This window comes from Dromaius novaehollandiae, chromosome 4, assembly GCF_036370855.1.
Source record: "Dromaius novaehollandiae isolate bDroNov1 chromosome 4, bDroNov1.hap1, whole genome shotgun sequence".
Classification (NCBI taxonomy): domain Eukaryota; kingdom Metazoa; phylum Chordata; class Aves; order Casuariiformes; family Dromaiidae; genus Dromaius; species Dromaius novaehollandiae.
In genome coordinates, this window is record NC_088101.1 from 63331550 (window position 1) to 63403638 (window position 72089).

Here is a 72089-nt window from a genome sequence, read left to right on the forward strand (position 1 = left end):
AACCTGCTGGTTTATAGCAAAGGAGAATCTGATCCTCTAATAAATTGTTATTAGTTAGTGGGTGCAAATCAAGCATAAAATTGGGTGGAGAGGTAAGGCTGAATCCTTCCCTGCCTATTGTTCCTCTCCCATGGGCCATGAATCTTCTGGGAGTCACATAGGACACATTTTCCCCTAAGGAAAGGGATTTTACTTGTGGAGAAGCATTGCCAGGATAGCTTCTCCCTCTCTCTAGATCTATACTCAAGGAGCACAGAGCTGGGGAGTCTCCGATAAGCTGTGGCACTTGTCCTGGGAAACCAAGGGGTACCAGCCCTATGGCAGGACAGAGGGAGACAAAGAACAGTGGAGGAGCCTAAGGCGCTGGTATAGGCAGTAACTGCAGGAGAACATAACAACCATGCTGAAATCAGGAACAGACTAACCTCCTGCAGATCTGTCAGGACAAACAGCCAGAGCTCTTCAGATGTCTGAATTGGCTAAACGGGCAAACCTCTAATTACTAAAAAATAAGGGCAGCTCTTCTGAACTATGTGTCCGCTGGTTGTATTTGAGTAAAAAGGCAGGTCAGTGGGCTAATTATTTCAAAAAATAATTTTATTTCATGTTTTGAAAGGTTTACAGTGCCTGCAAGGCAATTTTCTTGATGGGAGGCTGTTTTATAGACAGAATAGCCTATATTTGATAGTCCTTCTGTCTGTATCTGCTTTTAAGACATGGTATTACATGAAATTGTAATTGTAGATATTAATGTAGATATTTGAAATCTAGATAAGTAAAACCAGGTGCAAGTACAATGCATTGGGCTTAACTGAGGTTGATGACATTTTCTCGCCTGTGTTATGCAGGAGGCCTGAGTAAACATTGCTCTTGGTATAAAGATCCTTGGATTCGTAAGGATAATTTTTTCACACAATATGTTTTCTACATATGTCTCGAAGGCCTACTTCTTGGAGCAGTCTGAAGTTATCTGCTTATATAGGCAGATAGACACATGTATGAAGGTTTGTAGATCTGATCTGAAGCAGTACAGCTGACATTGCTCTACTGCCTCGACAAAAGCTTCTTTGGTTTACATGTGGTAAGATGCTGGCTGTGAGCATCCAGCAAGCTTCACGCTATTGGTCTGAGATGAAAATGTAGATTTTGCTGCTTTACAAGAGTAGGAAGGGTGTATCTCCTATAGGGTGTGCCTGATCAGTTATTACATAGATGTCGTGTACTGTTTTTGAAAAGAGAGATAAATGCTTTACTAGTAACAAACCTGTCTCACCCCATCTAATCACCTGGAGTAAAGGCTGTTGAAAACAAATTTGCTCGTTCCTGTGTGGCAAAATATCAACATCAAACCTTCAGCTTTCCCGAGACTCCAGTAGTCTTGTAATCACTTGTTTGTGTTGCTTCTCTCACTGATTGCAGCCAAATATCAGTAAATAAATATCTTCCAGGCCATTAAGCTGATTTATAGGTAACTGAGTCAGATTTTGTATGGCCTTGTTCCCTGCCCTTCTGGCCTTAATTGAGTAATACAGTACTCCACAAATAGATCCACTGACTTCTTACCACTGGTACGGATGTGTCAGGTCAGCACTGACTTCCTGGCCCGTTCACATGCTGCTTTACAAAAGGCAGGACATTACCCAGGGCATCACAGTTTATTTTGCGTAAACTTGAATTGACACAAACTAGCTAACTTTGCTTAAGGTGACAGAAAAATAATGCAAGAACAAGAATAAAAAAGCAAAGCACCAAGTTTTTCCTCCTGGTTTGCAGAAATGTAGGGTTAACCTAGAACTTCAGCAAAATGAGCATTCACATTTTCCTTTGATGTAAACTCAGGGTCTCAGCCTCTCTGCTGGTGTCAGTGGCTGGCTGATAAGACAGGTGAAGTGCTTGTCACAGCCCTGCCAGAGCCCTGCCAGGCTGTCTAAACCGGGCTGTGTGTCTAAAATATCTTGCAAGCTGCTAGCTGAAAACTGGCTACTGTTCAGCAGGTCTCACAGAGGGCTTTACACTTCTCACCACTACTAAGGAAATTTGGAGGCTCTCAAGTACCAATTCTCTGGCTACTTGGTGCAGGGCTCTCAGAGTTACTCAGGTCTGGCACCCTGAGGGAGTCCAGAGCTCCAGCTGTGCCACAGATACCTCCTGAGCACTTCCCAACTCAGCTCCCAGAACAACAGCTTGAAACCGTACGTTGCTTTCCTTTCCAACTCATCCATCCCTTCCAGACAGGCTGAAAGGAGGACAAAGTCAGCAGAGGATGCTACAGAGTAGGCAGTTTTGGAGGTAACGAATTCCTGTCTGACTGCATGTTGACAAGTAGTAGATAAAGTAATTGTCTGTGACTTGAAAATGAACCCTAAATGGTGCAGGGGAATGAGGGTTTTTGGCAAGACGAGCACCGTGCACTCACCTGACAAGATCTTGGAATGTGTTCAGGAGCAGAATAACAATAGCGCATTATTCCTTTAGGGAAAGAAGAGAGGAAAGTGGTGAGTCCTGTCATGGAGAGTCTGACCCGTCGGGGTAGAAATCTAACAAGAGCCATCAGAAAGCAGTGACTGGGGCTACCAAAGTGTTTTGTTTCTCCTTCTATTATACCTAACAGAATTACAGGGAAGAGTAGGGTTGATGCATGGGTGCAGTCGATTAACCAAGCCTCTTTGAAAAACTAGGCTAGTACATTCAGACTTCGAGAGAGAGAGAGAGACTCTCTCTTGCTCATGATCTTTCTCACACACCCAGTCTTTACTGTCAGAAATTCCTATTTGCTGTTCAGTCTCTCTGGCTTCTCTTTCTTCTTATGCCATATTTGATTTAATGCTAGTGAGCTGTAACTATTAGGTCAGAGCAAGAGTTGTTGGTTGTATATGTGGTAGAGATGCTGAACGGGGATAAACCAAGAGAACATTTTAGTTCCAATAAGTTCCACATACCTACTGACAATTTGCGTGTGTCCATGTAACATACTGTAAAAGCATAATGCTTGATGTGCAGTTACCACAGCACTGGAGGAATCTTCTGCTTTCCTCATGCTAAGTTTGGTGTCCAGCTTTGCTTCTGCCATTGCCTCATGATACTGTGAGCTGGAAAAAGACCATGCATGGGGCAGGACAGCTCACTGGGAGCTAAGAGAGGAGAAAGCTCCAAAATTGGATTAAACTAGCTCTGAACGATGAACAGTGTAAAGCTGCCCATTAATTTTTGGTGGGCAGCCTAGCACACACCTTGATGGAACCTATACATGCATATTATCAACGTGATTCTCTAGACAAAAGCCTAGACGGTGGGTCATAAACAAAGCACATAGCAGACTTTCCACATAGAATTCATTTACTTTCATTAATTGATATCAAGGTTTGTTTGTTTGAGGAAAGTCGATTTACCAAAACAACCTAGGTAAACATGACTGATTGCCCTGTCAGCTCCTGAAATTTCATTTTTTAATGTTGTCATTTCAGATACGTGATTTCAGATACTGGAAGGGATGGAAGGAAGGTAGGAAGAAAGGAATCATCGGACTAGGATTTACATCAGATGTACAGAATGTGGAAGGGATAAGGGTGACATTTGGGACTAAATAGATTAGGGAAACACTTGTTATTTTTTAAAAAAAGCCCTTCTGTGATGTAAATTTCTATATGCCAAATGTTCTCATTCAGCAGCTTTATTATTATGTGATATATGAACTGCAGGATGAAGTTATATAAGGAGTATTTCCTGGCTTTTTACATTCAACTGTATAATGTAAGTATACATTCTGCATGTCTGAAACATTAATTAAATCATTAAGTAAACTCTATATTTTGGCAAGGCGAATTTAACTTGAGTAAAGCATAATAGCCATTTAGTTCATTTGCTCTAATTCAGTAGATTCTCCCATCATAAAACTCTGTTGCTAGTACCCAAAAAAGAGTTGTAAAAAATATTATGCAAGTTGATAGCAAAAGCAGTAAATGGTCTGTATTCCTTAAAAAATAAATAAATAAATAAGTGGGGGGGAAGGAAAGTGTAGGGCTCCTAAAGGAAAATAACATGAACAAATAGTCAGGATTTGAAACATATCTTGAAGGCTGAAAATCTGAGGCTTTATTCAGTAAAAAGAAGATAGCCAGTGCTTATCAGTAGCCTATGTGTGCATAACTATTCCTCTTTTCAATGACTTTCTACTCATGTCCCAACCAGGCAGCTGTTTCTAAGTGAAGGAAATGAAGGACATGGGTGATATGCTCTAAAAGGGAAAATTGATATCCCGAATAATACCAGGAATGCTTTTGAAGTGATGGGAGCCTGTAGAGCCTGTGTGAAAGGACCAACTTGACTGCAGTTTGTGATGAAGTGGCTGCCTATGCTGATGAGAGTGGTGGATGGAGCATGCATTGATTTTAGTATTTTGACACTGTCAAGCAAATGACAAAGCCAAGCTCCTCTCAGAAGTGGCCAATGGTTTGATGCAGGGCTCTGGCCATACACTGCATGTTCAGATTGGATATTACAAGAAAGGTTTTCGGGAGGAGGGTAGTGCAGCACTGGAGGAGGTTACCCAAGAGCCTGTGGAATCACAGTTCTTGGAGATTTTCAAGGCTTGACTAGACAAAAACACAGCTGACCTGATCTAGTGGTGGCAGTAGTCCTGCTGCCAGAGAGAGGCTGGACTCAATGGCCTTCACAGGCCTCTTTTGACCAACATTTCTGTGACTTCATGTTATTTTGTCACTGCTCAGGTAGCAAGGGTCAGCAGAGAGCTACTTGGGATAATATCTTTATACATTCATGTAACAGAGCGCAGCCACACATGTAATGACTCTTGCTCAGACTTAGGCCCTGCTAATGCAATTCTTTCATTTCTGGCTAGATTTCAGGCATTTTGTGTGGGTGTAAGAACTGCAGAATTCAACTGAGAATGGAATCTAAATGCCAGATAAACAAGGAAAGGAGCTTAAGGCTCCCCTTTCTCCCTTGACAAGTTATAATCTGCAGTGTTGAAGGGAAATAGGGCTTCAACAAGTCATTTCCATCATCAGGTCAATGCCGTCTCCCATTGTGCAGCTATGTAGGAAGGTCAAGGCTGGATGGAGCCTCAATTCCTGCCCAGTTCCTCCACTCTGCTTACCGGCCAGTGTGCCTGCACAAGCAGGCAGCGTGATGCATACACTGCTGCTTATAGTCCTGCATGGTCAGGAGTGATCTGGAAGATCAAATGAAACTCAGTGTCCAGATGTGCTTTGTAGGTTGTTTTGGGCAACGTAATTCCCCTTGCTCAGGGAACGCTGTAAAGGGACAATGCAACCAACAGGAAATGATTCACTGGTTTTCTGCACAGTTCCCAAACAATATTTGTGCTACAACATATGCACCATTTAATTTTGCCCCAGAAAGCGCTTATAAAATTAACAACAAAGAAACACCATTTTGTGTTTCTACCTTTGAAGAGATATACAGATATATTTTAGATTGCCTAGATATTACCTGCATTGAGTTGTTTACTGCAACTCAGAGTTTTATTCTTCACTGACTAACTTTCCTTACTGAGCCTGCCAAGCACAAATTAGGTCAACCTAAAAGGCAGTATGAAATGTAATTAGCCAAAAACTTTCTTAATTAGTGCTGTGATTCAGGGTGGGAAGAGCTTAGCTCACATCAAATTGGGGTAGGGCAAGTTGGTAGAGAGAGAGAGAGACTCTTTTTAAAGAAAGATGGATCTAATGCTGGATACTTGCCTAACATCTTTGAAAATTTGATTGCAATGTTTTTATGACCACAGTGAGGACTGTAATTTGTGCCTGTAGGGTGCTGTGTGTTGCACTAATAGATTGCAATAAAACAACAAACAACAAGCTAATCATTCTTATAGACGACACCTTAGTGTGACTGGAATCAGGGATTCTAGGTCTTCAGGCACTTCTGTATCAGGGTCACAAAAGAGCCCAGACTACCCTTCTGTCAAAGACAGGGATGATGCTTGCCGCCTTCTTTTTTTTTTTTTTTTTTTAAATATTCATTGCAGCTTTACTGGTCATTGCAACCTCAGCCTGAGTACTTCCTCTGTTTGTGGGCTGGCTGTCAAATTGCATTAAGCTGGGGAGACGGAGCAACCTTTCAGAGTGGCAGCAATATATTCTGACTGGATGTGATGTTTGTGGGTGAGTAACAGTTTCTTTCCTGACAGAGGCACTAATGCCATATTGCAGTGTCTGCAACAGGGGTCCTGTTGAACTGGTTGACCAGGAACTGGCATTTTTCACACCCTGTTTGTATCTCTGTAGCCCAGTTCAGGGACCCATAAGTAACCACACATCACATTTGATATTAGTTGGCATCTTTAGCAGCAGACAACCTTTGGACAGAAAGGGTGTGATTAGGTTATTTTGATACTGCTGCAGATAGTCAAATGATGAGGATCTCATGCTAGCCCTGCCCAAGCAGAATTTGGCTAAAGAGCCATCTCTGGTCTTTGATGTCATCAGTCAAACAACTTTCATATTCTCTCAGCTCTCCGCTTCAGTCAATATAAAAACACTACCATTTTTTCTTAAGTAAAAGATGAAACACTAGCCCAGCTGTTTGTTTCTATTACTTTCTTCAGTTTTTACCACCTTTATAATGCATTTCCCATTTGGGAATGCATATCATCATTTGCATTTTTCCATGTACAACTGCTGGCATGTACTGATGCAAGACAAGTTACTGACTAATAATACTGATTAATATACAACAAATAGGTGGAAAATCTCCTGAGGTAAAGTCCTAATATGGTATTTGTGGGCATAGACTAATAAAAATGTAGAAAGGCCTATATGGAAAAATATGCATGAGAACAACTTACAAAGCTCCAAGGAGAGAAGATTTTCATATTGGCTCTGCATGAACCAATTCATGTCTGAAGGCAGTGCCATGTTCATGTAGTATTGCACCCAAGCTAATAAACCCTGGAGAGAGGTATGATAATAGGATAATATGTGCAAATTAACATTCCCACTGTGTGAAATCATTGCAGGGCAAAGCACAGCACCAGATCTATACATATGGAAAATCCTAAACAAATTTTTTTTTTAAATATGGTCAAACTGTGGTATTAACTTTGTGCCGATCAGGTGCACAGAGGTTATCTGTTATCCTACTGTTGTCTATCATGAGAATTGCATTTTAGAAGGAAAATGCACATGATTCCAGGACAGAGAGCACCTATGTAAGTGTCTTATATTGAAATCTCATCATCTGGATAACACAGCATGTCTCTGGGTTTGCTGTGGTTCTTATCTAGGTCTGATTTACTGAGGACAAGTGTTGTAATATCCTAGGAATAGCATTCAAACAAGAAGTAAATATGGATCACATTTGTTCAAAATTTTAGCAAGTGACTTTTAATATATGGTGTGTAAGAACAAAACAAGGTAAGGAGGGCTTTAAACTAGGAACCATAGGGGAGGGAGAGAGTTACCATCAGCCATTCAAGGGAGCAATGGACAGGGCTGACAAGCAAAGGCCCTGGGGTTAAGTGGTGGCACCTCAAGCATTTACATGTAGGCAAGGAACTTCCTACATGACCCTCCCACACCCCTTCTGGGAAATCAGCGTGCTTGGCTGCCTTTCTGAAGTGTCTGTACGTACAGTAATGCATGCAGCATGGGGAATAAAAAGGAAGAATTAGAGGTCTGTGTGTAGTTTCAGGGCTGTGATCTCATTGGGATCATGGAGATGTGGTGGGATAGCTTGTGTGGCTGGAATGCTGCAGTAGATGGAAACAGGCCCCTTAGGAAGGACAGGCCAGGAGGGTGAGGAGGCGGAGCTGCCCTTTATGTAAGGGAGCAGTGGGAACGCATGGAGCTCTGCCTAGGGGTGGAGAGTGAGCCAGCTGAGAGCTTATGGGTAGGGATTAAGGAGTAGACCAATGGGTGGCATTGTTGTAGGTGTTTGCTATAGGTCACTTGATCAGGAAGAAGCAGTAGATGTGGCCTTCTACAGACAGCTAGAAGTAGCCTCACATCAGCAGTCCCTGGTCCTCATGGGGGACTTTAAGCAGCCCGATATCTGCTGGAGGGACAACACAGCAGGGCACAAGAAATCCAGATACTCCTGGAGAGTATCAGTGATAGAGGAGCCAATAAGGAGAGGTGCTTTGGTGGACCTTGTACTTTTGAACAACGAAGGGCTGGCTGGGGATGTGAAAGTCAGGGACAGCTTTGGCTGCAGCGACCACAAGATGATGGAGTTCAGGATCCTGAGAGGAGAAGAAGCAGGGTACAAAGCAGGATCACAACCCTGGCCTTCAAGAGAGCAGACTTTGGCCTCTTAAGGGATCTGCCTGGAAGAATCCCAGAGGATAGGGTCCTAGAGGAAAGAGGGGTCCAAGAAAGCCGGTTGATATTCAAGGATCACCTCCTCCAAGTTCAAGAACGGTCCATCCCAATGAGCAGGAACTCAAGCAAAGGTGGCAGGAGACCTGCATGGATGAACAAGGAGCTCCTGGCAAAACTCAGCTGTAACAAGTAAGGCTAGAGAAGGCAGAAGCAGGGACAGGTGACTTGGGAGGAATATAGGGACATTGTCCGAGCATGCAGTGTCAGGGCTAGGAAAACCAAAGCTCATCTGGAGTTTAATCTGGCAAGAGATGCCAGGGACAACAAGAAGGCCTTCTATAAGTACATCAGTAGCAAAAGGAAGACTAGAGAAAAAGTGGGCTCGCAGCTGAATGGGGTGGAGACCCTGCTGAGAAAGGACACAGAAAAGACTGAGGTTCTGAATGCATTCTTCACCTCAGTCTTTACTGGTAAGCCCACCTTTAGGAATCCCAGGCCCTGGAGACCAGGGAGAAAGTCTGGAGAAAGAAAGGAAGACTTGTGGAGGAGGATGAGTTTAGGGATCACTTAAGCAAACTGGACACACACAAGTTCATGAGCCTTGATAGGATGCACCCATGAGTGCTGAAGGAGCTGGCTGATGTCATTGCAAGGCCACTCTCAATCACTTTTGAAAGATCATGGCAATTGGGAGAGGTGCCTGAGTACTAGAAGACAGCAAAGAAAATGTCAATCCAATCTGCAAAAAGGGCAAGAAGGAGGATGCAGGGAATCACAGGCCCGTCAGCCTCACCTCAATCCCTGGGAACATGATGGAACACCTAATCCCAAATACCATTTTCAGGCATGTGAAGGACAAGAAGGTGGTCAGGAGTAGTCAGCATGGATTCACAAAGGGGAAATCATACTTTCCAACTTGATAGCCTTCTATGAGGGAATGACTGGCTGAGCAGATCAGGGGAGAGCAGTGGATGTTGTCTACCTTTACTTCAGCAAGGCTTTCAACACTGTCTCCCATAACAGCTGCATAGGCAAGCTGATGAAATGCGGGCTAGATGAGTGGACAGTGAGGTGGATTGAAAACTGGCTGAATGGCAGAGCTCATGGGGTTGTGATTAGTGGAATGAAGTCTAGTTGGAGGCCAGTAACTAGTGGTGTACCCCAGGGGTCAATACTGGGGCCAGTCATGTTCAACTTACTCATTAACGATCTGGATGATGGGGCAGAGTGTACTTTCAGCAGGTTTGCTCATGACACAAAATGGGGAGGAGTGGCTGATACACCAGAGGGCTGTGCTGTCATTCAGAGGGACCTTGACAGACTGGAGAGATGGGCAGAGAGGAACCTCATGAAGTTCAATAAAGGCAAGTGCAGTCCTTCACCTAGGGAGGAACAGTGCCATGCACTAGTACAGGCTGGGGTCTGGCCTGCTGGAAAGCAGCTCTACAGAGAAGGACCTGGGAGTCCTGATGGACAAGTTGACCATGAGCCAGCAATGTGCCCTTGTGGCAAAGATGACCAATGGTATGCTGGGGTGTTTTAGGAAGAGCATTGCCAGGAGGTTGAGGAGAGGTGATTCTCTCCCTCTACTCAGCCCTGGTGAGGCCACACCTGGAGTCCTGAGTCAAGTTCTGGGCTCCACAGTACATGAAAGACGTGGACCTGCAGGAGTGAGTCCAGTGAAGGTCTACTAAAATGATTAAGGGATTGGAGCATCTCTCATATGAGAAAAGGCTGCGAGAGCTCAGCCTGGAGAAGAGAAGATTGAGAGGGAATCGTATCAATGTGTATAAATATCTGAAGGAAGGGTGTAGAGAGGGTGGAGCCAGACTTTTTTCAGTGGTGCCCAGTGATGGAACGAGAGGCAACGGGCACAAACTGAAACATAGAAGTGAACATAAGAAAAAGCTTTTTATTACAAGGGTGGTTCAAGCACTGGGAGAGATTGTCCAGAAAGGCTGTGGATTCTCCATCCTTGGAGGTATTCAAAACCATCTAGACAGGGTCCTGGGCAGCCTGCTCTAGGTGACCTGCTTGAGCGGTGTGGTTGGACTAGATGATCTCCAAAGGCCCCTTTCAACCTCAATTATTCTGTGGTTCTGTGAAATCTGATAATAAAAAGGTTACATCAGTGAAGAAATAAAAATGTTATTCAAGCTTTTTACCTAGATAATAACTTATTTAGACTTAACTTATTTCACAGTTTTGTGTAAGACCCACAGCCATGGCCACTAGATGCTTGTCAGAAAAACATAAAGGTACATATACATTTTAAAATTAGCATCCTTTATTTCATCAGTGACTTCTGTGTATCCATATAGCGAGTGCAAATGTATGTAACCTAGAATTAAACATCTAAATACATATTTAAATATCCAGATGAAAAAGGCCTGATTTTCAAATGCTGTAGATTTACACTTCTGAAAAAAACTGATGTGGAATAGGTCCCTCAAAATCCCTTCCAGGACCCCATTCAGATGGGAAACAGTTCCTCCTGGACTTTCAGCATTCATTCATAGTTGAAAAAGAAACATCAGAAAGGGATAGCATCCCGCTGTGTGGTCTACGCTGAAGTGTCATTGTGCCCTGGTAACTAACACACAATGAGTTCAGTTCTGTGTAAGTAACAGTGAATAAAACACAGACTTTGGAAAGAAATAGCGAAACTGCGTTCTGACAGTTTATAAAGAAGAATATACTTAAGGACATAGTTACGAGATGTCCACCAAAAAGCCAGTGTTAATAACTAACTTTCAGTAATCTTATTGTACTCTACTTTATAATGGTCTGGAAACCTGTAAAAAAATCTTGATTACTTCTGCAAGATCTGATTGACGTTGTTTTTTCAAGTTTGTGAAAATATTTTCCTTTTTAGGAAAATATGACGTTGCTTGGGAAAAGTGTGAGTTTTTTTTTTTTTTTTTTTTTTTTTTTGGTAAATATTTCCATTACAAATGCATCATTATTTCTGATTTTAACATTTTTTCCTTTTTTATTGTTTGGGCATAAAAGCATCAAAGTGAACTTCTTCCTTTTAACTAATACTGCCCCTGTAGTTTTATTCCTGACTAAACAAAGTTATGTTTGCCCTTACAGAAAAGCTTAAATACCTCCTTTTAGAACAGATCTCTCATGTAATTCCAAGCAAACAAACGCGTGCTTCACAGGTAACCAAACCCACTCCTAGCGAGATCATTGTCTGCGATGCAGGTTTGTGCTCACAGCATACCCTTTTTTTCTGTATGAAAATCTACCTGTCATCTATATTGTGTGTAATAATGCTGTGAAACAAAGTACATCACACACTTAGAAACAAAGGGCTTCAGTTCTCATGTTGACAGCCTTTCTATTTGAGTGCAAAACCCAATCCTTCCCCAAATTGAGGATTAGCCAACTACACAATAAAATTAGTTTTGTAATATGTAATATATGTGTCAAACCTAATAACTGAAGTCTGCCTAAATAAAAGAACGTATTCAGGAAGATTAGTGGATTACTGTAGGCTCATGCAGTCTGATGCCACTTTTCATGCTTCTTGGATGGCTTTTAGCATGTTTCAGCTACTGCCAGACAACACATGTGCCTTTTAAGTGTGGAAAATAATGCAGGAATTTAGGTGACTAGTGCTAATGATTTGCATGAGATGGCTATTTGGTGAGCTGGCAACATAAAAGGCTTTTCTTTTTCACCAGAAGGATTTTCTAAAGAAGCTGGAAAAGATCATGTGTTTCAGTTAGTAGATATTGTCCTCGTATAGCTATTGACTTTAGCAGGTCTAAAAGCACATGATGGTTTATCCTTGCAGTTTCTTGCCACTCGCTGGACACGCTGCTCCTCAGACTCCCATTAGCAGCCCTGCCGAGGGGTACGGCAGCACGCTGGGGCTGGGCAGCTCGTGGCGGTGGAGCCATGGACCGCAGCAGTCAGGCACATGCTCTCGGTCAGGAAAAAGAGATGGTCTCATGCTAGGCTAACAAACCACACTGTGTCTCGTGACTATAGAATTGCTCACATTTGCTATATCGGTATTCGAGACCAGTGGCCTTGCAGTGATCCTACCTGATGGTGTGCGGACTGTGCTATTTATGCTGCATCTTCTCTTCAGTAGCCTGATTTTATATACTTCTGAGGCTTAAAGAGCTGGAAAAGTAGATCAATAAGCTTTATAAATTAAGTCCTCTGCAGACCAGGGGCATATCAACTTGGTGCAATAGTGTCGCCCACGGCATACTCAGATGCTGTGATGATGAGAGTTTTGACAGCAGGCTTTAAAGGTTGAGTTAAAATGGCCCTTTTAATTCATCTGTCTAATTTTTGGAATTCTGTATGGGAATGTTGTGAATATTCAAAAACTATTGTCATTAAATGTTCATTTGTCTTTGAAACCGTTTTCTGAGAACTAGCAGTCCATGCTTCACAGGAGCTAATATTTCCTTAGCAGTGAAGCAGTTCTCATCTTTCTCATTGCCAGTGCACATCTTCTCCTAGAACCTTTACTTAATGGGAGATTTGCTTTCCTTAAACTTTTCTCAAAGACATCCAAGACAGCTCCTCATTGCAATTTTCCCCCCTTATTCTGGAATTGCAGGTCAACACCTAAAAAACACTAACTCTTTCAAAGTTTCTTGGCCTGTTTCAAGAAAAATTCAGGAATGTTTATCATAAACTGCAATAGTCAATATTTCTGTTAATGCTGCAAGCCAGTTTAACAGTTCAAGGGACAACTTTGTCAAACCAAGTCATGTATCCCGTATTAACGTTATATTGGTTATAAACAACACCTTGTTTGATTAAGTGCTTGAATAAAGCCAGGCAATTCTTCCATGGCAGAACTGACTGCATGACTGTTCCCAAGAAGGTTCAAACTCATCCATAATATTGCAGTATGTTGCCACTATTCATAGCATTTCTGTGAAACTGCACAGTATAGCTATATAACTTGTAAAAATGTCAGCATATGAGACAAATCTCTATAATTTATCATCTCTTGTACAGTACCATTCACTGCCAGAATGTGCCCGTGACAGGTGCAGTCCCACAGAGACAGATTCAGATATGTTTTTCTCCTCACCTTCTGCAATCTCACCATACTGTATGCACTGTTGTAGGTAGATGATATGCAGGTACATTGTTATTACCTTTCACTAAAATGCCAGGGCCTAAATGTGTTAGAACGTCTCAAATGTTCACAGAAGGCATTTGTAGTACATTTAAATCTAAAAACCATGACTGTTGCATCTTGAGTTTCAGATGCTGTCTTCCAAACTGCTATTGCATCAGGTGATGGTGGGATTATTTTGCTTTCTTTTTGCTCACCTGAGAGATTTATCAACCATTAAATTTATTCAAATACTGCTTTCCACAATATAATTTACTAAGATCAGAATAGAAAAATGGCCACTTCTACCAATGCAAGAATGGACAGGTTGTAAGATACGATCTACTCCGATACCATTAAGTTCTTGCAAATCACTGAGTGATTATCTGCTTTCATACCTTCTGCAAGCTGCTTTGAAAATGTGACTTTTTAAAATGTGTTTTTCTCAGGTTGCCACAATATTTTGGAATCTTGGCTTCAATGTCAGATTTTTAAATTTTTCCAGCTGCCTCCTGTGCATGACTGAGACTACGGGCACATTTTATTCTTGCAACTATTGCTGTGGGATACTTGAGTCCTCAACAGGTAGTGTTGCACAATCTTTCCGTTCTGAGACAAATGTACATAATACATTTCTGATACACCCATGCAGAAAAACCTGTACAAACACACAGCCTTGTTTACCATTTAACACAATGGGGCATTCACAGTCATTTTGCTTTTCATCTCCCTGTTCTAAAATCGAGTAAGAGGAAACAGTTCCATTAGGTTCTAATGCCTCAAATCCTATTCACATTTTCTAGCTAATTAATGATTACCTCAGAAACAGGACCTTGTTAGATGCATCAGGCTGATCCCTTGTTGTCACTTCCCCTGCAAGTGCTGCTTAGTGTGTTTCAAGAACTCTGTTATCACCCTCTTTAGCTCTTGGCTTCCTTGTAAATAAGTTACTTTGGTTTAACAGTTGTTATTCCCAGATGCAAGCTGATCTGTAGTTACAAACAGAAAATGTTCGCTCCCCACCTGAAAGCTATAAACTTTCCCCTTTTTTTACGCTCGTGCTCTGTGAAATGCCTACAATTTTCTGTAGACATTTTTCTATGAGAAAGCTTCATTTGTTAAAACACAGTATTCTATCAGAAGTAATACATGATGGATACTTACTTACCAGACTTTGTTAAAACTGTGGTATCCCGAATAACACTTTCCTTGTTGCATTCGTAGGTTAAATACAATATATTATAAAGGTCATATTTATGAAAGGATGTTCTATACTGCATAGTTTCAGGGTTGGAAAATAGCTCAAACCAGCTCCTGCAAATTCTTGTCCCTTGTGCTCTCTGAATTACGCAGTATACTGAATATCAATAAACAGTCATGTTTCCTCAAGTACTGTGCCCAGTGGCACTGTTCATGTTGGAAAAGTACCTGACTTGCAGGTCATGCACTTTGAATTCTGTTGATATGATAGGCCAATCACTACGTAAGCCCTTAAGCAGGCAAAACTCCAGCTGAAGTGACTGATTTTTTTCCTGAATATGAACTATACGATGTAGCCATTAATTGGTAGATTCGCAATGGAGGAAGAGTCAGAACCTAGTTTGCTCAGAAGCAACCTGCAAAGCACAAGACAAAGATTAAAGCAGTATCTTGTGAAAAGCCTTTGACTCTTTCCCTCTTGAACTGCAAATCATACTAATTGCAGGAGGGGCAGAGCAAAGAAGTAAAATAATAGCTATTACCCTAATTATGTGGAGGCTTTACTTTTTATTAGTATGAAGCTTCAGGTGTGGTTACTATCTGTTTGAGTCCATTAATGAGACTTCACAAATTATAAACTAATAAAGAATGCAGATGGGAATGATTTCAAGCTGAGCATGAGCATTTTATTGCTGGCTATCAAAGACCTGCTCCTAAAATGCTAATTTTTTAGACAAAGTCCTTTGATCACTACAGATAGTGAAATGTTAATCAAATAAAACTCTAACACAGTTCTTGTTATTCTGAATGGGAAGTGAAAAGTAGCCTGCCAAATTTTAATTGTTCATTTGGGTTATATTGCTATCACACTGCAAATCTCAAAGCCCGATATTAGAGAATATCCTTCTTAAGAATAATACTACATTTCTGGAGACATGCCTGAATATAACTGGCTTGAGAGCACAAATATTCCTCGTTTCTGAGAGCTAAATTAAGATTCCCACTGAGTAGGACTGCAACTTGCAGCACTAGAACTAACGTGGGCTTGCATAAAGCAAGACTGGACATAGTATTTCCAAGTTAGCTGGAAGATGGGATGATGTGACCTGGCAGACTCTTCTGACAAGCCCATAGAAAGACTGTGGCATAGTTCCTCCAGCTTCCATGGTGCTGTCCGGGTTGCAGAAGTGGAGCCACTACCGTAACTCATGCTACTAAGGTATAGCCACTATGGAGCCTTCTTAAGACACCCAATTCATGTGGCCAGGCGAATTGGTTGCCTGCAAAACAATAAATGGTTAGGAGGAAAATGAGACACCTTTGCTGTCTTCTGTCTAACACTGCTCTGATGGAGAAGCCATAACTTAACACCAAAGTATGAAGAAGCCTCTTTGATAAAGTACCAGGAGAAATGATATCCTCTGGAAGATAAACATGGCAAGAGAGAAAACACCACTTTTCTTCCTCTTTATAGACCTAGGTAATGCATGTTTACTTTGCTTAAGTGTTTATTCTACTATAACTTAGATTCTAAAGTAAATCTGAAACCATTCCTAGGCTAGCTTCAAGAATATTTAACATAGAACTTTAGGAATGAATCAATATATTCTGAGGGGAAAAATTCATTATTCATTTTAGAAGATTCACTATTTGTCTTAGAATTTTTTTTAAGGAGCCCTCAGTATAAAGACCTGATGAAAGATTTTTCTGAGCATTTTTATGTGGATTTCTCCTCTCCCTTTTAAACCTCAGTTATAAGACTCTAACCTCCTTTAGAAGGTTTAAGAAGGAGTCAGAAACTTTGTAAATACTAAAACATATATAATTATGACTCTAAATCCATAAAACAGCAGTTCTCCATGGAGCAAATCAAAGTTTCTCAAAATTAGGAATAACAGAAACTAGCCCAAAGATGGCTTGATTGTGAAGTTGGTACCACTACCACGTTCAGAGGTCAGCAGGCGGTCTCTTTAGAAAGGGGCCAAGAGTGACTGTAATGGCTCTGGAGGAGATGTTCTTTCCAGAAGTAGGTTTGGGTGAGCATTATAGGAAGACACATGGTGCTTCACTCCTTAAGGTGTTGAACATAGCTTTCCCACCTACTTGGCACCCAGCTGTGCACCTCACAAGTCAGGAATTGCACTGCCTTCCCTCTCCCTGGAAGGTGTGTTATCCCCGGCACCCACAGGTAGGGGCAGGCAGCGGCGGGATGGGAACGACATCCCGCCTGGACACGTGCCTTCACCTGGGGCCTGTCTCGGGAGGAGGGCTGCAGCCCCTGACAGTGAGGAGGGGCCCTGAAATGGGAGAAATAGGGAAATTCCAGACAGAGAAACCTAGGCTGAGAGGATGTGAAGACATCTCAGGGTATTTGTGGAAAAGATGTCAGAACGGCCCTCCCAGATACTTTTAATTACTACTATTTACTATTTCAAGGGCAAAGAGAAAAGGCTCTGTTTGTGCCTCTCCTCCTAGCCCTATGGTAAAGAGCTGCCATAAGATAAATTACTCTTTAACAAAGAATATTTCCTTCTGCTTTTCTGAGGAACTCCATACAAGAATGCTGGTGGTGACTGAGTCCCCGCCCCTGAGTCTGTTGGAAGAAGGAGGCATAAATCTTTCTTCATCAATCCTAGTGATATTGCTAAAATAGCCTTCTGACAAAATGCCTGGCACGCAATGCCCTGAGAGGAAGTGCCCTCCTGTGCCTGGGAGTCCTCCCCTACATTTACAAGAATTCAGATCTTGGCAGATAAGCACAGAAGGAAATGGAATTTAAATATTTTATTTTAAAATGGAAGCATGAAGCCTTTTTAAAGCCTTCAGTTGTAAGGCAAAAACTGCAGAGTATCGTCAGAATTGTTCTCTAAAAGATTATTTACAAAATGAAAAGCACAAAACTTGCTTCTTTGAAGCTCCTCAGAGGTGCTATTTCTATGGATACACCATGACAGGACTCATCTCAGACAGACACTTTATAGGATACTGGAGCTGGAGTTTTCATGTCTTCAAATACTCTGGCAAATTTTTTTAGTCAGAGTAGGGGGTCTCTCTACCTAAGCCTGCCTAAAAGTGAGATTGGGGAAATCCTACTTTTTTTGTGCAAAGTGTTATTCTGCCATACACACATATGCATATACACAGACCAGGCTGTGGAGCAGTTCATTACTCTGCTGAGTCAGGACAGAATTTGGACTATAGTCTACTACCATTCTATTATCATATTAAACATTAACTTCTCAATTTCACTGCACTGACCCCAGTGGAGATCAATGTGGTCTCTTGAAAGGCTGACCCTTTGGCATCCATACTGTCCTTGGAGGCAGCCTGTGCTCCGGCTTCCTGTTATAAATGTCCTTTGAGGCAGGTGGTGCATTTCCAGGAGGGAGGCTGAGCCACATCATTGCTTTGCTGACCCTGATCCACCTTGCTGATACTGCTCTGCGAGGGATGAGGTCTAATGGAGCAAGTGCAGGGTGCTGGGGCCATGCATACAGCAGATAAGGACACCTTTACTGCACTTGCAAGTGCACTGTGTGCCCTGGGAAGCACCTGTGTACCAGCTGGGAAGTGCTGGCCCTCTGGGCATGCTAAGAAGAAAGTGGTCTGGGGAGAGGAGAATTCAAGCTGAAGTCAATGTGACTGTGTGCAGCCATGCTTTGGCAGGAACATGGAACAAGATGAGATTACATTGTTTTCTCCTTGGCCAGTCAGATATATACATGACCAAACAATGATAATATTACAGTTCTATGAAAGCCATGCATAAATATCTAAGTCTTGCATAAATATCTTAATTAATAAAGATGTAATCTACATTAGAATGAGAAAACAAGTGTAACCAGAAATCAGAAGATAGCTCTAAAATAGACACATCTTATTCTGATTTCATTTACTGCAGCTTTCATTTACTGCATTGTATTATACTTAGGTAGTGTTTAAGAGTTCCTGTCGTAGATTGTGCATCTCTTTTGCACAAATGCTGACTCAAGCCTAGGCTATGGACCATTTTTTTTCCCCAGAATATTTTCTTCTGTAGTTACCAGGAAGTACACACATGCAGACAACATTGTTTGGTCTGTAGTAATGATAGCATTGCTGAGGATTCTGAAAATTCATAAAAATGCTTGAATGTATCTGGTCATTGACAATGAGCTTACAGATTCAAAGGCAAGAATTAGCAGACTTTATTGCAATTGCACTTCTGGCAAGCTTATCACACTGCATGAATGATGGTAAAAAATAGTGCCACCAGGCATGCAAGCTGTAGTAGAAAGTATATCATGGCATTGAAAGAAGCCAGAAACCAGCAGGTAGTTCCTCAGCTCGCAATGTACTTTACCCTTTTCACACAGTAACAGTCTCTAAAAGTTGGCTGAAATGTACTGTGGCTCAAGCCTATTATGAAGACATAAAATCTTCATTGATAGCAAATTCCAGCTTTCTCTTTCATCCTAATAAGAAAAATAGCATTGCAAAAGACCATTTCCCCTTTAACCATAGTCCATAAATGCTTTTAATTACATCACCTTTCACAGAATAACAAAAACTGCAGTTACTTAAAAGGTTACACATGGCTCAAGTATTACAGAGAATATTTTCTTCTGGCAAGAGTCACCAACAAAAGCATACATGATATAACAATATATTTAGGGTCAATAGACATTAATTTTACTTTTACTAGACCACTTGAGATGGTTAAAGAGAGAATTAAAAAAAAAGTGACTCTTTGGCAGCAAATTTCCAATACAGAGAAAAATACCTCTGCACTGATTCTCATTAAAAAATGACAAACAGTGGGAAAACGGTAATAATTTTCTGTTTCTATGAACAGAAAACAATAATTTTTTATGTTACAGTTCTTATAAATTGGGCAAAATTTGGGATTCCATTGTGCATTTAGAAATTGTCTTGGAAGCAATTTGCAACCAGCTGTATTTCTGTGGCTTATTCCCTCAGTTCTGTTCTTGACATACGGTAATACTAAATGTCACGAATCATCCTGAGACATCATGTATTGTACAGTACAGATAATTTATTTTGCCAAATCCAGGTTTTTCTTTCTTAGGTTAAGAGTTTGGAAACAATCCCAAAGGTAATAAAGAAATTTGTGAACCTTCTCTTAAATTTGTCTCTTGGCTGACTCCTTTTCCTGTTTTTGTAGCCTCTTCAGGGACACATTACCAGTGCGACTTGCTTAGTCCTTGGGCAGTTGTGAATGAGCCATCTCAACTTCTTACATTTGAGCCAAAAATTATTGAAAAGGGTATTTTGAAAGCTGGGCAATATATTTTTTTTAATTCACAGAGGCTAGATACTTTACACTACTAGCTAATGAAGTTACAGGTGACTGCCTCTAAGCTTCCCACATCTGCAAAGTCAGGTGCTATAAATCAAGTGTAGTAAGTTGCCCTGTTTTGCTGTGAACAAGGTCAACCTTCCCCTCGCTCCCCACCCTGAAACAAAAGCCCAGAGAGCAAATAACCATAACTGCTGCACTTAATGAAGTATTTCTCTATCATTACACAAAGAACTTCTTAATACATCACTACAAAAAACCTGGACTGGTTATGCAGGGATTGCACAACTTGAGGTAAGATAACTCAGGGTACCTCAGTTAGTCTGTACTTGCATGCTCATTTTAGCTAATTTCATTTTCTTGTGGCTTTAGTGAAAAAAGTTGGGGGTTTTGTAGATCCACCAATTCGCTAAACCAAAATCAGGCCAAAGGACATACTGATCAAGGCCAGAACAAGATTTGGATTAATTTCTTTATTTATAGTCAAGATGGAGAACAAATGCCCAGTTCTAGCAATGGCTAATTACCTGAATTTAAATCTAGTAAAATGAATGCTTGTCTTCAAATATAAAAATTCACCTCCTTTGAACTTTGCAGGCATAAAATTCATCTCCTGTATTAACAAGGGGTATGAAAGAAGAACCTTCATTCTTTCTGTGTCTGGAGACGTTTGGGTTTCAAGGCCTCATCTATGTTGCTTTCAACACCTGAAACAACCACCCCTTGCCAGGAGGTGTTGTCTGACAGCATCCTCTCACACATCCTGCCTTTTGCTACCCCCTGCCCCTGCTAGTACCATGCAATGGCAGTTTCTAAAAGAATCAGCAGTGCATTGAATGAAACAGAAAGCCTCTAGAAAAAGCAGTATATCATCAGGTAATGGAAGTGGTATCATAAAATGTGTGCCAAAGGGACTGAATTAGACATTCATGCATTCCCTAACTTATTAGGCATCTCCTAAGCAAAGCTTTGGAGCTTTACTTTTGCAACCTTAATGGCCTTTTACCATTGTTTAATCTCATTATATTAACACAATAGCAAACTTCACCAACATCCCCGCAAAACAACCAAAGCTTAAATGCACTGTCTGTCATAAAGAGAAAGCAGCGTTATATTTGTATACTTTTTCCTATCTGTGGTCAGATGTCACAAGTCCTGTTGTCGCATCTCTCCTAACATCCCAGACTCCTTAGAGCAGGAATCCTGGCTGTGCTATCAAACTGTGAATGCAGTTTTTCACAATTCTCAGTATGTAAAAGCATTACCTGGTAACACAAATATTGCAAAATAAAAGTCTGAGTACAGTTCCACCAGGAGAGTGTCCTTTTAGTGGCATCTTCTGCCAAGAGGTGCTGAGATAGATGGGACAGTTACTGAGAGGTAACTCTGAGCAGAGATTTTGTATAGTGCCTGCAGCAGAAGAGCTCTGTATTCATTTGAAGTTCATTTTGTGCTGTCGAGTGACTCCGCAAAGGGAGAAATAATCTCCCTAGTGTTATGTTGCCAAAGCACATTTAGCTCTGACAACAGAGAAAGCCATGAGGAGGGAAAGTCTCAGGTGCAGGGGAAGTTGGAGAGGGGGTGCTCAAGAAGGACATCCTACACAACCCAAACAGATGTAGCAGGCCCTGATAAAGCATCAGCTTTGATTGGGGGTGGGATCTAGTGTCATCCAATAAAAAGGGCATTTGGCATGAGATCAGGAAGCCAGAATTATATATTCTCTGTGTTGTTGTCAAACTCTGCTGTTGTCTTCTTGTGTGTTAGTTTGGGCCGCCTCTCTGTGCTTCTGTTTCCCATCGCAAAGTCTGGCAATCTGATCCAGCTCTTAGGAGCCACTATGTACAGAGCAGCCCTGATTTCCACCAACACTTCAACAGCAAATAAGAATAATTAATATTATTTTGGAGGTTTGAATTTATCAGTGATGAATGTGATTTGCAATGTCTTGCTTCTACTGCCCTTAATCAATTTCTATGCAGGAATATACATACTTATCAAATAAATAAAGACTATAAAAAACAATAAGAATTCAGTTTCTGATTTTTTTCACTCATGGTGAAACTTGCTTCTAGTCAGAAGAAGCAAGCACAAGATCTACCAGCTATCTCTTGTTTTTTTAACAGATTTTGAGGCTTTTAAGTGATTCATAGCCCTTTTGCTGGTACTTCATAGTGAGATGATCTTCAGCAATTTGAAAAATCCTTTGAAGGACCCAAGCAACTAATATATTGGTGAACTGGTGAGTCTTTATGCTCAAAATCTTGTTCATGGGCGAAGAGGAAGCACACCTTATATATAAAGTAAATCCAAGGGTTTATTTTTAATATAACAAATCTTAACAGTATAATTCAAGAATCATTATTAGTCTAAATCTAATTATTACAGAAAAGAAAGAATTATAATGCAGTTAGAACACTTCTATACAGAAAAAGTCTCAATGATAGTAATAATACAGTTAATAATGTAACACACATATTTCTTAGTTTCTATCCCTTTTCTTGGGGTTATGCTCACTCTCCCATTGCTCCTCCAGGTTTTGAAGTCAGGAGCTTTGTACTGCTGGAGAGGATTACACTGTAAAGCCTCTGGAGCCCTTCACTGGAAGGAATACGATGTTGATGCTGTTGGTTTCTTCTTTCTTTTTCTAGGATCTACTTGGGGTCATTTTATATGTTTGATAACATGCTTTTTCACCTTTCTCTATCTCCATTGGTCTACATGTTACATTCAAATTTAGTATGTATGTTGCCCTTTACATATGTTAGATACTATTTCTTTGTTCTCGTTGTTATCCCTACAGACAGTTTTGTCCAGCGCTGAGCCTACATTTCTTTAACTAGCTGTGGGTGAGTTGTTTACAGCTGTGGGGTCTCCAGTGCCAACCTGTGCCCCACGCTGCAGCTTGTGTCTCCACTTCTCAAGGCATCCACTGTTGTACCAGGCCTGTATTGCCCTGCACTGCATCGTTGGGTTGGTTGTAAATAACTCATTCTGCATAGGCTAACTGCATGTTACTGCTGTCTATATAAAACTATGATTGTACTGCACAAGGATAAACAATAGTAAACAAATTAGCACTAGAAACCTGGTCAACTAGAGAAGTTGCTGTCACAGCTAAACCAAGTGAAACAAAGCTACAGGCAGGTCAAGAAAAGTTGAGACAGAGCAAGCCTGAAAAGCTTCAGTCCTGAGGCCTTGCAAAGTCAGTACAAAGCTTATGGCCTGTTATTACCAATGGCAATACTGTATTACGGGGCTATGTGGTTACAAGTCGGTGCCATAAACTCTTCATTTACTGTTCTCAGGTAGGGAGAGTATCCATCTCACTGCAAAAAGCAGTCCTTCTTATAGTCATTTCATAATTTAGGTCAGAAGGGGCCTCTGGAAGTCATCTGGTCCAAACCCCTGCTCAAAGCAGAGCCAGCTTCAGCAACCTACAAGAGAGACCAGGGGCTCTACTGCCAAGGGCTGTTCTTGACAGTGGCTATTCTCACTGAGAAAAATCTAAACCATGGTATCATTAGGTAAAGGAACTCAGCATTAATGGACTTTCCTAACTGAAATAAAATAAAACCCTCAAACATCCCAAAGCTAGCTACATGGACAGCACTCTCAAAAATGGGTTCTTCTAGTGAATAGTCATGATTTTAAAATAATTAAAAGTAATTTGAATTTTTTTAAGAAACTTTTTTCAAACAGCTTCATTGTGTACTACTCTCCTATGGTCTGAATACTGCTAGAATCAGGTATCATTGGTATAACATTATTTTAATTCAGCAAGCTGAAGAAATAAGAGCCCAGGAGAGAGCCCAGCTCCTCCCAGAAGGATTATTTTCCCTAAAGAGAAGCCAGCTATTAAAGAGAATTTAGTGCTGAAGAATGGGGCAGGATTAAGGGCAGAGAGGTTCAGAGGTTTGTTTGCATAAAGCATCCAGGCAAGGAAATGTTTATCTGTGGCACCTGACTGTATTACGGCGATCCTCCCTCACGCACCCTCCCTGGGGGCAGGCAGCCTTTGCCACTGCCATACTTCCTTCTTCCCCCTGGCTGCTTTCCCACATGACCTGGCATCCCACGGGCACAGAAGCCCCCTGACAGTGTCCCCACACCCCCTACATGGGCCACTCAACCTGGTGGCAGCGGGACGGGATGGAGGGGACGTTCCTGAGTGTCTCCTTTCAGCATAGACCGCAGAGGGGTGGAGAAATACCTCTGAGGCAGTGCTGCCTGGAGATAAACCAGGTAATTTATTTGTCCGTGCCCTGTTCTAATGAATATGATAAAATTTTCCTGCTCCTGTGTCATGCATGTAACACTTTTCAGGGGAAGGCTGTCCAACCTTTCCTCCTAATAGCAGTAGGTGTGGGAGCCATGCTGAGCTTCATACCTTGAGCACTGTGATAAACCTATCTGCCAGAGCAAATAGGGCTCCTGGAAAGCCCTGCTCATGTGAGGTGCTGGGATCATACCACCAGGCAGGCCGAGCGCTAGCTTGTCTTTTGCCAAAGTCAGGAGAAGTTCAGGAAATTCAGTGCAGTTCAAGGGATGGCTAAACTTGGTGCTGGTTGGACCCACATGAGTTCACCCATTCCTAAATAGACTTCTGGGGGCTCATGACATGAATCAGAAGGGCCTAAAATGCAGTGGTTAGTGGGGGATGCCCATGGAGTGATTGCCTTCCCTTGTCGGGATCGGCTCTTGGCCCTTCACTCATTTCGTTTTTGAGGACATGCTGTATTACTACTGATAAACTTTACAGCTGGCACAAAGACTGGGGGGAGGCCAGTAAAAAGGAGGATAGGACACTGACTCAGGGTCCCTGGTGCCCTTGGTGAGCTGTGAAAAAAACAGACACTGTTTCAGTCCTGCCAGTGTCAGGTCCTGTATATCTAGGATCAAGGAATGTAGATATATTTGCGGGTGAGGAGTTCCACACCTAGAAATATTGACTCGGAAAAGGACCTCACAGCTGACAGGCAAACATACAGCATGGCGCTATTGCCAAAAGGGACAACATAATAATATACATAGGCATCTTAAGAGAAGCAATGAAATGACGCTGTCTTTGTACTAAGCAGCAATGTGATGGCTTATTGGAACAAGCAACTCGGTACTGATACTCAGAGCTCAAAAAGACATTGGAGAAAGTTAGGAGAGAGCAGAGGCTAGCTACAGTATTAAATTTACTCAATGTGTCAATCTGTTTAGATGAAAAAATTGGCAGTGGTGGTTTATTTAATAGGCATGCTCTTTGGCTGCGCTTCATTGAGATCTGTATCCTTAAATGAGTCAGAGAAGGGCTATTTGCTCAAGACCAGCCAGTGGCAGAGCTGAAAAAGAGCTTGGTTCTCCTGTGACCCTGTTTATCAAGCTGCCTACTAGGCCACTGTCATGATCTAGCTATCCAAAGGTGAATACTTTGTATTTCAGAAATGAAAGTGAGTTCAGTGTGGCAAAGGTGAGATAAAGTTCAAAGGCTGTGAGTTGAAGTGAAGTAAATACAGACTAGAAATTAACTCCTAATTGGTAAAGGCAATTAATCAAGAAAAGGCTTTAGATACTGTGAGCTCTCCATCTCTCATTTCTAAATAAAATTTTCTCCTAAAAAATATACGGTCACTTGGACAAGAACACATGCATGCTGATGTTGTGACCAGTTGTGATACTGTTTACAATGTAAAATGAGAACTTTCCTGATATACAGTCTATAAAGTGATCTATAGATCTCCAAACCCTCTAATAGCAAAGTGACTTAGACACTGTTTGATCTCAGTTTAATAATTAATTAGATCTTTTGTTGACTCATGGCAGATTTTCTTAAAATATATCCTTGTAATTGAAATTACCATGTTCTGGATTACTACTTGCTATATTCCAGGAAGTGAAATATCTCCATTTCTTATTCCTTTTTTTTTAATGAAACATCAGCCCTACCCACTTGTTGTCCTTAATGACTTCTTAAATTTTCCTATTTCAGATTTCCCTTAAGAAAATCAGTAATGAATAAATATGTCAACTATCAGTGCTATGAATCTTGGCCTAAATCAAATAAGTGTGTAGACAAAATCCTGGCTGATTTGTGGTAAGGGAGAAAGAAATTCTCCATAATCCCCAGTGAAGTCTAACCTTTCATCCTAGTGCAATTCTTTGTTGTCATATCCTTATGACAATGATGAATGATCAGCAAGGAAATAATGATATGTTTGACTGTGTAAACAAGTTCATGGTAGGTAAGATACTAGTAAGTATTTTTTCTCAGCTTTGGTCCTTAGCCAGTTTATCTTTGGTTGTCCAGTAGCCTACACCAGTGATGACTGACAAAAATGTTGATAACAGGTCAGGCAGCTGGTCCTAATGTTGCATTGTGCAGGCACAGATTGTCTTCAAGAATTTGAGGTTTTTGTTGAAAATAATTCCTGGTATCCTGATATTTTCCCCAAGAGCCCTATCATTCTGACATACTTTTCCTGGCCAAATAGCTACACTCATGTGTCTTCTAAATATTGATTTTTTTTCTGATTTTTTGAGTGGATCAGAATACAAGTAAGTGAGTAATGTTACTTGTGATTATACTACTTGACTGTATGGATATGGGTTGAGCAAGTGTGGACTGAATTTCAGGGAAGCAAGAGTATTTGATGAGGTTTGAGCTGGAAAGATCATGGATTAGCTTGACTGGGTTGAGAATAGGAGAGAACAGAGTCAGTTGGTGGATGCCGGTGGAAGAGAATTTGTCAGGGCATAGAAAGATGCAACTGGGGAATGTAAGCCCAGTGGGTAAAAGCTATGGCCTCCTCCCTATCAGGCCTAACTCCAGTTTTGTAATGACTGTTTTGTTTCATCCCCACCATTTATTCTATACATGTTTCTGAAAGCCTTTTTTTGATCATTTTGAAGTACTGATATGCCACACATTTTGACTTGCAAAGGAACTAGCCCATTCTCTATGCCTGCCTCGCAGGGCTTCTCAAAGAACAAGTTCAGCCATATCTGCTGATGCTTCATCTGAGGAAAACCTTTCCCAGTCCCACCCTTCTGGGTATTGATAGGGCTGCAAATTAAAAACTCAAAGCCTCTGGCACAGGGGTGGCTCTTTCAGATACAGCAGAAACTGAAGATGTCTCCTCCTATCTTACTTTGATGTTAATGAGATATCAAGATACTGGCAGGTTCTCCAGCAGTCTGTCTAAACCAATGATATTTCTAGAAGTAGGCTTTAAGCCCTTGGCAAACTGGCCCTGTTTGTTTATTCAGTCCTTATGAGTTTTGTTACTACTATTTCTGATTGGAAGTCAAGGTCTTCAGAAATTCAGCTGTTGCTGTTTGAGCCAAAATCAGGGCTCTAGAGCTGGGGAATACACTACAGGCAGCAGCTGGGTTACCAGGCTCATTTTCTGAAGGGTCACTTTACCCACGACTACAACCATAAAAAGATCAGGCTGGAAGTGTAGTTGAAATGGCAAGAGCAGATGTATTAGTGGTCTCCCATTTTTTCCTCTCTCTTTTCTTTTCTTGCAAATGGCCCTTTTCTCACAAAGCTCCTTGAATCCAGTCTTCATGCCAACTCATGCATGCACATGAAGAACTTCTCACTGCATGCACTATCCGGTGCCACATAACCCTACCAAGCACATGATTTTATGAATTAACAAGTAACAATCAGCCTACCGTCTCTATTACACAGTGCTTTACAGTGATCAGTGATGCTAAGGTGAAGAAAATCACTTCTAATTCACATGTGTTCAGACACCTAGCTTGCTCTTCAGTGACTCTTATGTGCACTCACTTAATTTTTTACCATGCTCCTTCATAGCTAAAATGTAAATAGATTTTCCATTTTCTGTACTTTTTTTTTTTTTAGAAGAAATAGCAATTTACTTGAAGGCAGCTTTGCAAATCAACTCACTGATGGTATAATAGAGTCTGCAAATTGCCATACATTGTAAATCATGCATAGGCCAGAAGAGAGTGATAGTGGCTCTATAGGGGCATGTCAGTCAATTCAGACTTGCTGGATGAAAGAAAATCACAAACAAGGTAATATTTTGTAAACTGCATTAAATTCAGAAAACAAGAAGGGCAGTACATGAACATGTGCCATGTCTGCCTTTTGGTTACATTGTTCTTGATAGTGAGCAAACTCTGGGCTTGCCCCCATTGTCCACATACAGGCATGTAGGGCCATTTAAGAGGTCCTAAGGCACCTGAGACATCCACATGGTAGATATGACACATGAAAAATCTGACATGAGATATGAACATATGAGAAATCTTCAGCTGAGGACCAGATGGGCTGCCTAGTACCTGATGGTACTAGACACCTTTGTAGAGGGCTCAATTCTGCTGCTGCTATGTCTATAACAAAGCATGTCACCAAGTTTTTTTTTTTTCCTAGCTGAAATTGGTACGTTTGTGGATTGCATCCACATGGTCATTATTATATAAAGCAGTTTGCTAAATGTCGTCAGGGCTCCAAAGTAAATCCTGCTGTTTGGCTGAAGAATTCCTTTTTTCAGCTTGTCTTCTCCCCTCTTCCTTACTCCTAGTAACATTAACTCATTATCATTAACTCATTTTCTGTGCACGCACAAAACCTGGAAGGTAGTGGGAGAGGTACAACTAGCTTTCCTCTCTCACTGTAGAGTCATACGAATTCCCAACATGCTCATTGCTCAGAATTGGCAGGCATGGCAGAAGCTTACAAGAAGGACTGACATGGAAATAACATTTTTTTGAACTCTGATAAATATGACTTACAGAAAAGTGAGGAGTTAAGCCAGTTGAGACTGTCAAAGATGATATGGACATCCATGAGGAGAGAACACTTTTCACAGTACTAGTTACTGAATCTAATAGATGAAGGCATAGTGAGATCCAGTAGTGCAAAGCTGAAGCTAGAAAAATTGCAATTGGAAATGAGGTACAGATTTTTAATTGTGAAGGTGATGAACAACTGGAGGACCTCAGCAAGGGCTGTGATGGACTGTCCATCATCTGAAGTCTTTATATCAAGACTGAATGTCTTTCTGACAGGATTTTGTTTTTCTCTCCAGAGATTATCAAGACGATGCAGAAATTGCTGGGAGAAATTCTATGGTCTGTGTTATGCAGAAGGTGTCATCACTGTCCTTTTTGACTTTAGAAACTTGTGAAAATCAGGCATCTTCCTGCTCAGTAATAAGAAACAGATCAAGCCCTTCCATGGCAGGTCAGATGGTATGTATGAATGATGAAAGGCGATCAACTTAACCCAGCAAGAAACATATCACTTTACTGACAAAAGCAAACATCAGACAGTCTTGCCACTGCTGTCAGTCTGTTACTGGGTGGCTGAAGATCAAATACTGTGTGTATACATTGCCTAGCACAAAAGGACGCTAAGCTCTAAAAAGCTAGGCACTCTGATGCTAAACTGTAGCTTGAACAAAGGAAAACATGCTCCTCGAGATCACTGCTGAAGCAGAGCTACAGAGCTCTGCTTCTGGGGCCTTGAGTCTCCCGGGTCAGCACAGAAAGGCGGGCTGGATGGAGTTTCCGAGGACCGCGGGGAAAGTTCGCAAGAACACCAACTGACTATTATCTTCTAATGTCAAATTCTGTATACTTAAATTTGCCTTAAATCCTTGCCATTTTGAAGTCCATGGGTAAGTTTAGCCATTGGTTTTTATGGAAATAGGATTTTTCACTCTTTAAATATGTAGAAATGGAAACCTTAGCTTGATTCTTTTCTCTTTCCCACTCATTTAACACCAGAGGAGTGACTTTATATTCAGTGGAATGGTTTCCTATATAAACAAATTAAGAATCTGGTCCTGTGCTTTTTGTAAATGATCATGAAAGAACTACAAGCTGTGCCGTTTTTCTCGGAGATGACAAAGATTAAAAGACCAAAAACCAAAAATTGAGCAATCTAATTACAGTGGCAGAAAAAGGTATTTGAATAAAGCAAACTGCATCCAACAAATGAAAATACAATCACTGTAATGCTATCATCCACTTTCCTTCACCAAGATCGCTCAGTCTGATGTTCAAATAAACCACGCAAAGGTGTGTTTGAAAGGGATTAGTTCACTGCAAGGCGTCTGACCTCGGGTCAGAAACTGAATGATAAACTGTATGGCTTCAGGCAGTTACCTCAGGATTACGCAGTAACCTGCATGGATATGCCCTGCTGAAATGTATCCAGATGATCTGGTTCATCAGGTCAAAAAGATCCTAGCTTCTCACCCCGCCCTATGTCCCACCTAATAAGTAAGCAGCACACTTTTGCTTCACTATTACCTGCAGCATAGAGTCACTGCAACCTGCCAGACCTCACTAAGAATATGCAGGCAAGTGATCAGCCTTTTGACAAGTTTGTGCTTAATTCCATGCAAGAAACCAAAGTAAATACAAAAGAGGCATTTTCAAAAAAAAATCTGCTCTCCTTCAAGTCAACACTAAAACCCTCACTGACATCAGCACGTACAAACTTAGGCCAGTCCTTAGTGCTTTTAAGACTCATTCATGCTTTGTCCTAGGGAGCAAACCAGGAAACCCGTGTATGTCTGATTCTGTCAAGTACTATCAATCACCAGCATTGGTATAGCAACACCAAGACCAGCATCAGCTGCAAAATCCACCTCGATATTTACTTGCCTCCCAGGCAAGTTTGGCAGCCTATGCTGGGTTAGCTACTACTCCAGCCCCACTGCCAGGCCACCCTGTTTCAAGTTAGCTTGGGTAGGCTCGTGCAAACTATTATCACATCTACAGCTGCAGTGTAGACATGCTCTCCTTGAGGCATAAAAGATATTGAAACCTAAGGGGGGAGGACTGAGGCAAGGGCTACAGTGAGCAAAATATAGAGTTGTACTAATAATGCACGGTTATGTTCTGCCTGATCTATCCATTGTAATTTTTTTTTTTTTTTTTAATGTTAGCACAGTTAATCCCCCTGACTCTGGTTGCCTTCCCTTCTGGTCTCTGTTATCTGTCTTACCCCAGCTCTCACTCCCAGCTCCCTTGGGTTTAGCAAATCTCAGTTTGCCTCTGAACCAAATGAAACATGAAGCTGAGGAGCAAACATGCTGGGGAGCTTGATGCTGACTGAAGGTGACTGCCTTACAAAGTCCTAAACACCTGGCCATACTTTCTCCAATGGAAGGAGACTTTTCTTGGGAGATTCTTGAGGGAGCAATTCTTCTAGAGAAGTTGTGGTCCTGACCATTCAAAAACAAAAAGATGAAAACTCACCTATGTTACTTCATATCAATGAATTCTATTTTTTACCAATAATTGCAATCTATTATGATATAGTTCCTAACTAAACATAAAGAGTGAGCAGAGCTTTTCTCCAGAGAGTACCCCACGTAACATTGCCTTAATGTTTTCCCTAGAGTGGGCCAATCCATTTCTCCTCTAAGTAAGAAGATTGAAAGGATAGTTGGATCCAGCAGCAAGTTTCCATGTACTTTCTCACATCACCGATAAAAGCCATGTATTAACTCTTCATTACAGCTACCCAAGGCTGTTCAGGATAGAAATAGTTGTTGGGATAAAGATATATACCAGCTCCACCCTACATTCATCTCAGCCCAGGGAAGGATCTCCTGTCCCTCCTTCCTTCTTCTTTCTCATATCCTGGAGAAACTTCACTGGCTTCCTTCATTGCTCCCACACCTGACCCAAATCTTCACTCTCCTCCCTTGATGTTATTCCAGATCCCACACCCAGCACAACTGTCCTCCCTTTCCCTTACGTAATGCGAGGGAGGAGCTGTGGTCTGGCTACAGACATTCAAGTCTGTCCCAGGCTGCAAGTGTCTCTACAAAGCAAGGGTAGTTTTAGCTGAACTCTGTAGTGACCTGATGTGAAATCTGGCCTCCACATGGGACTGTCTGGTGCTGTCACCTCTATAAACGTAGTCCCGTGTTTCTGAGGAATGCCTGCCCTGGTATTTGTCCAAAGAAGAGCTGGCTACTGTTATCCACACTGAAACATGGCTTAGGAAGGCTAACACCTCAGCTAGACTTTCTTATGCTGGTTCAGATCCCGTCCTGGTATGAACCCGAGTACTGAAATGGGCACTTAATGGAAAAAACATACATAAACCTTTCAGACTATACACAAATGAGAGTAGTTACATATGGTTCTTGGCATAGTTTAACTTAGCCAATGGCCCCTGGGAGTGCCTGTTCAGTCTGTCAGTCTTAAATACTCAAAGCAATTTTCCCTGCTAACCAGTGAAATTGTCCAAGAAATAAAGCACAAAAATAAGGGCATTGGGGGAGGCATATTAGTGAATGGATGGGGTGTAAGAAAGTCAGCACACTGAAACATGAGAAGGCATCTTTTTACTCAATATCACAAAGAAATTTTGACAAGGTATAGATCCACCCCCTCCAGCACCACCCCAGAAGCTGCCATTGCAACAGCTGGCGCTGGCTGTCTGGCAAGGAGCTCTGTGGGGCAGTCAGGTTCTCTAGTAATTAAGAGCTCACTCCTGCCAGCTGCTGAGCATTCCCATCTTCTATTCCCTTTGGCTGAAGACAAGGAAAGTCATATCTTCACGACAAGAGGCTTTAGCAGGATGAGAATCTCTGTAGGCCAAAATGTTCCTCACAAGTCATGTTAAAGATTTACATGTTAAAAAAATCCCAAACTAAGAGACTTTGAAAAATCAACAGTGCTGTGTGCTAATATGTAGATCTCATTTTCTTGCCTTGCTCTTGCTCTGGGTTTTAAAAACATACTGGGTAGTGGAAAGCCATTCCAGCCTTGCAAAATGAATATGCAGCCCATGGAATGGATGGAATTCTGGCTGAGTTGTTAAATACAGGAAGTCCAGTTTCTACTGCTGCCATAAATGAACTTTCTGGCATAAATCTGACAGGACAAAAAATGTCCCTTGTGATGGGAAGGAAGTATCTTGATTGAATGCCTGAAGAGGAAAGCTTACTTCTGTAAGCCCTTGTCAAGAATATTTCTGAAGAATCTGAGACAATCAATGTACTCCTAATTTAGAAATTTTAAGGCTAAAACTCAGCATAGAGAAATAGTGTAAGGATTATAAAGTTGCATTAGGGCCAAAAGTAATAGAACTCTCTGGGGCACTTGAATCAGTACATACCTTTTATAAATCTTGAGAAAACATTTTTGGGGGCCATTTAAAAATTCCAGGAACATATGAGATTCTGCAAAAATTTGTTAATAGCCAAAAATGTTTTTATGCTGTGGCTGAGAAAGCAGCTTTTTCTCAGGAGTGAGCTAACTAAACCATCAAGGTACAGACTATGTGAGGTTTTTGAACAATTTTGTTACTTCTTCCATTTATAGCCTATACTATTGACAGGGCTACACTGAACATCATTCAAAATCATGGAAGACCTAAATTTTACAGAAATTATCTGAATCATAGTCTAGCCTGTGACTGAGAAGACAGAGGAGGAAACTGAGACAGGGAAACATATAAAGCAGGAAGCGGGTAAAGGCATTGAAGATAAATGGAATAGTGAACGCAGCAAAATTCACCTACTGCAAAAGCAGAGAGCTTCATTTAAGCTGGAAACTTTGTGAGCTGCTCCTCTAACATTAAAAAAGGAGGTAATTGTGCTGGAACTGGGGAAGAGCCAGTAGCTTTTACTCTTTCAAAAGTGGTGTGGAAATTAAATTTAGCAGAGAAATAAACTTCAATTCTGAACACAAATGCAAAGGGAATTTTACCGAACTGGTAAGAGATACTGGGAACTACAAAGGAACTGATGAAAATACTTTTAAACATTGATATCTCTCCATGTTTTAGACATTAATGGATGGTTGGATGGATAACAAATAAGAGCACAGTATAATACAAAAGATACTCATCAAAGCTACTGTTAAAGAAAGTGGAAATAGATTAGCCACCATCTGAGGAAACCAGATACCAGACCTAGCAGGCAAGCCTGCTAGAGTGAAGCCTACAGGGAATACAAAAAAAAAAGGAAGACCACAAAGGTTTGTGCTGAAGAAGATATGTGTGGTTTGGAAAGACATCAAACAGCACTCAAAGATGAATAGAGGATCATTTCAGAGGCCCTAAGTGTCTCCTGGACAAGTAATATTAGCAGGGGAGTTGTTGTAGTGTGTTTTTGCATAGAGAAATTTCCATGAAGTACACTGGAAATTGGAGCTCTGTTAAACAGAGGGTTTGCATGTATTCTTGCAAGAGTGATGCTCTCTCTGTACATCAGAGATGCATTGGCTAGTTAACCATTACCTGGTTGGAATATATGGAAACTCAAGCATAAATGTCATTAAAGACCAATCATTCCTGTTGTTTGTGTTGCACTACTATTCTGAGTGACTGCAGATGCCCAATGGACTTGCTGGAACAAAGATACATTTCAGCTTTTTCTTACGCTATACTGCAGTGACCTCACTCTGCTCTCCTCTTTTCTCTCCATATTCAGTGCAGATCACTCCTATTTCTCACTTTGTTTTGGGTTGTGTGGAACATCGATCTTTCTCAGCTGCTGTACTTTATGGAGGAACCAAAATTCCCTCCTAGCAACCTGCATTACAAATTGGTCTCAGAGAAGGAGACAGAGAAATCTTTGTATTCCATATCTGCCTGCAAAGATAGCTGGTAATGTTGGGGTGAGCTAACTAAACCATCAGAAGAAACTGTAGAGCATACACATAACTTTCATGCCAAGAAACTTGCAGAGTAATTGCACCATGCCTAGTGCTTATCACTCCAGGAATAAATTATCCATCAGAACCAAAGAGAATCTTTTATCATGCAGTCTGTTGGAACTAGATAGATTTGGAAGTCTTGATGTTTATAAACTCACTTTCAGAGGCAGGCATCAGCCACCAAACAGGGAACACCTTAGCCAAAAAGAATGATATAATGTACAAAATGAATAATGCACATACTGAATTATTAATCATGTCATAAACAAAGTTTTACTGCCTATTTCAAAAAGTGTAAATTGATCTGAATAAAAGTAACAGTAAACTCAAGCTAAACTGAAGTGAAACCGATTCTGGGTATTGAAAGCAGAATTATCGAAAATCTTAAAGAATACTTTTGTTAAACTTCCCACCCCTGGGTCTACTTGAGACTGGAACTACCAAAACATCAAAGTAAAGATGATCATCTCCAGAGTACCAAAATACGCCACTAAATTCTTAAAATGCACAGATAAGAACACAAATTTTCCCCAAAACAGCTCCTGGATCTCCTAACATTCACTCATCTTTAATTACCAGTGATTTCACTCACGATGTATTGACAGTTCCTGCCTCAAGAAGCTTAGCCTGTAAATTAGTTGCAACAGAGTGACAATAACACTTAGAAACCAAAGTGACAGACTCATTTTAACCCCTTTATTGTCATAGCAGAAGATTATACTTACGTATGCACAAATATTTTTTCATGCAAACTTTTTTCCTTTAATCACACCACAGCCAAAACATGCTTTCACTAGATGTACGGTTATCTTACCTCAGACACAGATATAGACAGCCAGGCTGTAAATCTCCTCCAGTTCCAAGCTCCAGGTATCAAAGTTTCCCAATCCAGTCTCAAAGAGAAGTATCTTTCAGCTCGGTTTTTGGAATCACAGTTTCTGCCTGAAAATGCTTCAGGGAATTCTCTGTGAAGCTCACACAGTAAGGTAGACATAGCATTAAAACCCCGATGGGAACTAAACCCAACCATTCCTTGACCCCATTAAAAATAAGCTTGACACATGAAGGCTTAGCTGTTCTTCCAGCTTCCTTGGCTGTTTCCTGACACATTTTCTGAGAAATAATGTCTGGTGGAAAATAGTTTCCTCATCTCACGAAATTCCAAAATTTCAGTCTTCCCTATCCTGAGCTGGAAAGAGCCCAAGACCTTTTGAAGTACTTTGCAAAAACCAAAAAATTCCCAACCAGCCAAGAGCCTAATGGTTGAAGCATTCAGTATTGATTGCCTTTTTCGCTGGGCTATCAAGTCAGCCATTTATTCTATCTGGCCCAATGTGAGGGGAATTATTAGTAAAAATTGAAACAATCATTTCCCTAAAATCAACTATTTTCTGTACCAAGCATAGGAGCTTTCACAGAAAACCCTGTAAAAGACATTCCTTATCACTCCCCAACAGAGAAAAATGCCCAGGAAAAAAAAGAGTGAGCATTGTTCCTTTGGACTGGTGCTGGCAGACTGTGCGCTCGGACTTGGGCCCTTTCTTCATCCCAGAGGAGGCCTCTAATCACCCCACTATTGGCTGTACGCAGGACCACTATGGCCAAATAGGCTTTTTTGTCCTTATGAGCACTCCCCTCTCTCTCTTAAAAGATAAAGGGTAAAACAAGAAAAGAAAAAGGAAAAGAAAAAAGTAAAAAGATTTGTTCAATACATACACATCCCAGAGAAAAATTCTGAGTTTGATCAGAGCAGGCAATTTCTAGTGAAAAGCATTTGGTTGTAAAATTCACAACCAACTCTAGTTAAGAACAGCACTTCTTCAGAGGTAGCTCTGGCCACTGCAGAGCTCACTGGGCTCCTCTGTGTTTACTTTTCCACATCCCCTGGTAAATTTGCACAAGGGTTCAAGGTCTTTTGATGCTGTGCCTGAGCCCTTTGCCAGCCTTGTTTCTATGACATATCCAGGAAGCTACACTGTGACCTTTCACAACCTGATTTCAGTACCTGTCACAGCTCAGGGCAAGTAACAACCCTCCCTCCCTTCAAAAGCTGCCTCCCTTCCTCCCTGACCCTCACTTTGCCCAAAACCTAAGAAGGGAACATACTGCTGCGCAAGCAGGACACACAGTGTTGCCAAGTGACTGCCTATCTAATGAAGCAATGCAGAGCTGCTAGGGCTGCCCGACCCTCTGGGACGCTTCCTGATGCTTGGACCACAGCGCACAGCTTTAAGAGCTCCAAGGCGGATGTGATTTCTTGGCTTTGACCCCAGCATACCCTTCCTGCCAATTTTTTCCGCATTTGCATTCTACTGGTGCTCCCAATAGAAAATATGCTGCTCCCATAAACACCAGCCACACCTGCTGGTGGGTCACAGTGGCCCAATTTACAGGGCAAACCTCCCAAAGCTTGCCCTCCCTGTTGTAACTTTTATGGCAGCTTTTGGGGTGTCCCGTGTTATGCTTACACATCCTGTCTTTTCTGCTTCAATTCCTCTTCCTCACTTCCAGCACCTTATGCAAACAAGCATTTCTAGAAAAAAACTTCTCTGGGAGATGAATCCAAAGGCTGTGTTGGTCAGTGCTCCACAGGTAAAGGAGACAGAGGAGCAAAAACATTCCATTTACTTTTCAAGTTCTCAGTAAGAAAAACCTTCTAGCACCTACAACTAAAATACTATAGAAAGAGGAAGATTGTCAGGAGACAAAATTTATTTGGATGAACAGGAAGCTTTACAGAGAAAAGGACAGAGAAAGCTAGAGCCTGGTGAAATCGGAAAAGTAGAGCAGGGTAAAATTCACAAAGCGATCAGATGGTCGGAAATGGCTAAATTAAGCAAAACCAGCTGAAGAAACATGATTTTTGGCTTGATTTTCATTAGTAGGCACATGCAAGTATGCATGGAAAATAACCCAAACTCATAGTATACCAGCAGCTGTGAGGAAATGCAAGCTCAGGCACAGGTACGCTTGTACGCAGCCCTGAGACACAACCTAGCCACATGCCACTTCTAGCTGCACCCGTTCTGCATGCAAAAGAGAATGCAAAGGCGTGTACTTTAGCTTCTGTTTTTCTCTTTCTATTCTTTCTTTTATATAACTTTTCAGCCATAATTTAAAGCAAAAAAGGACATCATCTAGTACAATATAACTAGGCTAAAAGAAGGAAATTGGATAATTCAAAATTTACTAGGAAGAAATCCTGGTTTTCATCTAATGCTTCCTGCCTGTTGTGGATATTAGGTTCAAAGAGAACAGAAAAAGAGTACCTGATGCTTCACCAGCATCTTTTCCCTTAAAATATCTCTGGACATCAAATTTACTCAAGGTGTTTTGATAATGAGCATTCTTATTTACTTGTAGCCCTTCTAACGAGTATCTAATGACAGAAAGCCAACTTACAGCACATCATATAAGCAGTTTAGCTACTTTGAAGTCTCCTGCAGGAGGTTTCCCCAGCCACCTGTAGTTACTTCAGTATTGCTATCCTGCTTCATTAGCCCAGCTTTTACCCATACAAGTAGTGATTTTCTGTTGCCTTCCAAAGACAGCGCCTTCGTATTTTTTCATGCTTTCTTTCCTCAGTCCTGGTCATTATCACAGCACGCAGATGCTATAGGTGAGCTATTCAGCTCATCATCATCTCTGTTACACCACACAGGTAGGGGCCAGCTTGTTAAAGAGGCCCAACTCAGACAAAGCAAGGGTGCACTGGGGATAGGAACTGAGGGAGCAGATTTTCAGCATTTTTCATAGAAATGTGTTGGCTTGCAGCTGGCCAGCTGTGCTGCTAAAGTAACCCGTGGAAGCTGTTGAAGCTGGGGATGCATCTCACACAATGGCTTAGCTCAAGTAGACACCCCCATGCTGGCCCAGGTGTCGCTAGCAACGCAGCGCAGCTGCAACGTCCTCCAAGCCAGGGGGAAGCCAACCCTGAAGGCTACTTAGGCCAGGGTACTTTTTCCAGTCTGTGAACTCGCTTGGGCGAGTGCCAAGAAATACGGTTAGTTTAATCCTTTCCCTGGACCCTTCATGGTCCCTTGTAGAGATGCAGCACAGGACCTCCCTGTATGTGTCCTCGGCGGAGCAAGTTCAGTTCTGTGGGTTGCCTTCTCCAGAGGGGTTTTCTGCTCCACCCCACTGAGCACTTTTCTCAGGCTGGAAAGTCGCAGAAAGGAGGAATGAGACCTGCTGGCTGTTCAGCTTGTGCAGCCACATGTCTAGCCTCGTGCTCCCCCACAGGATGCGCAGGCAGCAACGGCGGTGAATAACCGAGGTGAGTAGTTAGCCACTTCAGGTCACGTTTCAGTGGCGTCCAGCATCTGCCACATGTAGACCCTTTTCCCGGGGACGCGCTCTGGCACCGGCAGCATTGCTCTCCTCCTCCCGGCCTGCCGGCCGTCCTCGCACCGGAGTGACGCTGTGGAAAGGATGGAAAGGGGGGCGAGCACTGGGGCGCGGAGTCCCCCCAGCACTGGCATGGCCCTGCCCGGCCTTGTGGCAGGACAACGCGCGTTTCTCTGTGGCAGAGGGCGCAGAGGCTGCTCCCCTTCCGCTGCCGCACCAGCGGCGCCCTTCGCTTCCTCCCAGCTCCTCGTGCAGCCCGGAGCCGCCATGCCCAGGACTGGGGCCTCCCGCCCACCCTGTCCTGCCCCACACCGCTGCCCCCCCCCCCCCCCAAGCTCTGTCACTTTCCCCTTCCTCTTTCCCGACCACGTGCCAGTCTCCTGGGAGGGTGGCGTTTGGCTGCCACGCTCACTGGCAGGCCCCGAGCAGCCTGCGAGCTGAGGCAGCTGGCGAGCGGGGCCACTTACGTCTCCATTTGCCCCGAGGCACCGTGACCACGGGGCGCCCCGCCGGCTGGCCGCAGGCAGTTTGCAGTCCCTTCCAGGAGCCACATCTTCCCTGTTTCTGTGTCGCAAGCTGCCTGCGTGGGTCGCATGTATTTCTCTTCTTGCTTGTGTAAAAATATTAGCCTTAGGGTCCTTGTTTTCTGTGGAAATATTTCATTCAGACAAGGGAAGTTAATCACCTTTTGCTAAAAATAAGCAACGACTGCAGTGCAGAGCTGTCAGCAATATGGACCTGGGGTCATTTAACTTTAGGGCACACTCCTGGAAGAACGGCTAAGGACTTCTGCTTCCTAAAGGTTAAGATACGCATTAATGGTGTTCATCCATTTAGATCATATAGTTGAGACATCTAAAATTTTATCAAAAGCAATTTACCAGCTGCATGCAAATTGTTGCTTATTCATGTCTTAGCACTAAAGAAACCCCAAACATTAATAACTTTCACTACTTTCTGCTGCTACAGTTCAACTTCTCTCTCCTGGCTCAGTGCCATTGATTAACTGTGCTCTGCACGTTACCTAACAGCTTATACCCATGAGGGGCAGCACTATTTAGGGGTGCTGCAGCAGGGCTAAGAGCCCCTCAGCTCCCATCTCACTTTTGTCTCTGCTCTGCAGAGTGGGCCCAAACAAGGCCCTTTAAACTCATTACGCTTCAGTTTCTCTGCTTATAAAGTGGGAGAAAATGTGATGTCCTCTGTGAAGCTCTTGAGATCTACTCTGTAGCAAAGCAGAGAAATTGAATAACGTTTTCCAGCTAGCTCTTTTCTAACAGAGAACTGTAAAATTGCTGGAATCTTTATTTGGGATGAGAATTAGATATTGTGAAAAGTTTTCTGTGCAACATTTTTTTAAATGCTACATTACAATACCCAGTATTAAATTACTTTTTGTAATATATTAAGATTATAGGAATAATAAAAGTAAAATACAACACAAACATTTCAAACTTTTCAACTTTAAACAAAAACACCCACATCATTTAGATCTTTTTCTCAGTAAAAAGAAAAATAGCACCAAATCAGACACATTTTGTGCACTACATTGATTAAGTAATAAATTCATTTCCCAGTGAAAATCAGCTCTAACACAATCCTGTTCATATGGATCCATATTTTTCTGAGCTAGATACGAAGTCCAGGTAACGGTGAGAGTTACCCATGGAGGCACAGTGTGAATCTCTGAACTCATTTGGCGTCCCACAGCAGGGCCGAGCACAGGCGACGTGAAACAGGTTCTATCCCTCAAACTCAGCAAAGAACAAAAAGCTGTTGTCAGATACTGTTCTCACTTCTTGAAGTTACTGACATCTCATAACTAGGTAGGAAAGTAGATGCAAATTAGGAAAAAGAGCAAGAGAAAAAAAGAGGCTTTCAAGGTATCTTTCATATTTTCTCTGTGAAAAGCACATTATGTTGTTCGGCCTACAGACGGGCTGACAGACTTTCGCATTATGTGAAATTCAGCATGCTTCACAGATTACTAGGTTATTCAAGTTCAGGGAGTGTCACCAGTGACGAGCAGAAATTTGTTTTGTTTTTAGAAGATTGTTTGCCCAGAGATTTTTCTAAAAGTTCTCTCTACAGAGAGCATGAGAAACATGTGCCTCTTTCTGTGTTCAGCTGATCTGTGACACAAAGACCTTAACTCTCCACATAGCTAGATCCAGACAATGGTCTTAAAGATCATAATAATATAATATCAATCATAAATTCTCTTGCTAATTATAAGAGCAGCTGTTTGTGACACAGCACCATGTTAAAATCAGAGTACATGTTGCAGTCTCCGAGTTTTAGTGTAGTAAAAGAAGCCTGAAAAGCCAGGATGAACACATCCTTCTTCTCAAGTAGAGTAGTTCTTTAACCTTCAGTCCTGTGCGTACTCTTTTCTGAAGCAATACCCCAGTAGAACCAGTAGCAATTTTGATTAAGAAAGCACAGCCCAGGTTACTATCTTTAGAATTAATACGTTTTTCTTTTAATTAAGATCCTTTTGGTGAGCATGCTTGCTAATCAACTTAGGACAGACATAGATACAGCCACAAAAAAGGTGTCTTCAGTGTGTAGGTCAACAACAGGATTCACGGTAATTGATGTGTTATGCAGTTGATAAGAGCAATTATGTCTAAACTTTATTCGGTTCTGATTTTGCAGCTTCCCATCCAGGCAGACGAATAGAATCTGAGCCTGAAAGGTCATCACATGTGTTAAGGTCATCAAATGTGTTAGCTCTGATTAAAATTATTACCTCTCATTATAAACCTTACCTCTCTAGATAAGCCAGAGGTACAGCACTTGACAACAGGCACATGGCCCTTAGAAGGGCCTGCAAACACTTCTGTAAGTATGACACCAGTACTTCTCCTGAAAGCGAGCTAAACCTCTGTTTCTTTGATTTAAAGAAAAAAAATGGCAGTTATCCATGTTTGCATCAGGCTGAAGTACACAAGAAGTACAGAATAGGGAAGATAATCCAAACTTTAAGCAGAAGAATTACAGTTCCCGCTCTAAATTCAAATCATGTCCTTCCTTATAAATGACATGACCATATTTATAGCCATAACCACACCTATAGCCAAGGCTTGAATAATCCTTTAACAGCAAATTACAGAATCACACTGGAAAACTATCAAAATCAGGCACCATTACTCTAAAACAAACCTGTATTGAATTTTTCCTGGTGCTATTTTTCTTAATCCATTGTCCAAAACAAAAGGTGAAAGGTATTTTTCAAATACTGAATTACTAAAAATAAAAGTAGCATAGATGAACTTTACAGGATATATAATTGAGTCTCATATGACCAGAGTATCCAGTTTTGAAAGCAGTGTAACCTGTAGTTTTGAGAACAGTCAAGTGTTTTTCTATCTTACTTGATATAAATTCAGTGATGATGTCCTCTCAGCCACTGCTAGCAGAGAGCACATTATCATTTGCAAATAGTATAATTCTGCTTTTAATCTGTAACATTTGTGGATTACCTCTAAGGAACAAATTAATGTAATTTTAGGTTACTGTTTTTAATACAGCAGTTTAGAACTGTCAATATATTAACGTACAGTTTAATGTAAAAGAGTCCACTGAATTTCATGCTAAAACCTGGTCTAGAAGCTGAAAACCTTAAGTCAAGGTCCAAGGTGGAAATCATATTTAGCTTTAATGCTACGTGCTATTTAAAGATGCATTGAAACATTTTCCAGAGTTCCACCGGCCTGAGATACTGCTTAGAAATAATCCTGCAGCTGTTTGTTTGTAGCACATAGAGGAACTATATTTTTCCTTATAGAGCATCATACCCTTTTCATTTCATGGTGTTTGTGTTTTGATGAATGCAAATAAAGGTAAATCATGTTTCTGTGGCAGAGGATATCCTTTGGTCCCAACTCTGCAGCCGACATTCACTGTGAATAGTAAAGAAATTTGTTCCCTGATCTGATTTTTGCTGCAGTGGACTAACATTACTGGAAGCCTCATGACAGTGATAATCCTCAGTATTGCCACCCAGCAAAGCAGTTCCTTGCAGAGCTCCAGCAGAGCCCTGCGGGTGTGGGTGTGCTCGGCTGGAGGGCCTGCCCCGGGCTCCTGGCATTGCAGGTACCGTGGGGTTCCCAGTCTCTGAATGTGGCAGCCTGGCCATACTGAGACCCAGGAGATGAATGATGAGGAGCACAGAGGAAACAACTGCTATTCTACCCCAAGGATTGCACTGATGGGGCTAGTAAGGCTTATTTGACTGAAATTGTACCTAGGATAATAGGCCAATTAAATTACTATAAAGAGGAATGCCTAGATATTTTGTTATCATTCTTCCTTACGTATACTTCATGTGAGTAATTCGTGATTAGAATTCTAGCCCAGGAATAAGATGATTCCCAGTTTTAATTTTCTGTGTGACCTACTCCATCTACTCAGAGGACCCACAAAGATATTTGTGCGCTTCACATCTGATTAGGTAGGAGCTAACTCCCTTGAACTCAGTGAGACATGGCTGCTAAGTACCACTGCAGAAATGTCTCCATTGCCCATTAATAAAAGGGGATAAGAGTAATTCCCTACTTCCCAGCAAAATTATGCCTAGTAACTAATAAAGGATTTTGAGTCATTCAGCTAGCTGCAATGATGAGCAATGGATAAGAGCGTAAGGCAGAGATCATTCTGCTTGTCTTCTGCATTCTCAGTAAATTAATTGTTTTTGCTGAAGCTATCTCATGAACTAAAACATCCATGATCCTAGTGATTACAGCACAAGTTTTTAGCAAAACTTTTTCAAAGCAAAAATGATTTTCTAATAAACTGAAACTTTTTCTTCCCCAAATCATCCAGAATTCCTAAGATCATTTCCTGGATAAATCTCATGACTTCAACTTCCTTTATCGCTTGTTGGCAGAGAAGCAGTAATTCAACACAAATCATCTGAAACAACATTACCATCTAGTGGACAAGTTAATTCACTGCTAAAGTCCATTCCTTAATAAAGAAATACACACTTTGTGGGTCTATTGCTTAAATGTAGAATTAGGAAGTCAATTAAATATTCATTTTGAAAATCAATGCCTAAGGTTGATTGACCACTTCCGTTTAAGAACAGAAGAGTCTTTCACTGATACCGTAGATCAGTAATATTAAAACTATGTTAAATACAGGAAATCAATTCAGGATTCTCTAGATATAATTTAAAATACATAAGATTTCAAAAGGAAACATTGTTTGCTCCGATGAAGTAGCTAAATCTATTCCTGGAAAAGAGAGAGCAGAAAAATGCAATTATCCTGTAGATACAAATTATGTCAAAATTGGAACCCGAATGTGATCAATACAAATCCAAGCAAAACCCTCATATTTTAGCTTGCTGTAAATAAAAATCTTAATGCAGCTTGACTTAACTCAGCTACATGTCTTCTCCTAGAAGCTTCACTAGGACCCACCAGCTGTTTTTCAAATGTTTGTCCCCTTATATGCAGGAGGTTTGATGTCCCTGACACCAAACACTATACGACGTTTTCATACGTGCAGGACAGATGCCCATTAGTCCAGTAGCAGCAGGAGAACAGTAACGCTGGCTACGGGGGTTTCACTTCCCGCTCTCCACCCTGCCCTGTCTAGAGTTTCTCTCTGATGCTCAGTTTGTTTGTCAGGTTTCTCTAACATGTCACACCAGTTGCTTCCCTTGTATTTGGCCCAGCAACCTACATTTCAGTGCAGCCTCAGCTGTGAAGCACAGAACTAGGAGCTGCAGGCTGCATAGTAACTCCTTTTAAAACTGACTCATCTCCCATATCCTGCTCTTGTCCTTTGAAGCTTTCTTTCCAGTTGTGACCTTTACTTCAGCAAAGTAGCTGAAATAAGTTTACAGTTTTGCACTATGCAGGAAGCCAGGCTAGCTCTTCAGCATCTTCCCCTACAGCCTGAAAACCTCTAACTTAGGCAAAAGTTAACTGAAAGGAAAACACATCATCCTCTGGGGACACTAAGTTTATGCAGTGCTCAAATGCCAAAGTAGCAAGTTTCATAGAAGAATCAAGGTTGATAAATGCTTTTAGCGTTTTAGCACCCATAGTAAGTCTAGATGTTCATATGTATAATATGTCTGCTTGGAGCAATGTGTGCATGTGTGAAGAGCCATACCACGAATCTGGTCCAGCTCCCTGTTGCTCCTGGTTATTCTGTACAACTCCCAGGAACATCCAGAACTGCATCTTCTCAGCATCCCTCTCTGTAGGAGACCAGCAGCGCTCTGCACAGCACAGCACTCAGCAGCTTTCGTAACACTGAATAGAAGTATTGCAGCACCTCCTTTGCTTAGGGTCACAACTGCTGCTTTACTTTGGAGATTATAGGCTTAGGTCTTAAACTCTAAGGGTAATAAACACATTAAAGAATAACTCAGCAACAAAAAAAACTTCCCCAGAGGCAGAACGTTATCCAAGTCAGAAATAATAAGGGTACCATCTTGTTCCTGTTGGAATAAGTGATTAAATTCCCCCAGGAACAAATTTGGGTCCTTTAATATCAGGCACTAAAGAAAGAGTAAAATGAAACAACAACAAAAAAAAAGAGATTTAAATCTCTGCCAAAAGTTTTATAGGGTCTTTTTTTTTTTTTTTTTTTTTTTTTTTTTTTTAAATCAAATGTATTCCCTCCATGATAAAATACAGCAGGGTAATACTTTCCTGTGTTGGTGTTTCTTTGCTTATATAGACAGAATATGCTAAGTCTGAGGTACAGAAAGTCCTCAAAACTTGCAATTAAGAACATTGCTACCATCTGCCTAGTGCAAACCCATATTATAATCAGTCTGATTTTTGTGATAGGTCTGGATATGACAGTTGTTTAATTTTCAACCTCCTCCAGTAACGGCAATGGCTATGTAGTCAGGCTAACTGCCTAAAGCTTCACCATCCTTTTGCAAAAGATAGTTACAGAGAAGAGTAAAAAGCCACCTTTTTGGTGTAACAGTAACAAAATGGTCAAGACAAATGGCCAAGTGAGTTACAGTAAGTGAATGATCTCGGCCTTTTTTTTGTGGAACGTTCAGCCCATATTTCACAATTCTATCTGACCTCTCACGTGACTCATAACTGCTTCCCTCGCCCAACCCCCCCCCCAAAAAAAAAAAATTAGGCCATTTCAGCAGCTAACAACCTTTATATATGCTAAACGTTGGTAAGTTTGGCAAGTTAATGCAGTCAGTAGCCATTGCATTGCTTGTCTGTTACAAGTAAAAAGCTCAATAATGTTCTGGTCATGGCCCCATGCCTTGCTTACACATGTAACACGGTGGACTGGAAACTGTAGAGGCAGGTGATCATGAGGCACAAACTTCCAGACTGGAAACATAAAGCGAATCTTGTAGACTTCCACAGGGGAGAATGAGAAATGTATTCACGGAGGTTTTACCTCCAGATGATCTTTTAGAAGATGCAAGCTCAGGAAGGCTTCTGGGTGGTCTTGATTGTTTTAGTGGGTTGCAGGCTGGAGGAAATGAAAAGTTTTAATGTAGTGAAATGAAAAGCTATACAACTAAGGATAAACAATTTGTGCTATTGCCACAGAATAGACATCTGGATCATGAAAAATGGCCATGACTGAAAAGGGCTTAGGAGTCACTGTCATCATCAGCAAACCTGCCATGAGCTTCCAGGGCATGCGAGGACAAGAAGTTCTAACATCATCTACAAGTGTGGAAAAAAAGGACTAGCAATAGAACATTACGTGCAGTTTCTGTCCCCATCTTTCCAACAGTTATGGAAAACTGAAGATGGTGCAAAGCCCACCTCATAAATGGTCAAGGATTGGAAAAATGCTTCACGGCACTTGCATACTCAGTTTACCTTAGTCAAGAGTAGACTTAAAGACCTGATAACACTAAAATTATATTTATGTGGAATGGTGTAGGCAGCCATGTGAGTTCCTGCTGTACTCCAAGCTTGCTGGGCACAGGCTAGCTCCAAACTGGGAGCTGCACAACTACCATCAGTACTGCACTGAGCCCAAGCTAATAAACTTGTCTAGGAAACAAAACAATTAAGTCGGGGTTCTGCGTCAAATGAATACAACTATTTTGTTTGGTAGGTTCAGAATATCTCAGATCACAGACATCTCTTTTTGAATCTACATGTAGAAAACTGTGAAGGCGGGCCTTAAGGAAGTAGCCAAGGGTCAAGAACTGAAAGCAGGAACTGGATTTGAAACTATGCATCAGGAACAGGACATGGCCCAACAGACACCCTTCAATCACTGATTGAAGAAGCAAGATCACGACATGCATAAAAATTTTCCTGTTGTCCATATCCTTGGTTTCCCCGATAGAGGTGAAATCACTGACAGTACTAGCAACTGCTCGGTAAAACCTGTATTTTGTAACCAGGATAATGGAAGAGAAAATGTCTAATCTTCAAGTGCTCTTTATTCCAGTGGTCAATCATAAAGCATGTTCTGTTAGCTCCATTTTCAGCATTTCATTTTTGTTTGATCATCTCTCCTACATCAAACTGCCATTGAAAGGGAATGACTCACCATCTCTTGATGCCTTCTGAATCATAACCTGTTGTTCTGCCAGAAGATATGCTTCAGCAAAGTGCACAGGATTGGAGTCCATACAAGAGCAGGCGACAGCAGGTGATCTGGTGACTTGCTGACCCCAAACTCTCTAAAGCAAGTACTTCAGTCCCCAGTGACGAAGTTTTTCATCTTGACTCATTGGCATTTCATCATAACAAATTGATTAAGTGACAGAACAGAGCTTGCAGACAATGTGCCTTGTGTCTTTGTTATACGCACGTTCCATCTTTAGCCTGCAAGATAAAGTTGTTAGTGAGAGGGGAATATAGTAAACTTTCCCTTGAAAGCCCCTTCCATAACCTTTCCTCTGAAATCACATTGCTGCAATTAAATATTCCTGGAGTTTGCAGGCCACACAGCAGTGAGACATTGCATGTTGTTCGCGGAGATCTCTCTGGAGGTCACACAAAGGGTTTGGATAAATCTCTGCTGTCAGCTCTTTGCTTCTAAACTCTCATTTCCTCCTTCTCTTACATATGCTTATGTTCCTTTATCCATAGAGCTTCCTACTTCTTTTTCAAGCAAAGGCTGACAATGTATTTTTTTTCCTTTGTTGAGGCACAACTTTTTAAAAAAGGGGAAACAAGATTTACTTTACTTGGGGCACAGACAAACACTCAGCAAATAATAATTAGCATGGATCCACTCAAATGTCCAAATATATATTCCTTAATTTGTCCACCATTTTAAGCAATTGTTGCCCTGTTCTGAACCTATTTAGTAATATCTTGTAAATATTTGTGAAAATTTACTCCTTTCTGGAACTGAGATGCTTAGAACAAATTATGAGAGAATCTAAAACGTTGAATTTTTTAAAAAATAAGTATTAATAATTCTGGACACCTAAAGATGTTCTGAGGATAGAGCATGCCGTTTATACACGCTTCATTTAGGCTAGCGTGGACTATGTTTTTCCTTTCACATACAGAATTTGACAGCTACCACAGTATCAATAATGGCTTGTCATGGCATCTTTCATGCTAGCCAGCACATCTACACTAGCATACCATAATACAAAAGTCAGTAGTTATATATGGCTGCGTCATGCAGTCCCTTTAAATCCTGCAGGAGCTGAGTGAACCATCCACAGTTTCTGCAGATTATAGATCTGTACAGGTAGGATAAAATGCCCACCTCTGTTCTGACCCACGATCCTTTTTATTTTTCTCCTGCAAAGTCAGTGCATTAAAGCAATCTTTCTACTCTGCTGATGTAGTTTAGCATTTTAATGCCAAACAATAAAGCTAAGGTTGCAGAATTTACCTGTCAAAAATAAAAACAAATTTCATGAGTAAACTTTTTCTTGTTTTTAAAGGTAAGGTGAATGGCAAGTGAGATTAACTGGTACCAACAATGAGAAAAAGTTTCAGACAGGGATCTTACATTTGCAGCCCAGAACCATTGGTTGTCTTCATTTCAGATCCAGTGAGGTTATACATTGTAATAGTGTCCATGGCTAGAATTTGTTACTTGAGTATTTACTCAGTTTTGGTTTCTAAATATCAATGAAACCAAAGCTTGTTCTCAGCACCTTAAAGAAGTCACTGTGTCCCAGAGATGTGCCAGATGCTGTTGAAGGTAATTTCCTATTACAAAGTCTTCCTTTATTTTCCATTCTAGCAGGAAAAACCCTTTCATGACCAAAGGGCTAGGTTATGTGATCAAGTCTTAGCTGACCTTCTCCGCTGTTTGAAAAGAATAGCACATTTTCTTTATCTGAGAAACCTTGACTACACTGAAGTCTGCCTCCATGCACTCACTTCACTGGCTGCAAAAAACCCTGAAAAATTTTAGAAGCTGATCCAGATTATTTCACTGTGCTCAAATTCATATCCTCCCTCATTTCAATGGATATTTGCATTCACACCTCTTTATGATATGTTAGGTATCCCATGGCAGAGATTCAGGTCTCAAAGAGGTTATCATGGTGGCCCCTACATATTCTCTTCTTGTCAGTCCACCACTTTTCACTTTCAGTAAGCATCTTGGTATTTCCTTCTCTCAAAGGGAACTTGGTGTTTATTAACCACATTTTTTATTAGTTTCCAGTATAGAATGGACTCCAGATGCTTTGTAATTATCCCTTACTTACATACTGCTCATTATATTGCTGCTTTGTCAATTGCAAGGTTCGCTGTTCCTTTGTGTGTCTGTCACCCCCGTCTCTAAGCACTGAAATCACCACTCAAGATTCCTTACCAAAAGTACCAGACATTACGTGTACAGCAGGCCATTAAATACGAGACAGCAACTACATGACAATTTCTGTTTAGTTAGTTTTGGGATCAGATTTTTGTGATCGTATGTCCTAACATAAGTACAAATAGTAGGCTGGAGAGACATGCATGTCCTCCTAATCCCATCCAGTAGCTATGGCTTCATGAGCACAAAAGCGCAATCAGGGGTCAACTTCTCCAACTGCTCAGCTCTCCTTAAGTCATACATGCAAGAAACATTCTTTGGGTCAGCTGCTGCCTTGGCAATTCCTGGTCTTATACATTGCAAGACCATTCACTGTCTACAGAGAAAACATCCTAAGTAGAAACATCAGATGCTGGAAACGTGGAAGAAAGAAGACTCTATATGGGAGTGTTATAGGTATTCACTCATCCTATAAAGCTTACGAAAATGAAATCCGAGAAAACAAAACCTGGAAACAGAGAAAGACTTCCTAAATGCTAGTTAAACAGTCAAAACAAGCACTTTCAGAGAAGTAGGGTGAGTTAAGTGGTAGCAAGAAGATTTTTTTCCTGAGGACCACCTTGATTAGCTTGACTTGCAAATAACCAGTAGGAAATGGAAACCTGTGGTCTCATTAGTAACAGAATAACAGGCAGATACAATTGGTAATTATGTCTTCTGCTTTTAGCTGGAAGATGAAAACTGCATTTATATCACCTTTCTGGACAAGCAGTATACTGTAAAATATTAATGGAAAGAAAGATACCATGGAACAGCGATAAATAACAAAAGAAAGAATTAGGCATCCAATTGAATCTAGGCCTGGTATGACCCTTGTCAGAAAGTCTTTGTAGGTCATTTTACTCCAAATCAAAAGCATAATCCTGCTTCCATCTCCTTCTGTAGCAGCAATTCCTACTTGTGAAATACAACCCTTTAGAAACATCAGTAAAGTTTCCCAGAATCTCTTTGGGGTTCTGAAACACCGTATGAGAGAGATTGGGGGTGGGGGGGAAGGCTAATTCAAACTCTCCCAGAAACCTCATTTTAATGATCTCTACCCACTGTAAGAAGTTTTGTCTTTTTTTTTTTCCCCTCATCTATAACCCAAAAGTTTTACAAATAAACTGGAAATATTCAGTGTAACTAGCTAGAAGAGAAACACTTATACAAAGGAGTAAGTAGAGTTTTCTATATAATGAAGTACTCATTGATTTGCTTTGGGTTATGCTAAAAACCCTACTTTGAGGTACTGAATTCTTGCAGCCTCAGGTTTGTTTAGATGAAAGGAACACTTTCTAGCAGCTGCATGAGCAAATGAGTACCAAGTGATCCACCCTAATTTAGGTTATGTAAAACCTAGGTGGCATAACCCGCATGTGTTCCTTCCAAAGGCAATGCCTGGTTTGCACTCCAGTTGGTTAGCTTGGCTGCCAACATTCTTCTTCCTCCCACGTACCTGCTCTAGTAAAGCTCTGTTAAAGTAAGAATTATTTCACATCACAGGGCGTGACATGGTATAAATACTGCACAATGATCGAAGGTGCCTCAGGCCTCATGCAAACATGGCATGCATCCAGCTGTAGTCAAAATGTATTCTTTTCAATTCAGGTACTTTTTGGGTGTCATCAACATAGTATGCAAATATGGCACACTTCGAAGTGGAAAAGAATGTGATCACAGTATTTTGAAATAGATGGGGGACCAATAAGGGCACTTCTGCACAGTGCGACCATCATGTTAGAGGTCCCGAAGAAAGCTCTAAGACAACTGGTTTGTCTGCTCAGTATAGTACAGTGGCATGCAGAGACACCCAAACGAGCTCTGACCAGCCTAGCACCAGAATCAGAAGCAACACAGACATGTCGGCTGCGAAGCAGCACAAAATAACTTGAACCATACTAAAGGGCTGTATGTCAGGGAGCAGCAAGGGCAGGTGCTGCTCTGAAAGCAAAAGGGAGCTAGGAGCCAAAGGGAACAACAAGGCAGGCAGGCAGGCAAGGGCAGTACCTTACTGACAAGGGGGCAGTCCCACAGTACCTGAGGAGGACAAGCAGAGCAGGTCCGGTAACAATAACCAGGATAAGCTGACAGATCACCAGGCAAGTCCACAGTGATTGTAGCAGGTCTGAGGTGAAGCTAGGCAGCCAGGTCCATGGCTCAGGATCAACAGGGTACATTGCCAGGCACAAGCATGACTGCAACACGGTTCAGGCCGGGACCAAGTGCAAGAGCCTCAGCTTCAACACGGCTCCCAAGAGAGGGTGGAGGGGTGGGAAACACATGCTCAGGCTTCTTCCAGCTTTTTGTTGAGTATCTCCAAGGCCAGCCAAAGCATCTCAAAACTAGATACCTGCATTATCGAAGTTGGCCACGAGCCCAGGCAGCTAAAACCCCAGGAGGGGAGGGAATGTGCTCAGGGCCCTAACATTCTCCCATGCTGCTGTGCTGAGAAGTGCTGGTATGTTGTACCACATTGTCATACCAGGCTGTTTTCTTATGGTGAGATTCCAGCAGCTATTATGGTGGCCTTGAACTCAAAGGCGTTCAGCTCCCTGCTCCACCATAAGCTCTAAGATCTCAAAGGAGGAAGATCACTAACGACATCTCCTCCTTGCTCCATGAAGATTACTATCCTTCATTCGATGTCCTACTCGCTGCAATTTCAGAACTTTGTCCTGAGTAACAGTGACTCTTATCAGAGATTACTGTATTAGAAAAAAATCCTAAAGATATTGGTTGACTGGTGATGAGGTAATACTCTGTTGCTACTCAGGATTACTGGCAGTACACCTACCCCCATGTACCAGGCAGAAACTGGAGGGTGCTAGACACCTGCATAGGACCTGGTGAGGAGATGATATGTTTTAGTGGCACTGAGTTATCATTGGCAGAGAGGTACAGCTGCCAGGAAAGGTCAAAGGTTCCAGCAATTTTACTTCCCCTTTTCACACTGTTCCAGTACAGCATCCTCTGGACTACTGGCCGAGTACGTGTTACAAACCTTCAGTAACAATCTTTCATACAACCACAAGAGAGCTTATGACCATAACTTAGAAGACCTTGATTTCAGTCCCAGCAATCAGTGATATACTGCAAGATTTGATGCAAGTCATTGAACTCCTTTGTGACTCAATTCTCACTTTAAACAAGGAAAGATCTATTACGTGCCTACTTCCACACAGTGTTTTGACCTTCTCATGCGATGAGTACTGCATCATCATTCTCAGGTTCTGCATTAAGTAATGATCTCTGGAAACAGACAATAGGACAAAACATAAAAATACATCAAAGAGCCAGAAGCACAGGGAGTCACAAGTACTCATACATCCTACCACACTACTAGCCTGGAAAAAAAAAAATCAAAATGGAACTGGGTGACACAACACATATCAGAGCAGGTCCTGCAGCTACAAAGGGCTGTTCATTGCTATTATTAAGAGCTTATTTTTAGAGCAGCTGACATTTTCTTTCTGCATATGCCAACACTGGTTCCTTCGACATTTCAGGTTAACCTCTCTGGATGAGTGCATTACTGCAATTCACTAGCACCGTTATGCAGCACACTTTGCTGCCTTTATCAGGCACCTTTTAAGGCCCAGGTTGTGCATACAAATGAACTCCCTCCTTCTCTTTTTCCCCACTGTTTTTTCTTTTCTTCAAGAACTAAGCATCCCTGCTGGGGATTTCTATCTGTATAAGCGGCGAGATGGAGCAAATGTTGACTATTCCAAATGGGATTTTTCCAGGAATAGTTCATTTGCGATTCCTTCTGAGGATCAGTGTATGGATTTGCAGGTTTTAGAACACTCAGCTTTGAGTTGGGAATTTTTGTTCATATGAAAGGCAGTATGTGGTAACCATTGCTGTTACTCAGACATAACAGAAACCCTATTTTTACATACCCTCAAGGATGCTCAGCTATAAAACATAGTTCGGGAAGGATGTATCGGCTGGGACTAGCTCTGAGCTCTGTTACTTCTGTCTCATATTTCTGAAGGGAAATGCCTCAGGCTTTTCAAAAGTTAAGAACTGGGTAAGCGACACCGCCTTCCTCCACTATTCCGCTTTGGCCCCTTGAACCAGAAAGTCCTAATGACAAAAAAAATCAGCATAGGATGATAAAAGAAAAAACTGAAGGAATATACCATATATCTGCTTCAGTTTAGGCAGCAGAAAGTCTTAAAGCAGCTATTAATGTTCATATCCTAGACTACTAGACTATATGGTCCCTTACTTTGCCTGGCATTTGCATCTTTAACAAAATCTTACTAATTTGTACATGTACAGGTTTACCCATAGGAAATTCAGCTCCATGGCACAATGAAACAATTACATCTATATGGTCATGAAAGCATAAAGTTGTTAGTTATCTAGTAACAACATTTGTATGTTTTAAGAAAAGATTTTTTTTAGTTCTCATTTACCTAAGCATTAACTTCTGGAATTATACAAATTCTGGATAAAAGGCTTTGGACTAGAGGAAGTCCTCCACTTACACTCAGAGAGACGCAAAACATCACAAGAAGGAACGCATTCCTGCAGTCATGCAGAACATACTTCACCTCAGTCAACACCTGCAGATGCAAGTCCCAAGATCACAGCTCGATCCTAAGCATATTTAGGAGAGTCTGATGTCTAAGCGTTTTCATCAACAGGCACTGCAGAATTATACTGCAGTTTCAGGGAAAGTCTCATCTTACCAGGTTCTGAACTGTCACCCCAACAACTATGTTTTTGTTTTTAAATATAAAAAATGTAAGTACATAGATGTAGGCTTAGATTATTGTTATTTTTATTGCTCTTTTTGTTTAAAAAGTCAGTGTATGAATTATGGCACTAAGGTGTCAAAATACAACATTACTAAGTGTTCTAACAATATGAGGTTCACGACAATATTTTAAACATGAAGCATGAGCTTCAATATGGATTTCCAAATAAAAAACAAGCTTAAGAGGTAAATGGATTAACAATTTTTTTTATCTGGAATTTCAATACTAAGTGAATACAGAGTGGATTTGCAAGAACCAGCCATATTTAAGACATGACAGAAGTCAAACAAAGCTCTTAGAAATTGAAGAGTAAATTCTCTTTTTCTTTTTGGCCTACATGGCCGTATTTGCTCTGCACAGTAGATGAAAGTCACAGTTCTCTCATTAAACTACAACCAGGATGTGTCAGAGGGATTTGCATGAAGAGAGGAAAAAGCAAAACAAAACCTTTTCTACATTGTCAGTCAGAGAAAAAACTGTGCTTTGAAATTTTAAAAATAACAAAAATAACAATTTAAGAAAAAAAAATCACATCTCCCAGGTGAATCTTCACCATAATAACACTATTAACACTGTGCTTGGGGATTAAACAAAACCGTGGCACTATTTAGTCTAATTCTGAAGCAAACCCCAAAAATTGAATATCCATGGATATTATTGCACTTGTAGCATTGGTGCTTTAACTGGCCTGAAAACAACTGTTATAGTATTAAGGAAAGTGAGATTGCTTTACACATGTAATCTTATTCAAAAGATGCATTGTAATCCTTTATAAAGCAGTTTAAGCATAGCTGGCACAACATCAAGCTCTTGAAATGCCTTCCACCACTTCAGAAAAAAGTCTTGAAGAATAATATTTCCCAGAGAATGGGTGGGCACAGAGTACCAAATGAAAGGAAAAAAAGATCAGGGGCATTAATTTCCCAGCAAAAGGATGTCTTACATCACACAGCAGATCAGCAATAAATAAAATGATACTTGAAGGGTCTGAATACAAATCCTTGGATGATGCAAGAGTCACAGGCTTCACCAAACTAATGTCAGTGCATTTTGCTGAGCATAATGCAGCTACTTTATACAGTATGTTTATCAGATAATGCCAACTAACAATACTCTAAACCAATGAATGTTAACAAAAATGTATTAGAACAATGTACTTATAAAAACAGATGGCAACTCCCCAATTAAGCACAGTTACATATGATGAAGTCCAGCTTGCTGGAGTCCAACAGACTGACACCTTCAAGCATCAGGAAGCAGTTATCTGAGGCGTAAACACATTTAATAGAACCCAGTAAAGCTGCAGGGGAATTACACTGCCAGAAGTATCTTGAGTCCAATCACAAAACTCTTTCCAAATGCTACCCCTGGGTAGCTGCAGTGAGGCAGTCATCCATCAAAGCTCTTACACTGCCATAATCCCTCAACCTTCTAAAGGATGTGCTGTTTAACATGGTGTTGATCTAAGTATAAAACACAAAATATGTAATGAACACAAAGCACTTAGGTTTAGAAGCACTTATGGAAGAATCCAGGACAGCTTTACAGTGTATTGTGTATGACTGCATGTGCTATTTACTGAAAAAGAAGTTTCTCCTGCTCATTATGATCATATGGCATCTTACTGTTTATAGCATATCTACACACTAACAGGAAAGAGCCTTCTCCCCGAGGAACCAGTTTCTCCAATCTGGGCAGTCACCATGCCCATACCTTGCTTTGCTACAGAAAGGCATGTAACAATGAAGATGACAATGTCACACTCTATGGTATCAGTACAAAAAGACCCAGTTCTTCCCTTTGTTTTTTGCTCAGCTTGTCTGCTCCATTACAAATGAAGCTGTCAGTCAGCATCCATGTGTTCTTGTCTAGTAAGTAGAGGTTTCCCATCTGTATCACCAATATTTTTCTGCATCTTTTCCACTGTGTTCAGCAAAGCTTCTCGCTCCTGCTCAAGGGCGAGAATAGACTGCTTCAATTTGCTTTCATTGGTCAATAAAAGCTCTACTGTGGCTTCCAGGTTTTGGATCTTTCCATTAGCCACCTTCAACATAAAAAAAAAAAAAAAAAAAAAAAAAAAGGAGAAAAAAATCATTAAGAACTGGAACCAGTCTAAATGACATTTTTGGGATATGTTAATATATATAAAATAGACTTTCCAATCCACTGATCTCCTTGCCCGCATGCCTGAAGCTTTGTGAAAATATTTTGCAGGGGATTTTCTCTTCTGACTTCTCTAAGGCTGGTCTTAGAGCCTGGAACAGGGTAAATTTTTTCTCACAGGATCAGAATTTACAGATTAAGCAGATTTTCCTGGTAGAGAGGCAATCTAAGTCTACACTGATAGCTAGCTTTAGTCATAATACAGGACCTATGGCTGAGAAACCTGAACCCCTTCCCTCATCTATTATCTTACAAGGTCTATGTCCTTGACAATGATCAAGAAGCCTGAAACTGCAAATAGAGCACATTATCTACTTCTTACCCTTGAAGTGCCTTTCTCCATCAAACTAGCTGTTTGGTCAAAAGTTTTAATGAAAGTGTCCAGTGTAATGCAGCCAGAAAGCTTATTTCCTGAGCAGTTAAGCAAAGAATAACCCTTACAGAGATCAGGTGTACTGCCTCTAAAAAATTGTCTAATGTCTATTACCCCTTAAGGCAAGTTTAAAATTAGTCACTGAGACAGCTGCAGACCGAACAGGCACAGAGCATACATTAGTTATTATTTCACATTTTCTAAGCAAGCGGGATGATAGTTTTTAAAAAAAAGATTGCTGTAAGGAGGACTATGTCTTTATAGATGATGTGTCCCATAGATGATGTCTTTCATTTTTGACACTGGCGTAAGCTTTTCCATTTGTGATAGACTAGTGTCTCTGCTGTAATAAACCAGTGACTGAAAGTGTAAAACTGAAGTTGAGAAAGCACTTAGTGTATTTTTAGCCATCATCTACAGTTATGATTTTAATTACAAAAGGAGAGACCTTTTGATGAATAAAATTCTCACTAACTGCAAGCATATGTTCTATCTACCCTTCTCTACTCATTTCTTCTGCATTGAAACTTGAAAGGTACTAAAAAAACCTGTAAGTGTCAAAACTTTAAGTCATTGGATGGAATACTAATCTCTTTCGGGTCTTAATGTAGGATAGTCTCTTCTGAAAAGATGGATAAATTACAATGTTAATTAAGAAACATAAATTGTACCTGTAGTTCTTCCAGGAGATCAAAGTTCTGTTTGCGCAAGCTACTGTTTGCCTTTTCTAATTTATCCAGTCTCTGATTGTCATTTAAAGATGAATCTATAAGCTCATCCTGAAGCACATGGTATTCAACTTCATAAGCTTGCAACTGCTTGGCAATATCCATTTCAAACACCTGTTGCACATAAAAATAGTATTAGGTGCTGTGCAGATAAAAAACATAGCTCATTCAATGTTTCTAAGTCTATGGATGTAGACAGGGGTATCTAATCTTCCGTGTACAACAAGGGACTTAATTTGGGATATTTATGTTTCCTACTCTGGAGATAGTAAGATTGAGGCAGTACAGATCTGGATCTAAGGCACTGAATCTGGATTCTGTTTAAAATTTTGCCACTGATTTACTGTCTGACTCTAGGAGAATCACAAAGGTTTTTCTTTGTTTGGGTAGTTTCTCTCTCTCTCTCTCTCTCTCTCTCTCTTTTTTTTTTTTTTTTTTTTTTTTTAAGATTTCAAATTTAATACAGCTCACATTGTCATAAACTCTCCTAGACATATACAGAATTAGATGCTACTTTTCTAAAGTGCAGTCCAAGCCCCTGTGCCACACATACAAGTGTAAGATTTTTTTAGTAGCACAGCAGAGTGAAAGCTTCAAACGAAAATAGTAAGTACTGTTACATTTATTTACGATTCTACTGTACTCCCGGAGATTGAAAGAAAACAAAAAAATTATCCTTATTCCAATAGACTTAATGGAAACATTATGTAATGTCAAAGCAGATTCCTATTATTGTTAGATACGAATCACAGAACTTAGTACTCAATCTTATACATGAATATTAAGAAAACCTTATATTTTAAAAATAGACAAATAACTTGAGGCACACAGAGACTCAAAGGAAAGAACTGCTGTTGTATTCTTCCTTTCTCTGGTTTCGGCTAACGTCTGACTTCAAATTAACTAGGAAAATTCAGCACTAGGGAACATAATTATAAGGTCCTTGAGTCAGTTATCCCCTTTGAAAGCACTGAAGAAGCTGCTACATGGAAAGGACAAATATGCCAATCACAACCTAGTGGAAAACAAAACCCAGACTGACTTAAAAACACATCTGAAAAATAGCCCAAGAATGAAAGTTAATGGGTTAGTCTTTATTTTTAAACCTCTTGTACTACATTTCTCTTGGAAATGAGTCAAAAATATCTGTTGAAGCAGCAAGAATTATTTCCCATTTTATTCATTTACTTTCATCTAAAAAGCTTTAACTCTGGATGCAGTTAAAGAAAACATCAAGTTTGTGAAACAAGGGAGAGATCTTAGATACTCATAGATACTCCTAGATATCGTTCACAAACCCATCTGACCATTAGATACCTGCTGCATATACTATAAAGAATTCTCTTGAGTAGTTGTACAGCAACATCAGTACACATACTGACCACCTAAACATAAAAAGCTGGAACACAATTTTAATTTGGTTTTGGCTACACATACGGAACTCCATGTTCTATATTATGTAGGCATCTCTGGAGAACACACACTGTCATAATTTCAAAAAAACAGATGATGCAATTCAGCAAGGCAAATTTTTGTTAGTTCCTCGCGTGAACTCTGCCATTTCTAGCCTCATCTGTGCTCTTGAGAAGGAGGGAAATCCCTGCTGTCATAATCAGAGTACCAAATCTGAAAGGGGGGAACATGAGGCAAATCAAAAGCCTAACCTGAAAGTTAACAAACTGAAGGCAAGTTAAAGCATGTAAACCAAAGGCCAGGCTGCAGGAGGGGTGAGGAGCACGGGGATTAGCCCAGGAGTTGTGTATGAACTGCAAGGCTGGTCAAACAGCTGCTCCCTTCGAAGGCCACCCTGATCAAAGCAGAGGAACTGCTCTGCCTTCAACTCACTTCAACCTGCCCAGTTTGAGTTTAGAGCAGTCAGACAGAGCTGCCTAAAATCAGAATATCTTTTCTTCCTTCTGCTCAAAGCCAAGGGCTTTCTGCAGCTTGCCTAAGCAAGTCTGGAGTCTCTGCGGAGCTATGCATGCAGGACTTTGCGTCTGGTAGATAACCTGCTCCTCTTTATCCCCTACAAACCTCTTCTTTTTCCCCTCCCACAAGCTCTCTAATTCTCCCTCCTTCAGCCAATACTAAGCACTAGGTGCCTGCCTCCTGGAAGCTTTGCTGGTGGGAACACATGGGAACCCTGCACAAGTAGTCTGCAGAGTACCATGCTGCAGCTGGTTTTCTCTATCAAGCCACAGGCTTTGCAGATCTTTCAGTCCTGGGTGAGTGGCAGGGATTTGCAAGTCAGCACAGTACAGTCCCTGGTGTTTCAGGCCACAAGAAACCTTCGGAAAAGCAGTCTAAAAAAAGTCTTCTATTTGCCTGCCACAAATTAGATGCTACAGCTGGATCTTTTCAAGTATAACAGTCAGGGTTTATAAACAGACAACCCTGCAATGATCTGTGAGTTTTTCAAATCCCACAGGTAAATTCTGGAGCCTTCTTTTAGCTTAGCAATATGTATCATTTTACCTCTCTACGATTTTAAATTCATCTCAAGGATTCCCAGGCCTTGCTATCAAGAGTCACTGCCTATTGAGAAAGGCTGCATTGCCCCATGCACCACTTCTGGAAGAGCAAAGGTACTGTTCTAGCATACTGAACTAACACCACGAAAGCTAGTATAGGCAAAGTCAATGTAGGGAGGCCTCTAATTTGGTTAAGGAAAGTCAGCATTTGTGAGGCTCTTGTATGACAATTTTTGCTTCTGAAATCACATTCAGAGAGAAAGATTCCTGGGAGACAGGAAAGCCCAGAAGGGCTTTAGCCCATCTTGCTGCTTACCTTACGGCATGTATTGCATATGGACTGAAATATTGCTGCCAATAACTGCCATTATGCATACTTCAAAAATTAAACTGCAATTTTCATTAAAGCCTCTATAAAGTGACCGTAACCAACAAGTAAGAATACAGGTGCACTATACAAGTCTCATGCTTCCAAAAAACTCAACATTTAAAAAACTACAAAAACAGAATTCTTCTCAGCTAGACAGAACACGATACACTTTAATCTGCAGTGATTCTTCTACCAACAGATAACTCCTGTTAGAAAGAATGTCACTTCTTCAGCTACTATGCGTATGTTCAGATTACTTCATACCTGACTAATGGTCTTTTCCATCTGCACCAAACCCAAGTTTGGGAGAGTGCTTTTAATAAAATCAACTATAGTTTCTAGGTTCTCATGTTGTAGAATCAAGGGCTTGTGACTCCCCAAAAGGCTTAAGGCGACTTTAAATATAGCCTCTGACCCTTGAAGAAAGAGCATATCTGTGAAAACAAAAAACAAAGTACATTAAGCAAGCACATCTTTGTCAAGGATATTAAAACAATAAAATGTCCAAGGATAACAACTTCTTATAGGGTAGATCAAGAGGCTAGAAATGCTCTGCTAAACAGGTACTTTTCTTACTATCTCTATGGCTTTGGAAATTATGCAGGATCAGGACTATTACTAATTAATTCAAATGTGAATAGTACACTAAACTAATATAATCAATTTAAGCTGTTTGGTGAGATATAGATGACCAAGTAATAATATCGTTCACAAACCCATCTGACCAAACCCAGCATTTCTGACTCTCCTGCTACTAAAACGCAGGCTCTACTCCTGGTTTTATTGAGGGACTTACTATGGACAAAAGTATTTACCATATATAAAAAGGTACTGATGGAGGTGGAAAAGGAAGAGAACATACTGTAGTTGTAATCTCTTTTTCCTAAATATATTTTTAATTTTTTAAAGGGCTTCTCTCTCTCTCTCTCTCTCTCTCTCTCTCTTCCCTGTCATTGAAGCTAGGAATGAAGCTGCAATGACTTACACAGTAGCATAATAATGCCAAATGGATCAAAAAAGAAGGGGCAGAGGAGAGAGTGAGAAAGGAAAATACTGGCTAATTGTCTTTCTCAGTAAAAACCACCTCTCTTTTCAAGTCTGTATCAGACTGAAATTTCCTCTTGCAATCTCTTGCATTAAATGTTGAAGCTGTAACTCATTTCACTCCTTTCTCCCTTTCTTTCTCTCTCTCTCCCTCTCTCTGAGAAAGAAAAGCACAAGTAATAATTAACCATAAATCTTGCACTTGCCACTGTTCATCTTAAAAGTGGTGTAAAGTGTTTCAACTCTGATTCAACATGAAGTTCAGAGGCAGAAAGTGACAACAGAGTGGACATCTACCTCAACTGAAACTGCCAAAATACAGGAAAATGCTTTATAGGGAAAGCTATGTTTTTGGACAGGGAATGCTAAGGAAGAGGTAGGAAACACAAAGTGAAAACACAGAGCTGAGAATAATGCATATTTATGATTCAACACCTGCCCCATACAAACATGTAGATTAACTCCAGGTGACCTGTAAGTTGTTAATGAATGTCTCTATGGGCTGAGCTGGTAATGCATGTCTGAAATCCCTCTCTCATTTAAAATAGAGAGTACTTAACAAAGACCCATTTGTTACCCACTCCCAAGGCCTGCTCGAAGCGGGCTGTCGGCCAACAGCAGTACAGTAAAGGCACCCGAATTACTGTCAGCATGACTGGCAGCCTACAGGATTTAAAATCAAGTTTTATCTAAAATCTTGGAATGGAATAAACATTATTCTACCAAGTCTCCTCCACTACAAAGTAAATAGGGGGTATTTAAGACCGTATCTTTGTTATGCTATACTTTCATTAGATTTTACTGAGAAGAACTGCTGGTAATTAAAAAGTAAAATACAGTTTTGCTATTTGCCTCACAACAATGTCTTTAGGTTAACCTCTTTATAGCCTACTGCTTTTATATATTGCTTGTACATAAAAATTTAAAAATACTTGAAAAACAGTAAGCTCTATGGAAATCTAAAGGAGGTATTCTGTAACAGCTACATTATTAAATATTAGTAGTGCTTAAAACATTAAGAGTTCAAACATATCATGGATAACAAAGTTAGAAGATGGCAGCACATTCTGTTTGTCTTGATATCCTATACACGAGTTACTCAGACATTAAAAGGCAAAATTTTTTCCTCTCAAGTTCTAACAAGGGAGCAGTGAAAACATACATGTCACATTCTGCAAAAACGCATCACCAGGTGGGTCAGAACCGCTTGGTATCTTCTGCCGTACTGCTAACCACAGCCTAACAAAGTGACAACTCCAGCACTGCTAACCACAGCCTAACAAAGTGACAACTCTAGTCTTTTTTAGGTTTGAGGTTGTTTTTTTGTGTTTCAGAGTCTTTACCATGGGTGAAATTTACTTTCTGAATGTAAAAGAATTACATTCTACATTCTCATCTAATCACGTACTTCCAGCAAACACTGCTTTAAAGAAATCACCACATACTTTGAAACACTAAAAACTGCAAGTGCTGGTCACACTAAATTTTGCCAGAGATCAGAGGTGATGGCTTCAGTCACACGTGCTCTTCTGTTCCTGACCTAAAATGAGTTCTGTGGAGATCATGAATGTATCTATGCTCCCTATTCTGATCTAAAACCTTTGCTTTGTAATGCTCTACAATCCTCCAATGACAGACAAAATACTAATCTGAGTGTTAAGGAAGAAATCCAAATATACTGGATACACAAAGCACTTTCTCATGTGTCTCACTGGAGTCAAAAGTCCAAAGACTCTTATTAACATGTACAATACTACAACTGACTATGAATGACTGAAAGAAAACTGATTATAAACTCAAGTATATGCGTGCATACAGCACTTCATTTAGTTCCTGCAGATAATTACTGTCAGTTAGATCAGTGAGAATTTAACCTGCGTAGAACATTACACTGTTCCTCAAAAAAATGCTGTCTTCCTTGGAGTTAAGATGTTAATTACAGGACTTGTAGTTCTACTCAGCATATACCATCTTTATCGCCATGATATTCTGTAACACTACTTTTGGCATGACCTTAAACAGAAACAGGACTGGATTCTTATTAGCTCTTCTTGGAATCTATATATATATTTTTGTTCTTGTGGTAGATAAGACCATAATTTTAGAAGTTAGGAAAGTGTCAATATTAATACATTAATAAATCTTTGCTTCTTTAAATCGCTTAAATAAGAATGATTAAGAAGAATGCAAATAGCTTTCTATTTGAAGAGAGGAAGTAGGGAGAGAGCTTCAATTCATCATGCTATTAGCAGAAGATACAGTGCCACATAGTAAAACTGAAAAACAGAAAACTGAAAAGAAACAAGTCTCTTCTCAAATACCAAAAAAAACCTATGGAATACACATCGAGAAGATAGCATTAAGGTATATTCTTAATGGGATTTTAATAATAAAAGAGAAAGCTGACAGAGAGAGAGAGAGAGAGAGAGAGAGAGAGAGAGAGAGAGGCAGATGGGGGGGGCAGTGACTTCCATAGATTCAAAAATAAAAAAGAAAGATAATCTTCAAAATCATTTTCCACTGACACTGTTCAAGACAATGACAATGGAGTAAACAGACGTGTTTCTCAGATGATGCTTTAGTTGCATCTCTTTTCAGCTCAAAACTAACTCAAGGTGTTAAGGTGCCACTATCATAACACTATGCCTTCATGGCACAAAATTTTAAATCATTTCTAAGAACAGTTAAAGGATGGAAAAAGGTAACAATGAAGACAAAAAGACAGGACAGTTCAGAACCCTCCCTTGCTCTCCTTCACTCTTTCCATTTTACCACAAATACTAAGCTTCCTATAGGATGACTTCTGCTGTTTTTCTTCTGCTCATCAACTGTACGTTAAATGTTTCTCCTGGATGTCTGAAAGAGGTTGGATGATATGCTATTTCTACTAGCAGGATTTTGAATATAAAGTTTCTAAAAGAACAGATGGAAGTTTTCTGAGGAATTACCAAATACTCTGGCCACAAATCCGAGGGGAAACTGGGAGGCAAACATGGTGAGAAACCAGGGAGCAGCATAGAGACTGGGGCCAATCTCATGTTCCTCTAGGTGGTTGTAGAGATCCCGATGGTAGTCATGAAGAAGTCTGGACAGTTGATACATCTGGATCTGCATGCAAGAGGAATAGAGAGACTAAAGGTAAATAGGTTTTAACAGTCAGAGTAGCAAAGTCTATGCTTCATGTTCTTACTAGAAACAGTGCAAGATACTTATCAATTGATGTTCAGGCTGACCTGGGATGGGTCACCTAGGAGCCTGCAACAGGTACATTTGCATGGTCACTTGACCCTTATATAACATACAGCAGAATTCTTGCTATTTATGGTTCTCATAGTTTCCCCAGTGGCCTCTTTTTATTTGAAACTAATGCATTTGAGATGAAGTATTCTTTTTGCAGATTATCCTTCTTCATTTTTGAGTACTGAATTTAAGTTCAAGTGCACATTTTGACAATCCTATCTGTATTGCATTATTACTATTTAGCATTAGGATTCTGTTATCAGAGAAATAGAAACCATACCTGTAAAATAGTCATGTCAGGACGATACTGTTTTCTCAGGCCCATGTCAAACATGAGAAACTTCAGCATTTTAAAAGCATCTTCTTCACTCATATGAAGTAGTAAAACACCTGCTACAAAGCTAAGACCCTGGCAATATCCTACTTCCTGGTCCAGGAGGGAATAGGCTTTCAAAATATTGTAGAGTGACAGCTGTCCAGCTCCCAGCTGTGCTGAGAAGTATGGATGCGTTGGAAATGTGCGTCCTGTGAAAATAGCGGGGGTTAGCAATTTAAACTGAAAAATAAACAAAAAGCACTCTTGCACTATTAAACTAAACATATTTTTCAAAAGGTGGATTTTCTTTGAGTCAACCTTCACGAAGACCGTAAGAAAGTTAACAGTACAAAACTACAAACGCTTACACTCTACAGACTGTAATTGGTTTTGTTAGATTAGTTAAAAAGTTAATTTAGAAACTGTCAGGGAAGACAGCTCCAAGATGGGGAAAGCCTGCTGCTAGGAACAGCTGAGTGGCTGGTTCTTAAGACTGGACCTTGATTGGTTTGTTAGAAGGCTTACAGGGTGTGGTTGCCTAAAATAGTGAGAGGCCGGACTCAGTGGCTCCATGCCTCGCCCAGTCCTCTTCTCCTGAGCGCTGGCTTTTGGACAACTATTAGGATCCAAATAAAGACTCGGAACATGAGTTCTTTGGGTCAGGGCTCGTTCCCTTTCTCTTTTCCTCTTGTCTTTCTTTCCAGTAACTGTGTCCCTTTCTACTCCCTCCCTGCCTCAGTCCCTCCTCCTTTCCTGCACCACAAAGTTTGGACTCCTTCACGAGTTGGAGTTCACTAACTTGGTAGAAAACTCCTTTTCCTGGGGTTAGCTTTTCTGCCCTGTCGCTCAGGGAGGTGTGAGTGACAGCTGTAGGAGCAAAACTTTCCCACGGTGGCAATGGGCTGGCGACTGGATTTGTTCCCCCCATCTCTCTAAATCTCAGTCTAAAGTAAACTTTAACTGTGTTAATTGCAGAGTTGTAGGAATGCAACAGAGCCATTTCTAACTCTTTAGTTCTAGAACAAGGGGATGATCTCCACCCCAGACTGGCTTATCTGTAAACTTTAATATAGAGCTGGCATCAATTTGTCCTTAAAATGAATCAGTCCAAATATGTAACTTATATAACCAGTTTGAATCACAGTATTTACTCGCTGAGTTAAAACACAATTTGCCTTTTTTTGAAGCCCATGTACGATATCCCTAGAATTGTGTAGCTATACATACATATATAAATATATACATATAGATATGGAATAGATGTATTAAAGGCTTCATTTTTACAGATTTTTTTAGAAAATATTTTAAAAAGGGAATATTTTCCTATCCAAGGAAAAAAAGCCCTCCCCCATCAGATTTCCCCTTGCAAAATACCTGAATTGAGAGGAAATTTGAACACTTCTTTTGTTCTAGTATTAAGTGGAGCTTGTTTTTCAGTTGCCCACTTGTTAAATACCACCCCACCCTGTAGCTCCTGGAATGCTGCTGTGCTGCCAGATAACAGCAGAACTCCTGTTTCAAAAAGACAAAGCCTGGGGCAGAAGCCTTCTGCATCCTGGTAGCTGCTGTGGCCCACCACACAGGGCTCCAGCCTTCAGCTGCCGCCAGGTCTGCCCCACTGGGCTGTCAAAGAAATGAATGTTACAAAAGCAATGTTTTTAGCTTCCAAAGTAGAGGGCAGCTTGTATTCCTTTGCAAAGTTTTCTCTGCCTGAACTACAAGTTATTACAATATAGTCTAAAAGTAGACTTGTATTGCCCCATTCATGTTGCAAGGTTCCTTTTATACAAGTTTTGCAGGAGAAAAGTTATAAGCTGAGCTACAATGAAAATGTAAAGGAGTCCAAAAAAAAAAAAAAATCCAAAAAAAACCCAGTAAGTGGAGTAGAGGAATAACTCATAAACTTGCAAGCTGACTTGTTTCTCAGTGCCCTGGTTATGACTTAAGTAAGAGTTTTAGCTTTTACTTAAGAAAAAAAAAAAACTCTGGCCCTGCCCAAAAGAGACTGAAATGAACCATGCTACTTCAAAAAAGCCAGAATGAGAGATTTTTGAAAAACAATAAAACAAAACAATTTTCTGCTGTGTTTCTGGAAACCCCTAATGATGAGCAGAGTGGTTTTCTACACTGGTAGCATCAGTAAGACGTCAGTTTGCTCTCACTTATCGAGAAGAGAAATCATTTACTGAACCCAAACTTGGTGTTCAGGACCCAAGATCCCCCCCGACAGCAGTGGATTTGCAGGTGGAGCCACAAAAGGAAATAAACAAAAAAGCCTCTGTGCAGTTGCGGCTTCGCTCTTTGCCCACACAGGGTTCTAGCTCTAGATGCAAAAAATACAATAAAACTATCTCTATTTTGGACCACGATCCTCTGGCATCAAGTACTGTTGGCAGTACCCGCATAAGCACAGCTCAGGATGCCATCAGCTTCAGAAGGGCACAGGCAAACACCTTGCTGCACAGCAGGAGCGCACTGCCGGCACAGGGCAGCAGGAGGGGACTGCTGTGCTAGTAGCGCTCGGGGTTCCAGCAGGGCAACATGCAGCAACTCACTCACCCTAACTGGCACATACTGGTTCTGCACCAATTCAGCTCAGGCAGAACTTCCTGGCAGTTATAAAGAGTTATAAATTCCCAGCAGAGCCTGCCACTTTCACCCAAGCAACGTGGGGAAAGGAGCTGGTTGCAGAGAAGAGATAGTCTGGTGCAGTTCCTCCCATATGTTAGCCACCACAGATGAAATAGCACTGTGACAACGACCTGGGCCAGGAAAGTGGACAGGGTATCTCACTGTGCATCCAGACACACACCGCTGCCCTGATTCTCGGGAAGCTCTATTTAACACCGAAGATGCACTGACTCAGCTAAGCATGAGCAATGCTGTTATGGATGTGGCTCACACTTTGTGTCAGCATGACCTCTTTAGCTTAATTTGAGAAAGCTTTTATTTATTATAACTATACATTGTAAGAACATGGGATCTTCCCTCAAGCCTACACAATTCCACTTCTGAGATGTTCATGCTTTCAGAAAGATCCTTAAAGATCTATTTAAGATAAACACTTCTGATAGTCTGGAGAAACACAAGTCAAAACATGCAAATTCCTTCTGGCTGCCTTCTAGCAATGACACTGTCTGTTACTGCACAGCACTACTCTATTTCAGTGTGAACCACTAAACTCTGCAGCTTCCTGCTTTCACCTTATTGAAAAAATAGGCCCAAGTCCTTCCCTGAGCTAATGGGCTAGCAAATACACCCCCTCTCAATAACATTTTGCATGAAAACAGCTGCACACAATTACTGATTTGACAACACTTGCAGTCATTTGTCTCTACAAGCAGAGCACATGGCTAAGATCAGAAAGTGTCCATGTGTGGAACCAAACAGAAACACGAGCAGTTTCGTGAGCCAGCAAGCCTCAATCTGCTACACAAGCAGCCAAACTTGGACACTTTGCTTCCTGCTGCCAAAAGAGTTATCCCATCCCCGCATGCCAGCTCTGGTGCACAGTGGACTCTGAACTGATTCAACTCACTAATCCAGCACAAAACTACTCGTCCCTCACTAAGGCATTTCAGGATGACAACCCCAATGATCATTGCCAAGCATATTGATACTGCGTATGCTGGCTTGGCTGACAGGTACTTGCTAGCAAATGATCTATGATTACACATAAATGTTTCCCCTTAAAACAAAAATAGCTTTCAGGATTGTGCAATCTAGAGGAATTCCTAAAGTCAGCGTGACAAAATCCGGTGGGAAACAACTTGCATTGCAACTACCTATTCCCAGCTGGCACCAAGGCTCCTTGGATTGTGAAGCACTTCCTCGGTGGTAAATCTAAACCTGGCAGGCCTGTCACATAGAGGAAAGCAAAGGTAATGTAGAATCGCCCTCCCTACCTTTTCGCACACCAGATCTGCAGAATTTTGCCTGCTCTGCAAGACTCGTTTTGTGTGTACTGCCTTGATACTCTGACTTATTTACTTTACCACGTGTTGCAAAACTCCAATTGAAAGAAAGAGAAAATACTCTCATTTACCATAAAGCTTGGGTCACCATCTAAACTTGACAATTTTTCTCATGTTTTAGTATGAAAGCTTGTCTGCACATCGCGTTAATCAAAAATAGGTGCCCCTGAACAGCTCTACATATAGATCATCCCTTGTCGGGCAATTTTTCCTTGTGGAAGAAAAGGTGTATAGCCTCTACGTTTGCAATGAAAAATACTTGCATACTGTAGTACAGTTATAAAGAATGGGAATATGATGGGACAACTCTACACAACTTCTTTACAGAAATCATGTAAGTGAAAATCATCCAACACATATTAATAATTCAGATGAAAAAAAAATGATTTCCCCATAAATTATCATTCTATTAAATGACATTCCACTAGTTGCAGTGAATACCTGCCCCTATTAACAGTTTATTCATTACAAATACATCTAATCAAACTTAATGATTATGGACTACTTAAACCCCCTCTTTCCCCACTCTTACTCCTTAGACACAAGCCACAAACCTCAGAGCGCAAGCCTTTTAAAATATAAATTCTATCATGCTCTGGAATAAAGGATTTATTTTTTTGTTTATTATGGAAGAGTATGATGAACACTGAGTTAGTGAAGGACTACCCCACATGCAGGGATCCTCTTGGAAAGAGAGACCAGCTCCTGGTTTTTGACATCATAAGCTGAGCAATCTTCCTCTAAGAGAGGAGAGAGTAGTATTTAAAAAACAAAACAAAACAAAACACTAAGACTGTATATTCCTAAGCATAATCTGTGGACTATCTGTAAAAACCTGCAATTCGGCAGCATACCAGTGAGGTGTTATATACTCACATTGTTAATACAAAGGGAAACTGACTTCAGCACTCCCTTGCCCTAGTGGTCTACCTGTCTCTAATTCCCACAGCCTGCTGTCTCTACCCCAAAAGGCCTCCTGCCCAGTCATTGCTGCCTCTCATTGCATGGGTGTTACCTAGAGACAAAAGTCATTGGAAAACTTTTTTTCAAGCACAAATACTCTTAAGTGGCAAAGGTCAGACATGTGAACATATCACTCAACAATCATGTATCTCTGAACCAGTTACTGTCATGTTAGAAATGCTTTAATGCCCACCACAGGTTCCACAGAACAACACTTAGGTGAGCAGGAAGTGCAGAAGCCTGAAGCCAGGCTCACGAAAAGTCCAGAAAAAGCAAAGCCTGTGCCTGGCACTCAGCTGAGGAGCGCAATATTGCAATATGCTGCGCAGGGGGAGAACTGCAGCAAGAGGAAAGGGCCTTGCTGAGGGAGGACAGATGGCTGGCTCAGAGGAGCTGCTGAGATGGAGATCGCCATTAGTGATACAGACCTTAACAGCACTGTCTGGGGGCAGCAGCAATCAGTAACAACGTTTAACATAGATCCAAATCCTACACAACACTGATTTTTGATCTTATTAAATGTCCCTGGATTTGGCTGTCTTTGCTGTCTAGCAGGGCTAAAAGCCAATGAAAGAATCTCACACAAGGGAATTAAAACTGACAAATTAAGAGGAACAGGAAAAGTAAAAGGAATGGTTAATGGTTTTTGAGGTGAGTGAGGACTGCTCTTTTACACTTACCTGAAGCAATTTCCTCCGGTCCCACCCTAAAACAATCATTTAATTCCATCTAGACTTCCTTTCTTGTGTTTTCTTCTAGTATTTGAAACATCTTTACAAACTTTGAATAATAAATGTGAGGGAAAAGAGAAATCTCTACTTGAAAGGCAAAAAACCTGTCTGACATCTGCCTAGGAGACACTTGGAAGATAAGAGCCTTGGTTCCAAATCTCTCTGCTATGCTGAATGATGAGAGCTAAGTGCCTTCACAGACCAATTCAAAGCCCTGAAATGAGGAGCCAGTTACTGCTTAAAGTTAGGTAGTGTGAATACCCTGCTGAGAAATACCTTAAAAAGAGCTTTGTGGCCTCTTTTAGAACTGTTTTAATGAAAGTAAGAATACCAGTTACCCACATTAAAGAAAAAAAAAAAAAGGCAGATGTCAGAACATCTACATTATTTTCAGATGTTTAAAAGAGAGCACCAGGCATTAGAAATGAATGGCACTTATTATTCAACAACCTGCACTTAAAAATTTACTTGTTTTCTTGACAACTTCTATTCCTCTGGCCCATGGAGTTTACTGTCAATATCTGAAATACAGATGCATTACAGTAACATCTAGCAGCCTCTATAATCATCACATCTTGCAAAGGACCTCTGTGCTTGAAATGTAAATTTAGCATTTTCCTAATGGTGTCAAAGTATCTGTTCTTACCAACAACCTTAAACTGAGAGGCTTTTTTTTTTTTTATGAGTTACTTTCTTTTATTTAATTTTCTTCTACAGGTCATAAAGCTCTTATTTTAATTTCAGAACACTGCTCTACTTACCTAGGTCAATAAGTATTGCATGTTGCTGGGAAGTTAGTTGTTTCAGGAGCTCTTTATAAGGTGTGTCCTTTGGTTGTTGTTTGCTTGGAAACTGATGTTTAAGATGGTATTGCTCTGCTAGAAGCTTCCAAATCTCTCCACGGTGGTGACGTGGTACACCTGAGAGAAGAGACAGTCATTAAAATAGTAATTCCCCCTTACACTAAGGATCCAGCTACAACCCAAGCCAACAGGATTGAGGAAGTGAAAGAACTATCTAGCAGATATGGATCTCCTGTACCACAGAAGCCGATCAAACCACACTGCTTATACGTTTTCCAACAGTGAAAGATGTGAGCATTTTAACAGGACAGATTTAAGGTGGAAACAAGGTGAGCTGCCTAAGTGTAAGGTTAGCACTTCACATCTACTACAAGAGGTTTCAGGAGAGCAGCAAAAAGTATAATACTTGCCTCTGAAAAGCTATATGCTTTTCTCCCATTCTTCCATGTCAAAATACAAAATAAAGCACTGCAACAGAACTAATCAATAT

At 40.8% G+C, this 72089-nt stretch overlaps 1 protein-coding gene and 1 long non-coding RNA gene across 12 annotated transcripts in view; both read right to left on the reverse strand.

Moving 5' to 3' along the window:
- Positions 1-10210: 10210 nt before the first annotated feature.
- Positions 10211-50422, reverse strand: LOC112979410 (uncharacterized). 4 transcript variants are annotated; one of them, XR_010389092.1, is made up of 4 exons: positions 47426-50422; positions 39373-46381; positions 35373-38978; positions 10211-10411 (listed from the first exon to the last, which is right to left on the reverse strand). It is a non-coding gene; the product is annotated as an uncharacterized LOC112979410 (long non-coding RNA). The 4 variants fall into 4 exon arrangements; XR_003258165.2 differs by lacking the exon at positions 10211-10411 and having other exon boundaries at positions 35241-38978; positions 39373-45262; positions 46175-46381; XR_010389091.1 differs by lacking the exon at positions 10211-10411 and having other exon boundaries at positions 35241-38978; positions 39373-39551; positions 45035-46381.
- A 4002-nt stretch (positions 50423-54424) lies between these two features.
- The window catches only part of TBC1D1 (TBC1 domain family member 1), a 118691-nt gene continuing 101026 nt past the window's right edge, over positions 54425-72089 (reverse strand). For all 8 annotated transcript variants that reach the window (XM_064511304.1, XM_064511306.1, XM_064511305.1 and 5 more), the window contains 6 exons: positions 71558-71716; positions 65093-65337; positions 64521-64680; positions 60793-60962; positions 57631-57801; positions 54425-56467 (listed from right to left, as the gene is read on the reverse strand). In XM_064511304.1, coding sequence (XP_064367374.1) covers positions 56267-56467; positions 57631-57801; positions 60793-60962; positions 64521-64680; positions 65093-65337; positions 71558-71716 — 1106 coding nt within the window. In that variant the 3' untranslated portion in view covers positions 54425-56266. The remainder of the gene's footprint in view (positions 56468-57630; positions 57802-60792; positions 60963-64520; positions 64681-65092; positions 65338-71557; positions 71717-72089) is intronic.